Here is a 72,089-nt window from a genome sequence, read left to right on the forward strand (position 1 = left end):
TTTTATTGATAATAATGTGTCAGTGGATCTTCCTCTTCATGGCCGAAACTTTACATGGTATAAGGGAGATGGTAATTCTATGAGCCGTATTGATCGTTTCTTGTTGTCAGAAGAGTGGTGCAGCAGGTGGCCTAATTGTCTGCAAGTCGCTTGTATGCAAGGCTTGTCAGATCATTGTCCGCTGGTTTTGTCGGTTGATGATTATAATTGGGGGCCGAAGCCGGTGCGCATGTTGAAGTGTTGGTCTGAGTTCCCTAGGTACCATAAGTTTGTCCATTTGAAATTACAGTCATTTCAAGTGGATGGTTGGGGAGGCTTTGTATTAAAGGAAAAATTGAAACATATCAAAATTGCTCTCAAGGAATGGTATTTAACTCACTCCCATAATTTGTCAGGCAAAATCCTCTCTCTAAAAAATCAAAATTGATGTTTGGAGGCTAGGGGAGAGGTGAACGAACTGTCTGTGGAGGAAGTGGCGGACTTACATGTGATGTCAGATGATTTACATTCTTTATCCAAGGCCAATGCTAGTATTTTGTGGCAACAATCGCGAACATTATGGCTTCGGGAAGGAGATCCAAATTCTAAATATTTTCATGCTATCATGTCAGGCAGACGTCGAAGAAATGGCCTTTCATCTATTTTAGTTGAAGGAAATTTTGTGGAGGGAGTATCTGAAGTTAGATCAGCAGTTTTCAGTTATTTTCAAAATCATTATCAGGCGCATGAAATTAATAGGCCTAGGGTGGATGATATGAATTTTCGGAGACTATCTGTTTTGGAAGGTGTTATACCCTGTTTTTGGACCTAAAAATACTGGGCCCAATTTCATTTTCAAACTTTGTCAATTATCAAATTTCAACTGCACAGTTCAAATTGTCTCTGCCTCGCAGTATTTTCAATCACAATTTTGCCTATGTTTTTCTTGCATAAAACCTTTCGAAATGTCTTTACTTATCTTGTAAGTCATTTAAAAGTGCCTCTGAATCATTACATTACTTTTTCTACAGTTTATTTCAAAATTTGCAAAAGGTCATACAGAAGGGTATTTTGGTCATTTCCTGCAGTGGGACCCATCTTCATCCTTGTGACTATCTCTGAGTCTTTTCAAACTGATTTTTAACATTTCATCAGTAAACCTTGTTAAATTCATTTCAAATTTGCGTCTGAGTCAGTGTCAGATCAATTTGATTCTGTTTAGGTCAATTTTAGCCCTAGGGGCATTTTGGTCATTTCACACGAAATTTTGGCATGGGGAGGTTACTTTGAAGTACCTCATTTAAGCCATTGGTTCGTTTTAGTCCGTCTTGTCAATTTTATTTTTGTTTCGCTTTACGTTTGGTCAGATTACCAATTTTATTTCTTTTATTATTATTATTATTATTTTATTTTTTTGCATTTTGGTCCCCAGAGAAGTCCAAATTTGCTTTTTAATCCAGAAATTTTTTTTATTTCATTTCAGTCCTTGCTTTTATTTTTTTTCAGTCCAGTCCCTATTTCTTTCAAAAATTGCAAACAGGTCCTTCAAGTTAAAAATTACAGGGCAGCGCCTCTTTTTTTTCCAATGCCACATGTCAGCTTTCTAATGGTCCAACCACTCACACATGTCAGCTATAAATACTATTCACAGTGCCACATAGATGAGATCCACTCATTACAATACACATCACCAAAAACAAATTCCCATTTTCTCTCTCTTTTCTGTTAGATCAAAAACAGAAATTTCTCAAGAACAAAAACAGAACCCTAACCGAAATTCATCATCAAATTCTCAGAGATTCGTGTACGAATCTTCATCATCGAATCGATTCCACCGCAATACAAGGTGCGAATTCCTCACCGGAAGTGAAGAACTCAAGCACCGATCACGGTAGGGAAAAAGAGGGAAAACCGAATCTGCACAGAGGAAAGAGAAGAAGACAGAACCAAAGAAACAGCAAGCAAAAGAGCAAAACGCGCACGCAAGCAAACACACGCGCAAGCCAGCAAGCAAGCAAGCAAAACGCGCACGCAAGCAAGCACGCGCGCAAGCCAGCAGGCAAGCGAGCAAGCACGCGAAGCACAGGCAGCAAGAGCCGTAACAGAAAACAAGAAGAGGTAAGCATCCTCTTCGTTCGTATCTCTTCCTTTTTCCACCGTTCCTTTACAAAAATTTCACCAAGATTCAAACTCAGATCTACTCCGATTCAAGCTTTTTTCGAAAAATCTAAGTTCGGATTCGAGAAGTATATAAAAAAGGATATCTAAAAATGTAAAAATTTCTCGAATCGGAGCAGTTTGATTTTCCGGCACGGTGGCGCCGCCGCCATCCGCCGCGCCGGAACGGAGAAGTTAACCTGAGAAGACGACCGGAAATCTTAGAGAGAAGTGAGAGCTTCTCTCACTAGAGGAGAGAAGAGAGAGAAGGAAAAGAAAGAAATGAAAAAAACCGGATTTGAAGCATATATATAGAGCTTTGAACCGGTCTGGTTTATTTTCGGTTTTTTCCTTTCTTTCTCAGCCTCTAGATCAATCCAACGTCTCCTGTGCAATCTGAGTTTTGTGTGTTGGGCTTTGGTTTGGGCTTAAGTTTTTTTTTACGTTTTTGTTATTTTCCTGCTATCTGCACCATATGTCTTTGCTATCTGCACCTGTTGCTTGCTCACTTTTTACAAAAATTCCTAAAAAAAATCCTAGTTGTTTCTTGATATATTTTTGGTATTTCTATGGTGTTTTTGCATAAAAAAAAAATGGTAAAACGGCATGAATTAATTTCCATGTGTGTTTACATTTTTGGGTATTATTTTGGTTATGTTCTTGTTCTTGACACTTTGATGTGTGACATGAATAAATGATACCCAATCTTATGATGAATATGCCTCTGGTCATGTGCTTTCTTGCTGGTTTTTGGGTGTGATTTTGTAAATTTCTTGTTTTGCAAGCAACAAGTGTGTGTCTTAAGGAATAAAGTGTCAAATTCCTATATGAACTTGGTGTAATACTTTGCTTGCATGTATCTCTATTAATTTCACATCATGGGTTGAAACTAAATCTCTTTCAAAATTGCCATGATGTGATGATTATGGGTCACAAGCACATTTAGGTATCATATCAAAAAATTTATAGGTTTTTACCACTTTATTACTTCCTTTTTACTATTCTTATACAATTTCTTTTTGTTTGTTTCCTACTATTTTGTGCTTTGTGATCACTAACCATTTCATCTCATGTGCCATACATTTCATGAGCATTTCTCCATTTCACTACCTCCTCCACTTTCTTTAGCTTAGCATTCATTTTTTTTGCAAATTTTGATTCATTTAGTGATGTAATTTATTATCATTGGTTTGTAGCTTGGCAAAGAGGCCATAGAATGTATTTAGGCAATGTTGTAATATGGACTATGGACACTATGACGCACCGACACGCACACACTCACCTTAGATGTATGCATAGGATTGTATGGTTAAATAAGCGTTTAGGTTTTAAACACTTAGAGAAAATCCATCTTTTTTTTAAAAAAAAAGCAATTGAACTTCACTTCAAAAATTTCCATAATAAGTATGAAGTCAACACTTCATTTTTTTCCTTTCTTTTTTCTTAAGAAAAATTCAATTCATCTTAATCATTTAGACTTTCTTTCTAAATCACTAATCAAACCTCACCTTTTTTGCTAAATCTAATGCTCATGAAGCCTCCCAATCTCCTTCTTCAAAACCTTTTTTCAAAACTTGAAATCAAACAATTAAAACAAAAGAAAAACAAGTCTTTTTAGCAAGAACTACGCCGGTTTTGATCCCGTAAAACGGTACGTAGGCAATGAGTCAAAACTCATCCAAGCCGAAATAAAATCAAAGTCTTACAATCTCTCCCCCCCATTCTTAACTAAATAAACCTCCCATTTTCAAAAGTAAGTAAAAATAAGCGTGAATATAGACTTAGGAAAACGGCTCCTATAGAGGACTATAGTTACTCCGGGTGCCTAACACCTTCCCGTAGTAAAACCGACCCCCGAATTCGGAAACTCAAGGGTTTTTCTCCTTTTACCCTTCCCAAGAAAAATAGAGATATCAACGGTCGAAAGGTACAAGTCCAATTAATGGCTTGGCACCCAAAAACCATGATAACAGAAATGGCGACTTCACTGGGGACTCTTTTTAGCGGGTCGCGCCTAGTTTTCCTTAGTTTATATTTACGCTTTGTTTTATTGCTTACATATGTGAATACTTGTTTATTTTCATTTGACGTGTGGGGTGAGAATATCAAAAGTCCTATACCCGGGCTGAGTGAACTTATGTTTAGGTAGAGATATAATCGACAATTCGATCCGGGGGTTGCCTCGTGTATTGGATTATGCGATCAATCTCACATAGCTGAGGCATTTTGAAGGTGATATTGTCGGCGTGTGTTGTCATGCTTAGGCACTTCACTTTCAATTGTTCGACGAAGCTATGAACCGTAGTTACCAAACCCATCCTAGCCTTTTTAGGACGTAGTGCGGTGGCTAAATTGAGTGTTGTCTCAAACTTTAGTCGTCACGCGATACTACACTCAAACTAGACCTTCTCACAAATAATCATGGAACGGGTGTCGTCCTGTACTACCATGATATATGTGAGAGAGGTTGCAGTTTGGGAACTGTGTTAGAACCTTGGTTACTGCTATCCAAAGCCTTAGTTCACCGGACGCCGTGTCCATCCGTGGCCCCGTTACTTTGAAACCCAATCCACTTTTAACAACACAATCATGCATACATGCATTCATGCATAAACATTTTTCATGCATTCATCGAAGGACTTAAACAAATGGAAATTTTTTGTAAATAATCACAGGTATGAAGAAGACTAAGTGCTACAAGTTCAAGGAAGTGGATTTGGTTAGTTTGAGAGAGTTGGCGCTCAAGGTCAAGAGCCAAACAGGGTTCCGACTCCGGTATGGGGGATTGCTTACTTTGCTCCGAACCGATGTGGACGAGAAGCTAGTGCACACTCTGGTGCAATTTTATGATCCAAGCTTCCGTTGCTTCACTTTCCCGGACTTCCAGTTGGTTCCTACTCTCGAGGCTTACTCCAATCTAGTGGGTTTACCTATAGCCGAGAAGACGCCTTTCACCGGTCCCGGGACTTCTCTTACTCCTCTGGTTATTGCTAAGGATCTCTACCTCAAGACTTCCGACGTCTCCAACCATCTTATTACCAAGTCTCACATCCGGGGGTTCACTTCAAAGTATCTTCTTGATCAAGCTAATCTCAGTACTACTTGTCAGGATACACTCGAGGCTATTCTTGCTTTGCTTATCTACGGGCTCATTCTCTTTCCGAACCTCGACAACTTCGTGGACATGAATGCTATCGAGATCTTTCATTCCAAGAACCCGGTTCCTACTTTGCTAGCGGATACCTACCACGCCATTCATGACAGGACTCTCAAGGGCCGTGGGTATATTCTTTGCTGCATATCTCTTTTGTATAGGTGGTTTATTTCGCACCTTCCGAGTTCCTTCCATGATAACTCGGAAAATTGGTCCTACTCTCAGCGGATTATGGCCCTCACTCCTAATGAGGTCGTCTGGCTCACTCCTGCTGCTCAAGTGAAGGAAATCATTATGGGTTGTGGAGACTTTCTCAATGTACCTCTTCTTGGTACTCGGGGAGGAATTAACTACAATCCCGAGCTTGCTATGAGACAGTTTGGTTTCCCTATGAAGTCGAAGCCCATCAATCTTGCTACATCTCCAGAGTTCTTCTTCTACACGAATGCTCCTACTGGACAAAGGAAAGCCTTCATGGATGCTTGGTCCAAGGTTCGAAGGAAGAGTGTGAAGCATCTAGGTGTGAGATCCGGTGTTGCTCATGAGGCCTATACTCAGTGGGTGATAGATCGAGCTGAGGAGATTGGTATGCCTTATCCAGCTATGAGATACGTGTCTTCGTCTATCCATCTATGCCTCTACCTTTGCTCCCCGCGACTTAGGATATGTATCAGGAGCATCTAGCTATGGAGAGTCGTGAGAAGCAAGTGTGGAAAGCTCGGTACAATCAAGCCGAGAATCTAATCATGACTTTGGATGGTAGAGATGAGCAGAAGACTCATGAGAATCTAATGTTGAAGAAAGAGTTAGCTAAGGCCCGGAAGGAATTGGAAGAGAAAGATGAGCTGCTTATGAGGGATTCCAAGAGAGCCAGAGGACGACGAGACTTCTTTGCCAGATACTATGATTCAGATTCCGAGTCCGATGATCTTCCGACTACTTCCTATGCTTGAGGGCTTCATATGTTTATTTCAAAGTCTTTCTGTTGAGAATACTATGTAGTTTTGTTTATTTGCAAGATTTCTAATTTGTTTAAAAATCCTTCGATGAGAAAATAAGTCTTTTGCATTTGCATTTGCACATCATGCATCATATGCATCATGCATTGGTCACAAAGGCTTCCAAGTGCTCACTAGCTCCTGGTTTCTCTGCCGCAGTGTGAAAAGTGGCTCGTGCTCAGAGAATTTACGAACCTGATAGAATTGATCGAACCAGAGAATACAGAAGAAAGAAAAGGGCTATGGAAGAAGAGAACACACAGCTTCGTACCGAATTGGCATCTCTAAGGGAGGAATTGGCCAAAGCTCATGATGCTATGATTGCTCTGTTGGCTGCTCAGGAACAACCAGTTCCTGTAGTTTCTACAGCTGCAAATGTGACTCCTACCGTAACAACTGATCCCCGCTCTATCATGCCATCCGGGTACCCTTACGGACTTCCGCTGTACTATACTGCTAATACAGGGGCAGGGACCTCTGGTACTACCAACAGTGGCCCAATCCCAGGGGCAAACTTAACTCCTGTTAGTACTGCCTTGACTCAAGCTGCAACAACTGTTACCGAGCCCATTGTGAATGCGGTGCCTCTATTTGTCCATGCTAATGCGCACCACGGGAGTATTGCCACAACCGGAACTATGGAAGAGAGAATGGCAGAACTTGCCAAAGAGCTCCGACGGGAAATTAAGGCCAACAGGGGAAATGGAGACTCCATTAAAACCCAGGACCTCTGCTTAGTATCGAAAGTGGATGTTCCAAAAAAGTTCAAAGTCCCGGAGTTCGACAAGTATAACGGGCTGACTTGTCCTCAAAATCATATTGTCAAATATGTCCGGAAGATGGGCAACTACAAGGACAATGATCCCCTTATGATCCATCACTTCCAAGACAGTCTGATGGAAGATGCTGCAGAGTGGTATACTAGTCTGAGCAAAGATGATGTCCATACTTTTGATGAGCTAGCCACCGCTTTCAGGAGCCACTACGGGTTTAACACTCGTTTGAAGCCGAATAGGGAGTTCCTCAGGTCCCTATCTCAGAAAAAGGAGGAAAGTTTCCGGGAATATGCACAAAGATGGAGAGGGGCAGCTGCCCGAATCACTCCTGCTTTAGATGAAGAAGAAATGACCCAGACATTCTTAAAGACCTTGAAGAAGGATTATGTTGAGAGGATGATCATCGCCGCCCCGAACAACTTTTCGGAGATGGTCACTATGGGAACCCGTCTTGAGGAAGCAGTCAGGGATGGAATCATTGTGTTTGAGAAAGCTGAATCCTCTGCGAGTGCATCGAAGAGGTATGGTAATGGACACCACAAGAAGAAAGAAACGGAAGTGGGGATGGTGTCAGCTGGAGCCGGTCAATCTATGGCTACTGTTGCTCCTATCAATGCAGCTCAAATGCCTCCGTCATACCCATATATGCCGTATTCTCAACATCCGTTCTTCCCACCGTTTTATCATCAGTACCCTTTGCCACCGGGCCAGCCTCAAGTGCCCGTCAATGCAATTGCCCAACAGATGAAACAACAGTTGCCGGTTCAACAACAACAACAGCAGCAGCAGCAGTATACTAGACCAACTTTTCCTCCTATACCAATGTTGTATGCTGAGTTGCTTCCAACTTTACTCCAGAGGGGACACTGCACAACTAGACAGGGCAAGCCACCACCTGATCCGTTGCCTCCAAGGTTCAGGTCTGATCTCAAATGTGATTTTCATCAAGGTGCCTTAGGACATGATGTCGAGGGGTGTTATGCTTTGAAGTATATTGTGAAGAAACTCATTGATCAAGGGAAGCTGACTTTTGAGAATAATGTTCCACATGTCCTCGACAATCCGCTACCAAATCATGCCGCTGTGAATATGATCGAAGTGTGTGAGGAAGCTCCTAGACTTGATGTCCGCAATGTTGTCACTCCTCTGGTGCCTCTACATATCAAGCTGTGCAAAGCTTCTCTGTTCAGCCATGATCATGCCAAGTGTCTAGGATGCCTCTGTGATCCTTTGGGCTGCTATACTGTTCAAGACGACATCCAAAGCCTGATGGATGATAATCTTCTGACTGTCAGTGATGTTTGCGTGGTCGTGCCAGTTTTTCACGATCCGCCTGTCAAGAGTGTACCTCTAAAGGAGAATGCTGAGCCTTTGGTGATAAGGTTGCCAGGACCAATTCCTTATGTTTCGGACAAGGCAGTGCCATATAAATACAATGCTACTATAATAGAAAATGGAGTAGAGGTGCCTCTAGCCTCCTTTGCCACAGTAAGCAATATTGCCGAAGGGACTTCTGCAGCGCTAAGAAGCGGGAAGGTTCGTCCGCCATTATTTCAGAAGAAGGTAGCTACGCCAATCACTCCACCAGTTGAAGAAGCAACTCCAACCGTTGTTTCACCCATTGCTACAGATGTGAATCAGCCAGGCAAATCTATAGAGGATTCAAATTTAGATGAGATTCTGAGGATAATAAAGAGGAGCGACTACAAGATCGTTGATCAGTTGCTGCAGACTCCTTCAAAGATATCCGTCTTGTCATTACTCTTGAGCTCTGAGGCTCACAGGAATACCTTGTTGAAAGTGCTGGAGCAGGCATATGTTGACCACGAAGTTACGGTAGATCGTTTCGGTGGCATAGTGGGAAATATTACTGCTCGTAACAACCTCTGGTTCAGTGAAGAAGAGTTGCCAGAAGTGGGAAAGGGTCACAATCTGGCTTTGCACATCTCGGTGAATTGTAAATCAGACATGATATCAAATGTGTTGGTGGATACCGGTTCCTCTCTCAATGTAATGCCCAAGACAACTCTAGATCAGTTGAGCTACCGTGGGACCCCTTTGAGAAGAAGTACTTTCTTGGTCAAAGCTTTTGACGGATCTCGAAAGAACGTGCTGGGGGAGATAGACTTGCCGATAACCATTGGCCCTGAGAATTTCTTGGTTACCTTCCAAGTGATGGACATTAATGCATCCTACAGTTGCCTGCTGGGAAGACCGTGGATACACGATGCAGGTGCGGTTACTTCCACCTTACATCAGAAGTTGAAATTTATGAAGAATGGAAAACTCGTTACAATCCATGGTGAAGAAGCATACTTAGTCAGCCAGTTGTCTTCTTTTTCTTGTGTCGAAGCAGGGTCTGCTGAAGGGACTGCTTTCCAAGGTTTGACCATTGAAGGTGCAGAGCCTAAGGAAGCTGGGGCTGCTATGGCTTCATTGAAAGATGCTCAGAGAGCCATCCAAGAAGGTCAGACTGCCGGCTGGGGCAAGATGATACAGCTCTGTGAGAACAAGCGAAAGGAAGGTCTCGGGTTCTCCCCGTCATCAAGGGTTTCCTCGGGAGTCTTCCACAGTGCAGGGTTTGTTAATGCTATCTCTGAAGAAGCCACTGGATCTGGTCTCAGGCCTGTATTTGTTACACCAGGAGGCATTGTGACAAATTGGGATGCCATTGACATTCCTTCAATCATGCATGTTTCTGAGTAATGTGTCTTGTTGCTTTAGTGCTTTGTTTTCAAAATAACAATCCTCTCGCTCTGCCCAAAGCGAGAGTGATATTTTCTGTAAGGGCATGTTTGTTTCGGCATTGCCGTTGATTAATAAAATTTTGTCGTTTCTTCCACGACTACTTTTTTAGTGCTTCTTCCCTTGGAAACAATGGTAATGCCAGAAAAAACCAAAACGTCTGTATTTTCTTATTAATTTCAAAAATCTGCATGAAAAAAAACTCTTTCTAAAAATCATCCAATCATTATATGCAGGTTGAACCATAATAAACCCGTTGAACACAGTAATCCTACGGTTCCTCCAAGTTTTGATTTCCCTGTATATGAAGCCGAAGATGAGGAAGGTGATGACATACCGTATGAGATCACTCGGTTACTTGAGCAAGAAAAGAAAGCCATTCAGCCTCACCAAGAAGAGATTGAGCTTATCAACATAGGTACCGAGGAAAACAAGCGAGAAATCAAGATTGGTGCTACTCTAGAGGAAGGGGTTAAACAGAAGATCATCCAACTCCTCCGGGAATATCCGGATATTTTTGCATGGTCCTATGAAGATATGCCAGGTCTAGACCCTATGATCGTGGAGCATCGGATCCCTACCAAGCCTGAATGTCCTCCCGTCAGGCAGAAATTGAGGAGGACTCATCCTGACATGGCCCTCAAGATCAAGAATGAAGTTCAAAAGCAGATCGATGCGGGTTTCCTCATGACAGTTGAGTATCCCGAATGGGTTGCCAATATTGTGCCTGTGCCGAAGAAGGATGGTAAAGTTCGGATGTGTGTTGATTTCAGGGACTTGAACAAAGCCAGTCCAAAAGACAACTTTCCGTTACCCCATATTGACGTGCTTGTTGATAATACTGCTCAATCTAAGGTGTTCTCCTTCATGGACGGTTTTTCCGGTTATAATCAGATCAGAATGTCTCCTGAAGATAGAGAAAAGACATCTTTTATCACTCCATGGGGTACTTTCTGTTACAAAGTGATGCCGTTCGGCCTAATCAATGCCGGTGCTACCTACCAAAGGGGAATGACCACTCTGTTTCATGACATGATTCACAAAGAAGTTGAGGTATATGTGGATGACATGATTGTGAAGTCAGCAGATGAGGAGCAGCATGTTGAATATTTAACAAAGATGTTTGAAAGGTTGAGAAAATACAAGCTGCGATTGAATCCCAACAAATGTACATTCGGTGTCAGGTCCGGAAAGTTATTAGGCTTCATTGTCAGCCAAAAGGGCATTGAAGTCGATCCTGATAAAGTCCGGGCCATCCGAGAAATGCCAGCTCCACAGACAGAGAAGCAAGTCAGAGGTTTCTTGGGACGTTTGAATTACATCTCCCGATTCATATCTCACATGACTGCAACCTGCGGGCCGATCTTCAAGCTACTTAGAAAGAACCAGCCTGTTGTATGGAATGATGAATGCCAAGAAGCTTTTGATAGCATCAAGAATTACCTGCTGGAACCACCTATCCTTGTCCCACCCGTGGAAGGAAGGCCTTTGATTATGTATTTGGCAGTATTTGACGAATCCATGGGATGTGTACTTGGTCAACAAGATGAAACCGGAAAGAAAGAGCATGCTATCTACTATCTAAGCAAGAAGTTCACCGATTGTGAAACTCGATATACAATGCTTGAAAAGACTTGTTGTGCTCTAGCTTGGGCTGCCAAACGCCTGCGCCATTATTTGGTGAATCATACAACTTGGTTGATATCCAGAATGGATCCGATAAAGTATATCTTTGAGAAAGCGGCCGTTACTGGGAAGATCGCACGCTGGCAGATGCTTTTGTCTGAATATGATATTGTGTTCAAAACTCAAAAGGCAATCAAAGGCAGCATTCTTGCCGATCACCTTGCTTATCAACCTCTTGATGATTACCAACCAATTGAATTCGATTTCCCTGATGAAGAGATCATGTATTTGAAATCCAAAGACTGCGACGAACCGTTGATTAATGAAGGTCCAGATCCCAATAGCAAGTGGGGTTTAGTCTTTGATGGTGCTGTCAATGCTTATGGCAAAGGAATTGGGGCAGTCATTGTATCCCCGCAAGGGCATCACATTCCCTTTACCGCCCGAATTCTGTTCGAATGTACCAACAACATGGCTGAGTATGAAGCATGTATCTTCGGGATCGAGGAAGCAATTGACATGAGAATCAAACACCTCGACATCTATGGAGATTCTGCGCTCGTCATCAATCAGATAAAGGGTGAATGGGAGACCCACCAGGCTAAGTTGATTCCTTATCGTGATTATGCGAGACGTCTTCTGACATATTTTACAAAGGTTGAGCTGCATCATATTCCTCGTGATGAGAACCAAATGGCTGATGCTCTTGCTACTCTATCCTCCATGTTTCGAGTAAACCATTGGAATGATGTGCCAATAATCAAAGTGCAACGCCTTGAAAGACCTTCGCATGTGTTTGCTATTGGGGATGTGATCGATCAGGCTGGCGAAAATGTGGTTGACTATAAACCCTGGTACTACGACATCAAACAGTTCTTGCTAAGCCGTGAGTATCCGCCGGGTGCTTCCAAACAAGACAAGAAGACCTTGAGAAGATTGGCCAGTAGATTCCTGTTAGATGGAGATATTCTGTACAAGAGAAACTATGACATGGTATTGTTAAGATGTGTTGATGAACATGAAGCAGAGCAGTTAATGCATGATGTACATGACGGTACCTTCGGGACCCATGCTACAGGGCATACTATGTCAAGGAAGTTGTTACGAGCAGGTTACTACTGGATGGCCATGGAGCATGATTGCTACCAGCACGCCAGAAAGTGCCATAAATGTCAAATCTATGCTGATAAGATTCATGTGCCTCCGCACGCTCTCAATGTTATTTCATCCCCATGGCCGTTCTCAATGTGGGGCATCGACATGATTGGAAGAATTGAACCGAAGGCTTCAAATGGTCATCGTTTCATCTTAGTGGCAATTGACTACTTCACCAAGTGGGTTGAAGCAGCATCTTATACCAATGTGACCAAGCAAGTGGTAGCTAAGTTCATCAAGAACAACATCATCTGTCGATATGGTGTTCCCAGCAAGATTATTACCGACAATGGTACCAACCTGAACAACAATGTGGTGCAAGCTCTTTGTGAAGAATTCAAAATTGAGCATCATAACTCTTCTCCTTATAGACCTCAGATGAATGGTGCAGTTGAGGCCGCCAATAAGAATATCAAGAGAATCATCCAGAAGATGGTAACCACTTACAAGGACTGGCATGAGATGTTACCCTATGCTCTGCATGGCTACCGTACTACTGTGCGCAGTTCAACCGGGGCAACCCCTTTCTCTCTTGTATATGGTATGGAAGCAGTTCTTCCTTTGGAAGTGGAGATCCCATCTCTCCGTGTGATTATGGAAGCAAAGTTATCTGAGGCTGAATGGTGCCAAAGCCGGTATGATCAGTTAAATTTGATTGAGGAAAAACGTATGGATGCCATGGCTCGTGGACAGTCATATCAAGCAAGAATGAAGACTGCCTTTGACAAGAAAGTCCATCCTCGAGAATTCAAGGTAGGGGAACTTGTATTGAAAAGGAGGATAAGCCAGCAACCCGACCCAAGGGGCAAGTGGGCGCCTAACTATGAAGGTCCTTATGTTGTCAAGAAGGCCTTCTCCGGTGGTGCTTTAATCCTTACACACATGGATGGTGTAGAGCTTCCAAATCCAGTGAATGCCGATATAGTCAAGAAATACTTTGCCTAGAAATGTGAAAAGAACAGCGTGGTAGGTCGAAAACCCGAAAGGGCGGCCTAGGCAAAAATGCGCTTCCCGGTGGATCGAAAACCCGAAAGGGCGGTCCAGGCAAAAATAAGGGACAAAAAAAACAAATATGAAAAGCTCGCTGAGATTGTACACAACTCAGGCAAGAATGAGCGTCTCGATGAGCCGAAAACCCGGAAGGGCGGTTCATGCAAAAATGAGATTGAAACAAAAGGCAAGTAACTATATCTGGCCAACCACCGTCCCCCTTGGGACATCTGCAGCTGTTAATGACCGTCTTCATCAAAAGCTTCTGCACTTGTGGATTCAAAGTTTCTAAGAAATGTAGTGATTACTGTGTTCAATGTACCACCAACCAATAAAATTACCATTTTCCAAGCTTTGTGAATCCGTGGAGTCACGCCTTCGGCTGACCACCACTCTTATACATCAATTTGAGCTCGTGCTTTTGTTTGAAACTCTGCTTTCTTTTTACTTTCAAAGCTATATACAAAACATTTTCTTTCTATTTTGATAATGACAATGCTTGAAACAAACATTTTGAAAATTGAAAACTTTTTGTCTGTTTTGAAAAGCAAACCTGAGCAACAGGGTACATTCAAATGAAACATGCATGAGCGAGAGTATATTAATGTCTATTTCCATATATGTTACAAGCAGGCTCTCCTCCAAGATAATCTGTGGTCAATGGCAAAAAGGAAAAAAACAGAATGAAAATGCATGAAAATGAAAGGGCTCGCTAAGTTGAAAACCCGGAAGGGCGGCTTAGGCAAAAATGAGCACCCCGCTGGATTGACAACCCGAAAGGGCAGTTCAGGCAAAAATGGGGCATTGAAAAGAATTTATTTCCCCGGTGGATCGAAAACCCGAAAGGGCGATCCAGGCAAAAATGGGATGCAAAAAATGAAAATTGAGAATATAACATGCAAAAGGCATTGACCACAGATGCGATGTCCACAACATGCCCAGCACAACGGCATTATCCCCAGTAAAGTCTCTCGAGATTCTATCCCCAGCAAGTTGCATACCTACCTGCCCTCAGCCATGGTTCCGATACGTCTCCCAACGACGTCATCTCCAAAGAGGATTTCCAAGAATGTGTAATATAGCACGAGCCACTACGTGCCCAATACTCTGATGTCTTGTCTTCCCCGTGAAGTCGTGCCTACAAAATGCCAACAGTCATGCATTACAAGCATTCATACATGCATAATCATGCATATTACGTACCCATGCATTTAATGAAATTGTTATATCATCCATGCATATTGCATTTCCAATGTCAACATCAGTCTCAATTCGATACTCATGTCAGGTTCTCTGTCAAAGCCTTGTGAGCCAATAATATCAATCAATTTCTACCTTTCAAACCAAATCGACGCCAAGTCAATCTCAATCTATATTTCGTCAAACAAAACTCAATCCCCAGTGAATATGTTTCTGTTTGGTCAAGTGGCTAGTTCAAGTCCAAGAACAGCTTGTACCTATCAATTTGCTTGTGTTATCGGTCGAGTGCCCAGCTCAATCCAAGAGCAGCTCGTACCTGTCAATATGTTTCCGTTTGGTCAAGTGGCTAGCTCAATCCAAGAGCAGCTTGTACCTGTCTATCTGTTTCTGTCCGGTGGAGTAACCAGTTCGCATCCAAGAACAAGCTCACACCTGTTTATTTGCCTTTGCTTTCGGTCGAGTGACCAGTTCGAATCCATAAGAACAACTCGTACTTGTCAATTTCCCCAGTCGGGTCACCAGTTCGAATCCATAAGAACAACTCGCACTTTCCAATATTCCCAAGTGAGTTACCAGTTCGAATCCATAAGAACAACTCATGTTTGTCCAGTAACCTCTATCCCCTGTGAAGTGACCAGTTCGAATCCATAAGAACAACTCACAGTTGTCTGTTTGTTTCATTCCCGGTCAAGTGGCTAGTTTGAATCCAAGAACAGCTTGTACCTGTCCAACTTGTTTCTAGTTTCCCGTTACTCTGCTATTCACTATCTTTGTCAATGTCTACCAATCCCGCAGTGGATACGACATATTTTGTTAATTCCAATCCCCATGAGGTCTTGCATTCATAATCCAAATGATGCATGGCATGCATATTATTTGAAAATGGGTAGGCGTATTTTTACGTCCAAACACAGTGCAAATGCTAATATTTAAGTATCTTCGTCCTGTCAAGCCAAAGACTCCGTCTCTTGACTCTCCAGACAAAGAAACTTAAATAGGGGCAGCTGTTATACCCTGTTTTTGGACCTAAAAATACTGGGCCCAATTTCATTTTCAAACTTTGTCAATTATCAAATTTCAACTGCACAGTTCAAATTGTCTCTGCCTCGCAGTATTTTCAATCACAATTTTGCCTATGTTTTTCTTGCATAAAACCTTTCGAAATGTCTTTACTTATCTTGTAAGTCATTTAAAAGTGCCTCTGAATCATTACATTACTTTTTCTACAGTTTATTTCAAAATTTGCAAAAGGTCATACAGAAGGGTATTTTGGTCATTTCCTGCAGTGGGACCCATCTTCATCCTTGTGACTATCTCTGAGTCTTTTCAAACTGATTTTTAACATTTCATCAGTAAACCTTGTTAAATTCATTTCAAATTTGCGTCTGAGTCAGTGTCAGATCAATTTGATTCTGTTTAGGTCAATTTTAGCCCTAGGGGCATTTTGGTCATTTCACACGAAATTTTGGCATGGGGAGGTTACTTTGAAGTACCTCATTTAAGCCATTGGTTCGTTTTAGTCCGTCTTGTCAATTTTATTTTTGTTTCGCTTTACGTTTGGTCAGATTACCAATTTTATTTCTTTTTTTATTATTATTATTATTTTATTTTTTTGCATTTTGGTCCCCAGAGAAGTCCAAATTTGCTTTTTAATCCAGAAATTTTTTTTATTTCATTTCAGTCCTTGCTTTTATTTTTTTTCAGTCCAGTCCCTATTTCTTTCAAAAATTGCAAACAGGTCCTTCAAGTCAAAAATTACAGGGCAGCGCCTCTTTTTTTTCCAATGCCACATGTCAGCTTTCTAATGGTCCAACCACTCACACATGTCAGCTATAAATACTATTCACAGTGCCACATAGATGAGATCCACTCATTACAATACACATCACCAAAAACAAATTCCCATTTTCTCTCTCTTTTCTGTTAGATCAAAAACAGAAATTTCTCAAGAACAAAAACAGAACCCTAACCGAAATTCATCATCAAATTCTCAGAGATTCGTGTACGAATCTTCATCATCGAATCGATTCCACCGCAATACAAGGTGCGAATTCCTCACCGGAAGTGAAGAACTCAAGCACCGATCACGGTAGGGAAAAAGAGGGAAAACCGAATCTGCACAGAGGAAAGAGAAGAAGACAGAACCAAAGAAACAGCAAGCAAAAGAGCAAAACGCGCACGCAAGCAAACACACGCGCAAGCCAGCAAGCAAGCAAGCAAAACGCGCACGCAAGCAAGCACGCGCGCAAGCCAGCAGGCAAGCGAGCAAGCACGCGAAGCACAGGCAGCAAGAGCCGTAACAGAAAACAAGAAGAGGTAAGCATCCTCTTCGTTCGTATCTCTTCCTTTTTCCACCGTTCCTTTACAAAAATTTCACCAAGATTCAAACTCAGATCTACTCCGATTCAAGCTTTTTTCGAAAAATCTAAGTTCGGATTCGAGAAGTATATAAAAAAGGATATCTAAAAATGTAAAAATTTCTCGAATCGGAGCAGTTTGATTTTCCGGCACGGTGGCGCCGCCGCCATCCGCCGCGCCGGAACGGAGAAGTTAACCGGAGAAGACGACCGGAAATCTTAGAGAGAAGTGAGAGCTTCTCTCACTAGAGGAGAGAAGAGAGAGAAGGAAAAGAAAGAAATGAAAAAAACCGGATTTGAAGCATATATATAGAGCTTTGAACCGGTCTGGTTTATTTTCGGTTTTTTCCTTTCTTTCTCAGCCTCTAGATCAATCCAACGTCTCCTGTGCAATCTGAGTTTTGTGTGTTGGGCTTTGGTTTGGGCTTAAGTTTTTTTTTACGTTTTTGTTATTTTCCTGCTATCTGCACCATATGTCTTTGCTATCTGCACCTGTTGCTTGCTCACTTTTTACAAAAATTCCTAAAAAAAATCCTAGTTGTTTCTTGATATATTTTTGGTATTTCTATGGTGTTTTTGCATAAAAAAAAAATGGTAAAACGGCATGAATTAATTTCCATGTGTGTTTACATTTTTGGGTATTATTTTGGTTATGTTCTTGTTCTTGACACTTTGATGTGTGACATGAATAAATGATACCCAATCTTATGATGAATATGCCTCTGGTCATGTGCTTTCTTGCTGGTTTTTGGGTGTGATTTTGTAAATTTCTTGTTTTGCAAGCAACAAGTGTGTGTCTTAAGGAATAAAGTGTCAAATTCCTATATGAACTTGGTGTAATACTTTGCTTGCATGTATCTCTATTAATTTCACATCATGGCTTGAAACTAAATCTCTTTCAAAATTGCCATGATGTGATGATTATGGGTCACAAGCACATTTAGGTATCATATCAAAAAATTTATAGGTTTTTACCACTTTATTACTTCCTTTTTACTATTCTTATACAATTTCTTTTTGTTTGTTTCCTACTATTTTGTGCTTTGTGATCACTAACCATTTCATCTCATGTGCCATACATTTCATGAGCATTTCTCCATTTCACTACCTCCTCCACTTTCTTTAGCTTAGCATTCATTTTTTTTGCAAATTTTGATTCATTTAGTGATGTAATTTATTATCATTGGTTTGTAGCTTGGCAAAGAGGCCATAGAATGTATTTAGGCAATGTTGTAATATGGACTATGGACACTATGACGCACCGACACGCACACACTCACCTTAGATGTATGCATAGGATTGTATGGTTAAATAAGCGTTTAGGTTTTAAACACTTAGAGAAAATCCATCTTTTTTTTTTAAAAAAAAGCAATTGAACTTCACTTCAAAAATTTCCATAATAAGTATGAAGTCAACACTTCATTTTTTTCCTTTCTTTTTTCTTAAGAAAAATTCAATTCATCTTAATCATTTAGACTTTCTTTCTAAATCACTAATCAAACCTCACCTTTTTTGCTAAATCTAATGCTCATGAAGCCTCCCAATCTCCTTCTTCAAAACCTTTTTTCAAAACTTGAAATCAAACAATTAAAACAAAAGAAAAACAAGTCTTTTTAGCAAGAACTACGCCGGTTTTGATCCCGTAAAACGGTACGTAGGCAATGAGTCAAAACTCATCCAAGCCGAAATAAAATCAAAGTCTTACAATCTCTCCCCCCCATTCTTAACTAAATAAACCTCCCATTTTCAAAAGTAAGTAAAAATAAGCGTGAATATAGACTTAGGAAAACGGCTCCTATAGAGGACTATAGTTACTCCGGGTGCCTAACACCTTCCCGTAGTAAAACCGACCCCCGAATTCGGAAACTCAAGGGTTTTTCTCCTTTTACCCTTCCCAAGAAAAATAGAGATATCAACGGTCGAAAGGTACAAGTCCAATTAATGGCTTGGCACCCAAAAACCATGATAACAGAAATGGCGACTTCACTGGGGACTCTTTTTAGCGGGTCGCGCCTAGTTTTCCTTAGTTTATATTTACGCTTTGTTTTATTGCTTACATATGTGAATACTTGTTTATTTTCATTTGACGTGTGGGGTGAGAATATCAAAAGTCCTATACCCGGGCTGAGTGAACTTATGTTTAGGTAGAGATATAATCGACAATTCGATCCGGGGGTTGCCTCGTGTATTGGATTATGCGATCAATCTCACATAGCCTCGTGTATTGGATTACGCTAGATGTTTGAGTTTTTGGGACCCGGTAATAGAGCGCCTTAAATCTAGACTATCAGAATGGAAAAGTAGAAATTTGTCTTATGGTGGCCGCTTGATTCTCCTTAAGTATGTCCTATCTTCACTGCCTGTCTACGCCCTTTCTTTTTTCAGAGCTCCCGTAAGTATAATCTCTACCATTGAATCTATTTTAATTAAAAAAAAATTGGGGTGGGGATGAGGATCATAGAAAAATTGCTTGGGTAGACTGAAATTCTATTTGTATGAGTAAGAGGGTTGGTGGTTTGGGGGTAAGGAGATTGCAGGAGTTTAATATTGCTCTTCTTGCTAAATGATGTTGGAGGTGTTTAGTGGATAGGGAGGGCTTGTGGTTTAAGGTGTTGTCTTCTCGTTATGGGGAGCAGAGAGGTCGGTTGAAGGAAGGTGGTGTGACGGGGTCAGCACGGTGGAGGGAGATAGTTAAAATTCAAAATGGAATTGGTGTAGAGGGTGGTAGTTGGTTTGAAGAAAGTATATCAAAACGTTTAGGTAGGGGTGTTCAAAACCGAACCAACCCAATAGAAAAACCGCAAACCGAACCAACCCAAACCGAAACCGCAAAAAATCGCACTTGGTTCGGATGAGTTCGGATGGCTTTTAGACTGAACCGCGCGGTTCGGTTCGGTTTGCGGTTTGCATCTCAGCAACCGAACCAAACCAAACCAAACCGCAAAAATACTCAATGTTATTAAACTAAGTACTGTACTAGCCCAATACCAAAGTGAACCCAAGCCCAAGCCCAACACTATCCAGGTATTCATTTCATTTCAGTATTCAGAGACTCATTTCAATTCATTAGAGTCATGATAATGTGTTACTTTGGAACTTCAAGTTGTTCTTTTTTGGTTCTTAAATATTATTTTGGTACGTACTGTAATGTTATTTTAGATAAATAACTTTTATTTGTATTGTAATGCTATTTTGGAACTTCAAGTTCTTTTTTTGAATAATTAAAATTGCTTGGTACTAGTTGGCAATATTAAAGTTAATGTAATTTTTTTATTTATCTCGCGATTAACCGCATCAACTGAACCAATCCAAACCGCATTGGTTTGGTTTGGTTTGGTTTGGATGACTTTTTAAAAATCAACCGAACCAAACCAAACCGCATGCTTTTTTCTCTCGCGGTTTGGATGATTATTATGCTTGAAACCGAACCAAACCGCACCGCGAACACCCCTACGTTTAGGTAATGGTTTTAATACTTTCTTTTGGTCGGATTGTTGGGTGGGGACGGTATCGTTCATGGAGAGATTTAGAAGGTTGTATGACTTATCGATTCATAAGGATTTGTCGGTGGGGGAGATGCACGCTCTAGGGTGGGGCGAAGATGGGGAGGCTTGGAGGTGGAGGCGTCGTTTGTTAGCTTGGGAGGAGGAGTTAGTGGTGGAGATTAGAAATTTGCTTACTAACGTTACTTTGCAGGATGCTGAACAAGATGTCTGGCTTTGGCGGCCTAATATAGGTGATGGTTACACCGTTCGTGGTGTGTCAAATGCTCATGCGGCAGGAGATGCACAACCATGATGTCGTTTCGGATGCTCCTTGGCATAAGAGTGTTCCCTTGAAAGTTTCTATTTGCGCTTGGCGTCTTCTCCGCAATAGATGGCCAACAAAGGATAATTTGGTGCGGCGAGGTGTTATTACTAATGATACCCAATTATGCGTTACATGATGTGGAAAAAATGAAACAATTGATCACTTAATTATTCATTGTCCTATTTTTGACGACTTATGGCAACAAATTAAAACTTGGATTAATGTGTTTTCTGTGGACCCCCAACAGGTTTTAGACCATTATTATCAGTTTGTTTTTTCTTCAGATGGTTATACTCCAAGAAGGTCTTTTCTTGAATTGATTTGGCTTTGTGGTATTTGGGTTCTTTGGAATGAAAGAAATCAAAGATTGTTTGCTAACACAGCAAGAACAGAACATATCAAAAAGGCGTACCAACTCTGAGAAAATGTACCAACTTAATTACCAATAAGGAAGAATAGAACATATCAAAAATATAAATGCCGACATCAGGAATATGGCCACTATGTTTGCCGTTGCGCTCCAACCATGGTAGGGGAAAAAAGTGCAGTGACGAATAACACAATCGAGAGCAACTAGGTAAAAAGGCCAAGGTAAAGCTTCTTCATATAGTCTTTAGGAACTCTTCATTATTTCGTAGAGGAACCTTCAACGCTATGAAAACCAAAAAGCTTACAAATGATAGAAAGGAACCTATCTTACTTGCAACCACAAAATAGTCGGATGGATCTGGAGGCAACCGGGTAGTGTTTACTGACGATGCTCCCCAGAATATTGTGGCAACAGCAATGAATGTAGTTGACAGTAGATCTGTTGTCCACTTTGCAGCCTCTTCAACCAAGTCCTTATGAGATAGGTTGAAAAACCTATGAAGGCATATATCCAGCCTTATTTTTCTTGGTTCTGAAAGATGGTTGTGCAACGTCTTGGACCTTCCGCAAAACCAAAAAGTTTTTAACCGAGACAAACTACATTAATGAATATAAAATATAAGTTTTTACTTTTGCTGAGAATTAAAAAAATAATTTATACCTGAAACCATCAGAATTCTTGATGCTTGCAGAGTGTGGCATCTCTCCTGCTAAATGTAATATGTTGTTCCCAAACATGTCTTCATGTGACATAAACTCATTTCTAGAGTCTAACCCAATAAGGTACTCGAACACTGCATTTTGTCTATTTAAGACAGCATGTGAAAGCACACCTCTATTAGTTCTATCTTCCACGAACAAACAAAGAAAAGGGTTTAGATTTTGAAACATCCTCACAAACTCTACAATTGTAACATCCTCTATTAGTTCTATTTTTTAGTTTCAGCACAGAATGGAATTGTAGAGTTTGTGAGGATGTTTCAAAATCTAAAAAATTTTCTTTGTTTGTTCGTGGAAGATAGAACTAATAGATGTGTGCTTTCACATGTTGTCTTAAATAGACAAAAAGCAGTGTTCGAGTACCTTATTGGGTTAGACTCTAGAAATGAGTTTATGTCACATGACGACATGTTTGGGAACAATATATTACATTTAGCAGGAGAGATGCCACACAATGCAACTGGCCATCAGGGGTGGAATGCGTTTGTGAAAGTGCATCAAGAATTCTGATGGTTTCAGATATAAATTATTTTTTTAATTCTCAACAAAAGTAAAAACTTATATTTTATATTCATTAATGTAGTTTGACAAGGTTAAAAACTTTTTGGTTTTGCAGAGGGTCCAAGACGTTGCACAACCATCTTTCAGAACCAAGAAAAATAAGGATGGATATACGCCTTCAGAGGTTTTCAGCATATCTCATAAGGACTTGGTTGAAGAGGCTGCAAAGTGGGCAACAGATCTACTGCAACTACATTCATTGCTGTTGCCACAATATTCTGGGGAGTATCGTCAGTAAACACTACCCGGTTGCCTCCAGATCCATCCGACTATTTTGTGGTTGCAAGTAAGATAGGTTCCTTTCTATCATTTGTAAACTTTTTGGTTTTCATAGCGTTGAAGGTTCCTCTACGAAATAATGAAGAGTTCCTAAAGACTATCATGAAGAAGCTTTACCTTGGCCTTTTTACCTTGTTGCTCTCGAATGTGTTATTCGTCACCGCACTTTTTTCCTCTACCATGGCTAGAGCGCAACGGCAAACATGGTGGGCATATTCCTGAACATAGTGGGCATATTCCTGAACTGTAAGCTCCTCCAATAGAGGTGTTTGCCAAATATTTGAAGTGAACAATTTCATAATCTCAACTGCAGAAGCTCGGTCTTTTTGAAGTTCTCTATATCCTACACAACCATAAAACAGTATTTGAGAAGCAAAATGAAAAGTCAAATTTAACACACATACAAACAAAGCAAAATGAAACAGTATTTGGGGTTGGTATTAGAGTTAATTTTTCTGAGGCCCATAGCTCTTGGAGGCCCGACTTGATTGAGCACCTTGCACTCCCCCAAGGTCGGGCCTGCATCTCCTAAAGCATGGGCAACCGTTTTAGAGAGTGAAAAGTAAAAAAATAGGAGTAGAGAGTGGTCGAAATGATATTAACATTGAAAAATAATAATAATATTGTATTGATATTATCAATTTTTGTTGTAGAAAGGTCAATTATTCTTGCAATTAGGAAATAAAACTGAGCAAAGCCAAATAATTGGACACAATGGTTAATGTACTAACATAATTTAGGATTTGGGTGGACTTGACTTACCTTTCGATCAAACTCCAGATGAATAGATTATCAGAGTTTTCAACATTTGTACCGATAAAAAAAAAAAAAAAAAACTTTACCGAGTTTTCAACATTACATTACAGCATAATATTGTATGACACATCAGACTTGACGAATTCGCTTTATTAAAACAAAAGACATCCCCATCACCTGTTTTGTTTTTGAATAAGTCCCATTACACAAGTTTTACCAGGTCAATTTAATTATTATTATTATTATTTTGGGTGATTTAGAAAGAGAGAAATTATTGCATTTTAAAAATACAATCAAGGAGGTAGAAGACTTGTTTTAAAAAATAAAGGTGATGTCGTGGCATTGGAATTTTAGTAGATTGAAAATTGTCTCTTGCTTATATTACGTGTGGTAATGTATGTGCTGCTGTTCGCCTTTTGGAAAAGGCTCTTTGTGTTTCTGTTTTAGTTTTTGTGCTTCTGTGTTGGCTGCTAAGAGCTCAATCTATTTCTCATTTGTTGTATTGTTTTTGGCGCTCAGTTTCAGCTCGCCCTGAGCTGTTTTTGGTTGCGTAATTATCAATAAAACTTGGCTGATTCAAAACAAAAGGAAAGATATATATCAAGATCAAATGCTTGTGTCAAATAAGTTTGAGGTAATATTTTTTTATAGTAAATAAAATAGTTTAAATAAAGAGTAAAACTGAAGAGAGAAAAAAGTTACATTATAACTATCTATTCTCTTTACATAATATAATAATAATAATAATAACATCATCTAGATGGGAGGGAGCAACAGCCCTGCCAAGTGTGCAAGATTCATTGACTTCATACTATTATTTATATCTTTTTTGATAATGAATATATTAATTTTTTGACTAAACTATTATCTACTCATTTTTTGACAGTCGTTACATATATATATATATACTACTACTATATTTTGTTTCATGACATAATGACACATCATACATTTAACTTACTATTATCTTGACTTGAATTTGCTTTAGGTTTGAATTATATGACACTCGAAGAAACAACCAGGAAAGTAGACATTTTCAATAGATGTGTGGTATTTTGCAGTCTATAAATTAATATGACCGTTGTTTATCATTATTCCACTTCAAAATCAAAAAGTTTTCAAAGGGAGTTAAGTAGATCACAATGAAGCAGTTCGATTTTCTCTTTTGTGTAGTGAGCATTCTATGCATCAGTTTGGTATGCGCTGAAAATTTTCATCTGAAGAAATGCGTGGAGACGGAGAGGCAAGCTCTCTTAAGGTTTAAAGAAGCTGGAAATGGTAGCCTTTCATCATGGAAAGGTGAAGAGTGTTGCAAATGGAAAGGAATTTCATGTGATAATTTAACTGGTCATGTAACGAGTTTGAATCTCCATGCTTTAGATTATACTAAAGGATTGCAAGGTAAGTTAGATTCTTCAATATGTGAACTGCAATATCTTAGTTCTATAAATCTCAATAGAAATAACCTACATGGAAAAATCCCAAAGTGCATTGGTTCACTTGGTCAACTGATAGAGTTGAATCTTAATTTTAATTACTTAGAAGGAAAGATACCAAAAAGCATTGGGTCACTTGGTAACTTGATAGAGTTAGATCTTAGTGGTAATAAACTTGTTAGTGTCATTCCTCCTAGTTTGGGGAACCTTTCCAATTTGCGAACTCTTGACCTTGGATTTAATTATGATATGATTTCAAATGACCTTGAATGGCTTTCTCATCTCTCTAATTTGAGATACCTTGATATATCATTTGTTAATCTCACTCTAGCTGTTGATTGGTTGTCATCAATAAGCAAAACTCCATCTCTGTCTGAACTTCGTTTACTCGGTTGTGGGCTCCATCAAGCACTTCCTAAATCTATTCCCCACCTGAATTCTTCCATTTCTCTTAAATATCTCGATCTTAAAGAAAATGGTTTAAGATCAGCCATTGTGCCATGGGTAATTAATGTTAGCAAAGTCCTCACAAATCTAGATCTCTCGTATAATGAAATCGAGAGTAGCATACTAAAATCTTTTAGGAATATTTCTCAACTGCAAGAGTTACAACTAAACTCCAATAAACTGTCTGGCAGACTTAGTGATAGCATACAACAATTGTGTTCCCCAAAAAATGGTTTTAAGTATTTGGATCTGAGCAATAATCCGTTCATTGGAGGACCACTTCCTGATTTTTCTTGCTTTTCGTCATTGGAGGTATTATCTCTTGAAAGGAGCAATGTTTTCGGGACATTTCCAAAATCACTTGTTCATTTGCCTTCTCTTGCAAGAGTATATCTTTCCAAAAATCATTTGAATAGTCTGGATATTATTGATGATGCATCTCTACCAACCTTACAATTTCTAGATCTCAGTTTTAACCAAATGAAAGGATCACTACCACTATTTGAGAAGACTAAACTTGCCTCATTAAAATCACTACATCTCTCCCACAATCAGTTGAGTGGTGTGAATATCATTGATGATGCATCTCTACCAACAATACAATTTCTAGATCTCAGTTTTAACCAAATCAATGGATCATTACCACTATTTGAGATTACTAAACTTTCCTCATTAAAAAGAATTGATATCTCCCATAATCAGTTGAGCGGGCCGTTTCCACATACAATTGGCCAACTTTTTGGTCTAAAAGAGTTACATCTCTCTTCAAATAAGTTGAACGGTGTCATTAATGAAACACATCTATCAAACTTATCTCAATTGAAAATTTTCGATGTGAATCATAACTCGCTTTCATTCAACTTGAGTTCGGATTGGGTTCCACCTTTCAAACTTGAAACATTGTATGCATCATCGTGCACACTGGGTCCTAAATTTCCAACATGGCTCAAACATCAAGGAAAACTTGTGAATCTGGAAATCTCCAATAGTGGTATTTCAGATTCATTTCCTAAATGGTTTTGGAATCTATCTTCAAGTTTGCAATACTTGAATGTTTCACATAACAAACTTCATGGACACTTGCCAAAATACTTTCCAAGTTTGAAAGTAAAAGATTATTTTTTCAGTCAAAAGGTTGTGTGGGATTTCAGTTTCAATAATTTGAATGGTTCATTGCCACCTTTTCCAAAATTGCATTCTCTATTTCTCTCAAATAATATGCTTATAGGGTCCTTATCTTCTTTCTGTACTTCCTTGTCTCATAATTTAATTTATCTAGACTTGTCTAGTAATTTTCTAGCGGGGAAACTTTCAGATTGTTGGGGAAAGTTCCAGGATTTAGTAGTTCTAAATTTGGCAAAGAATAATTTATCAGGAAAAGTCCCCAAATCATTTGGAACTTTAGGAAAAATAGAATCGCTCCATTTAAATAACAACAACTTCTTTGGTGAAATTCCATCTTTGATCCTTTGTAACAACTTGAAATTAATTGATATTGGTGATAACAATCTACAAGGAATAATACCAACGTGGATAGGCCATCATCTTCATCAATTGATTGTTTTACGCTTACGGGAAAATAATTTCCATGGAAACATTCCCACAAGTATGTGCAATCTATCATTTCTTCAAGTGTTGGATCTCTCAAAAAACAACATAACAGGTGAAATACCACAATGCTTTAGTCACATAGCTGCATTATCAAATATAAAGTTTTCCAGAAAAGTCTTTCACTATGTCTCAGTCACAATATTTAGCTATCCAAATAGTCATGTTTTCGAAATCGGCTCCTTCAATCACAATGTTGTATTGGGATTGAAAGGATCAAATAGAGAATATGGTAAAAATCTCGGATTGGTGACAACAATTGATCTTTCTTGCAACAACCTAACAGGAGAAATACCCCACGATATACCAAAACTCGTGGCATTAGTTGGTTTAGACCTTTCAGGAAATCATCTCACAGGATTAATTCCCAAAAACATTGGTCATATGAAAATGTTAGAATCATTGGACTTGTCAAGAAATCATCTCTACGGTAAAATGCCAACAAGCTTTTCAAGTTTGACATTTCTTGGTTACATGAACCTGTCGTTCAACAATTTAGAAGGGAAAATTCCACTAGGTACTCAACTACAAACTTTTCATCCCTCTGCATATGTGGGGAACAGTGGACTTTGTGGACAGCCACTCATAAATCTTTGTCCTGGCGATGTGATTTCTCCAACAAAAAGCCATGATAAACATGCCACTGGTGAAGATGAAGATAAGCTCATAACCATTGGGTTTTATGTTAGCTTGGTGATTGGTTTTTTTGTTGGCTTTTGGGGAGTTTGTGGAACTCTTGTGATAAAAACGTCATGGAGGCATGCCTATTTCAAATTCTTCAACAACTTGAATGATTGGATCCATGTCATACTATCAGTTTTTGTAAATAGGTTGAAGAAGAGATTTCAAGTGGAAGATTAACTGGTAAGTTTCTTGTCATATACTCCCTCCGTACCAAATTATAAGGAAAAAAAATATGTTCACATTTATTAAGAAACTAAAATATTATAGTTTGCAGTATAATTTCTTCTGTTATCTTTGGACTAAGTTTCATAGAAAGATGTAAAAACAATTTTAATTGGTTATTAATTATAGAGAAAATGAAAGGGATAGCATAATAAATGGAAATTGCATTTAATCTCTCTTTGGAAAAGATGATTTTTTTTAAAAACATAATTAAATATGATAAAAATTAGTCATTTTTGTTTATAATTTGGGACAGAGAAAATGAGTTTTTTTGCTTATAATTTGGGACGGAGAACCTTTTATTTATTTATCAATAATAAAAATGCACACCAATGTATATTTTGTATTTTTTTTTTTTATAAAAGAATATATATTTAGTATATATAATGCATATATATTTGTTATTTAATTTCCTTTTACGTTTATTTATAATTTACACTCACACAAAATTAGTTGGCATAATTTATTTTTATTTTTAAATATGTGCAGGTAAGCTTCATTTGAGAGTGATATTTGCAATATTGTCTTCATCAATAATTGTTTCGTTTGGAACATGCGTGGTATTCTTTGGAGTACTCAACACAACCATTTTTTTCTCTCTTCAGTCATCTTCAGTTTTGTACCTTATATATTATAGAGTGCAGGAAGTCATATTTTCCAATGTCTTATATCTTAAGTTCTCCCTAAACTACTGTCTTGTTTATTGTTGTTTAAATCCTCATTTACAAGGAAAGGAAATATGAATCTGAATGTTTTGTTTTTGTTTTTATTTTGGTTTTTTCTAGATTACCTTTGAAGAATGGTGGGTAATTTACCCACCAACCAATGAAAATGAGCAATTTGTTGGTGGGGTCAAGATAGTTCATGGATACCACTTAAAAATGTGCTTATGTGGCTAATGTGTATTGGTTGGGGTAAATTACCCACCATTCTTCCATGGGTACCCTAGTTGTCACCTTTTATTTTATTTTATTTTATTATATTTATTAGTTAAATGGTGTCATTAATGAAACACATCTATCAAACTTATCTCGGTTGATAATTTTGGATGTGACTCAAAATTCTCTTTCATTCAACTTAGTTTGGATTGGGTTCCACCTTTCAAACTTGAAACATATATGCATCATCGTGCACATTAGGTCCTAAATTTCCAATATGGCTCAAACATTGTGGGGAACTTACAACTCTAGACATCTCAAATAGTGGTATTTCAGATTCAGTTCCTAAATGGTTTTGGAATCTCTCTTCGAGTTTGGAATACTTGAATGTTTCACATAACAAACTTAATGGACCCTTGCCAAAATCATTTCCAAGTAATAAAGTAAATAATAATTATGATTTTGTGTGGGATTTTAGTTTCAATAACTTGAACGGTTCATTGCCGTCATTTCCAAAACCGCGAGCTCTATTTCTCTCAAATAATATGTTTACATGGTCCATATCTTCTTTTTGTACATCCTCATCTCATAGTTTAGTTTATCTGGACTTGTCTAGTAATATGCTAGCGGGGCAGCTTTCAGATTGTTGGGGAAAGTTTCAATCTTTAGTAGTTTTGAATTTGGCAGAAAATAGAATATCTGGGAAAGTTCCCAACTCATTCGGCACTTTACAACAAATTGAATCAATCCATTTAAATAACAACAACTTCTCTGGTGAAATTCCATCTTTGATTCTTTGCCAGAACTTGAAATTAATTGATGTTGGTGATAACAATCTTCAAGGAACTTTACCGATGTGGATAGGTCATCATCTTCAAAAGTTGATTATTTTACGCCTGCGGGCAAATAAGCTTCAAGGAAACATTCCAACAAGCATGTGTAATCTATCATTTCTTCAAGTATTGGATCTCTCTATAAATAATATTACAGGGGAAATACCACAATGCTTCAGTAACATACTTGCTTTATCAAATTTGATGTTTCCAAGAAAAAGCTTTCACTATGTCACATCATCAGTTTCCTATACGGAGAGCATAGTGCATGAAATCGGCTTCTTCAGCGACAAGGCAAAATTTGCATTGAAAGGATCAAATAGAGAATATGGAAAAAATCTTGGATTGATAACAACAATTGATCTTTCTTGCAACCAATTAACCGGTGAGATACCCCAAAGTATAACAAAACTTGTTGCATTAGTTGGTTTAAACCTTTCAGGGAATAATCTCACAGGAATGATTCCCAACAACATTGGTCATATGAAAATGTTAGAATCACTTGACTTGTCAAGAAACCATCTTTCGGGTAGAATGCCAACAAGCTTTTCAAATTTGACATTTCTTGGTTACATGAACCTGTCGTTCAACAACTTAGAAGGCAAAATTCCACTAAGCACTCAACTACAAACTTTTGATTCCTCTTCATATGTGGGGAATAATCGACTTTGTGGACAACCGCTCATAAATCTTTGCCCTGGCGATGTCACTTCTCCAACTAGAAGTCCAGAGAAACAACTCCCAGATGAAGATGAAGATAAGCTCATAACCTTTGGGTTTTATGTTACCTTAGGGCTTGGTTTTTTTGTTGGATTTTGGGGAGTTTGTGGAACTCTAGTGATAAAAACATCATGGAGGCATGCCTATTTTAAATTCTTCAAGAACATGAATGATTGGATCCATGTCACACTGGCAGTTTTTATGAAGAGGTTGAAAAAAAATATTTCAAGTCCAAGACTAACAGGTAAATGCATTATTAATATACCTTCTATATAGTGTATCATTACAAATGCATGCTTGTTGTTTGAAAAAGTAAATTTCCTTATAATTTCCGCACACATAGTTGAAATGATTGTATTTTTTATCAATAATTAATTGTAGTGAAAAGCTTCAACTGAGAGAGTAATATGTCGCAATGTCTTCATCAATCCAAGAGTATTCTTTGGAGTTCTCTTCAGCCATCACCATTGTTCTTTATATATATATACATAGAGTGCAAGAAGTTATCTTTCTTGGTGTGTATTTCAGATTCTTCCTAAACTACTTTCTTATGTATTGTTGCTTAAATCCACATGTACATGGAAAGAAAATATGTATTTTTTTCCTTTAATTTAATCACAGAAATCCAAATCCATTTATGTTAAAAACTCATCCATCATAGACAAAGATGACCTTTCCACGAAGTTTGACTTATATGTTATCTGCATTATAGTTTGCAAGTGGCCCTCTTTGGCTTGTAGATAAAGCTTATGAAAATAGTTTATAGTTTCTTATATGAAAACGGTGACTTCATTTTATTTTTTGTTATAGAAATAATTTATACATATGCACTTATATGATACATGTTTGTGCTATAAGAGTTTAAATAAGCTGTTTATCCAAATACGGTAAACATAATCTTCAACAAAAAACCATTTTTATACAATATCCTTATCAAATAATAAGTTTACAGGATCCCTATCTTTTTTTTGTACATCCTCGTCTCATAGTTTAATTTATTTGGTCTTGCTATGGTGCCGCCATGGCTGATATTCGATAACACTGCATTAAAATCAATTGTTCAAATGATTGGTATAAATTAACTTATTAAAAATAAAACATAAAAGATAGTTCTGCACTGGGAGAAGTTATCACAATAAATAACCTTATGCCATTGGTAATGGACGTTAGCCCTCTTTGCTCGGGCCTCTCATGCAACACAATGAACTGTTGTTGATCCCAAGCATCTCCACCGCATGCTCCATCGATCTTCATTGCTTCCGGCTCTTGATTGATTTTAATTTTGGGAGGAAAAGAAAAGCGCGAGAAAATTTGAAGTGGTACACGAAGAAAATTGTATACGCACTCACAATGATACTATGTAAGGATCCATGTTTGCTCATAGTAGATATTTGATTGATCCTATAGTAGTATCCATGAGTAAAAACAAAAAGATTTAAACAAGAACCTGATTCATATATAACTAATTATTGATCATTTTAATCGTTTCTATATCTTTATTCGGCATCGTTCACCATTTTGAAGACAGTATCAGCCCGCTCAGCAATGTTTGGTACTTTATAATTCTAAGCGACGTAAACTCCGGCAACAGTTCCTGCTTTAAAAGAAAAGCAATTATTGATTACACCAATTGGAATTTCTCTTTAGGTGTTCTCTTGCATTTTGTACATGTTGTTTTTACTGAGTTTATCCTTTGTTAGTGTGCTGCCTTCTGTTTTGTGGTGCCTATTTGTACTCTTTTTCCTCCATAGCCGGTTAAGTGCATCTTATGCTAGCCGAGCCTAATTATATTTGCTGATTCAAAAAAAAAAAAAAATGTTGCTCTCGCGGCCGCTACCAAGAGAATCAGTGTAAGGATCAATCAAAATTAGAGATGAAATTATAACTTAATTTATAGATATTTGGTTACCACGCTACCACGCGAGACATATTTGGTTACCCTTCACTTTGGGTTTTATGTTCGCTAAGGGCTTCGTTTTTTCATTGGACTTTGGGGAGTTGGTGGAAGTCTAGTGATAAAAACATCATGTAGACATGCCTATTTCAAATTACTCAACAACATGAATGATTGGATCCATGTCACACTAGCAGTTTCTGTGAATAGGTTGAAGAAGAGATTCCAAGTCCAAGATTAACTGGTAAATTCCTTTTAAAAAATATGGCATGATAACTCGGCCTGATTATCTCACACAATATCGATCAGACTGAATGATTGGTTTGGCTCAAAGTTCATTAAGTTGGATAAAATATTTAGCGAAAACCATCCTCACCTGTACCTGTAAACCAGTGTATTTAGGATCTCATTATGTTCATTATGTGTGTTCAATAAAAGAAGAATATTTTATTATGTCACACAATATCATTAAATGGCACATCAATTTGTTAGACATATAAAGATGTCTAAGGGAATTCTGTTCTGCATTTTGTTGTCAAATTATGAATATGAAATATTTTTCATATTCATTAAATGAAGTATAGGGAGATAGGAACATGAATACGAACATAACGATGTCTAAGGGAATTCTAAATACGAGCATATGTAGAATTGTTGGCAGGTATAATCATGGAATTTCACCAAAATTATACAATCATGCAATGCAACTAATCGTTGTGCAGAGAAGAATTTTCAATTTATTCTAAATTCTGTTATGTCAAATGCGTTGATTATGCAATACAACTAAAATTATACAATCATCTCACGAAGCACTTATTTATCAAATTAGAGCATATTTACAAGTGTAGCTAATAATAATTAATAAAAATTATTATAGCATATTTACATTCAACCCATACATTCCTTTCCATATGGTGCTAACGAATAAGTGGAGGCAAACGTTGAGGATAAGTCGAAGAAATGACATGAAATTTTGCAAAAATAGTCCTTTGGGTCATTCGGAATTTTAAAACGGTTTCTACTAGTTTCACCTCTTACCGGTTCGTTCACCTATAGTCAAGATGCCATACTGCCTTTGGAAGTCAATGTACAGTTCCTAAACAAATTCAACTTGGTATTGATTGGTATCAACATGTTATGTTAATGGAGTTAGACTAGATGGATATCGGCTAATGACCAAAGCCTACAATGAATGAGTCAAGTTCAAGCGATTTGTTGGAGGAAATCAAGTTTGGAAAACTTATTTCACCGGTTGGGGTTAAAGACTCAACTATCGGCTAGTGAATATAGAGGGCGAAGAACTCAACAAAAGCATTAATGAAAAGTATTTAAAGAAATATTATCCTGCAACTGGAAAAATATTAAAGACCAGTCGGAAGAAAATTCAATTGATGTTCATGAAGAGGAAACAAAATCCTTAACACCTTCACTGTTTTGAAGAAAATTCGTTAAGAGGGATCTGGTAGCGATGCATATTCATCATCCAATGGTGGTGTGAAATAACCACTAATGGAAAGAAAACCTCGGTAGGATACAACTCTGTATGGACACGGCCGATGAATATCTCCAAGACACGAGCAAGCAATACGACTCCGCTTGACTTGTAAGGATTAAACCTCAATTTTTCGTAATCGGAAATTGACTTACTTTCTCTGTTGGATTATCAGGAGACCTGGAAGCAGGATCGTGGTTTAAACCTCGGTTTTGATTCATACCTTTGAATCAAGGACCGTGGTTTGGCTTTCTGTTTAGAAAATCCATATTATCTTTCTCAAGCCAAGGTAGAGTCTCTAAGAGTTAGTTATTGGTTTTATGGTGCAATAATGTTAACATCGTTTGCATGCAACAGTTTAGCTTACATCACATCTCCTCATCAATTAGAGCTAATCGATAATGCAACATGGAAAAAAAAAATACACCTAAAAATATTTACTCTATTAGTCGAAATAACTTGATAAGTGTTTCAAGGATATGCAACCGAGTTTTCTCGAGTCCATTGAAGAGTACAAAAGTCCTAAAGACATCAAACTTAATCAAAGTACAATGGAGATGAGGCATTTAAGTTGTACTCCATGTTTCTATCGTAACTAACCGAAATAAATTATGGCATTGAACTTACTTAACTATTGATTTAAAGAACATTTTTACTAATAAAAAAAAAATTAACAGTTTTGAACATTACAGACAAGGATGGCAAAAATGGGCGTACCCGCGGATATCTGTGGATAAAATTCACCACGAACGTGGGGCGGATAGCTTAACCGGTATTCACAAGTATAATAAACAGATATTTGATATTTGATATATTATAGAGTGCAGGAAGTTAGAGTATTTTTATTGCCGAAAAAATTATACTAAAATTAACATAACCACTAATTTACTAACAGTTAACAGAATTAATATAACAAAAATAGAATTAAAAGACACAGAAAATATGCATAGACATAACATTTTTCCACGGCACATAAGGATTTATACAGAAAATATCTGATAAAGTAGTTCAGTAAAAACATAAGATGATCATAACTCATAAGAGATAAATGTAGTAAAACAGAACATAAAGAATACTCTTGGATGCAACATGCATGTTCCAAATAGAACATTTATTGAGGAGACACTGCGACATATCACTCTCTCATATGAAGAAGATTTACCTACAAATAAAGGAAAAATAATATTTCATCTCACCTGATATTCAGTGTGTACAAATTACAAATGTCAATAAGGGATCAATAAGGAATTTACCTGTTAGTCTTGGACTTGGAAATTATTTTTGAACTTGTTTATAAAAACTGCTAGTGTAACATGAATCCAATCATTCATGTTCTTGAAAAATTGGAAATAGACATGTCTCCATGATGTTTTAATCACAAGAGTTCCACAAACTCCCCAAAATCCAATTATGAAACCAAGTACCAAGGTAACATAAAACCCAAAGGTTATGAGTTTATCTTCATCTTCGTTAGGAATATATTTGTCATGACTTGTAGTGGAAGAAACCACATCTCCTGGGCAAAGATTCATGAGTGGTGAGCCACAAAGTCCACTATTCCCCACGTATGTAGAAGGATCAAAAGATTGTAGTTGAGTGCTTAGTGGAATTTTGCCTTCTAAGTTATTGAAAGACAAGTTCATGTAACTAAGAAATGTCAAATTTGAAAAGCTTGTTGGCATTTTACCCGAAAGATGGTTTCTTGACAAGTCGAGTGATTCCAACATTTCCATATGACCAATGTTTTTGGGAATTAATCCTGTGAGATGATTTCCTGAAAGGTTCAAATCAACTAATACCACAAGTTTTGTTATACTTTGAGGTATTACTCCGGTTAAGTGGTTGCTTGAAAGATCAATAGTTGCCATCAATCCAAGATTTTTTCCATATTCTCTGTTTGATCCTTTTAATGCCAATATTTCTTTGTCATTGAAGGAGCCAACCTCATACACTTCATTGTTTCGAAATCCAATTGTGTATGAGATATAGTGGAAACTTTTTCTTGGAGAGTTCAAATTAGATAAAGCAATTATGTCACCTAAGCATTATGGTATTTCCCCTATAATATTGTTTTCAGAGAGATCCAATACTTGAAGAAATGATAGGTTACACATACTTGTAGGAATATTACCTTGGAACTTATTTGCTCGTAGACGTAAAACAATCAGCTGATGAAGATGAGAGCCTATCCACATTGGTAATATTCCTTGGAGATTGTTATCCCCGAGATCAATTAGGGCTAAGCTGCTGCAAAGGGTTAAAGGTGGAATTTCGCCCGAAAAGTTATTGTTATTTAAGTGAATCGACTCAATATGTCGTAAAGAGCCAATTGAGCTAGGTATTTTTCCTGATAATTTATTTTTTGCCAAATTCAAAACTTGTAACATTTCAAATTTCTTCCAACAATTTGAAAGTTGACCCTCTAGCAAGTTACTAGACAAATCCAAATAAGTTAAAACCATAGACAAGGATGTACAAAAAGAAGATAAAGACTCTGTAAACATATTACTTGAGAGAAATAGAGCGTACAACTCTGGAAAAGGAGGCAGTGAACCATTCAAATTGTTGAAACTAAAATCCCACACATTCTCAAATTTTACTTTCATACTTGTAAATGACTTTGGCAAAGGTCCATTAAGTTGGTTATGTGAAACATTCAAGTATTGTAAACTCGAAGAGAGATTCCAAAACCATTTAGGAAATGAATCCGAAATACCACAATTAGAGATGTCGAGAATCATAAGTTCCCCTTGATGTTTGAGCCATGATGGAAATTTAGGACCTAATGTGCATGAAGATGCATATAGTGTTTCTAGTTTGAAAGGTGCAACCCAATCTGAACTCAATTTGAATGAAAGTGAATTTTGATTTACATCCAAAATTGTCAACTCAGATAAGTTTGACAAATGCACTTCATTAATGACATCGTTCAACTTATTTGAAGTGAGAAGCAACTCACTTAGACTAGAAAGTTCACCCATTGTATGTGGAAATGGTCCGCTCAACTGGTTATGAGATAGATCAAGTAGTTCTAATGAAGCAAGTTTGGTTATCTCTAATAGAGGCATTGATCCACTCAGTTGGTTAAAACTGAGGTCTAGAGTCGTCATGGTCGATAGAAATTCACCATCAAAGATATCCACTCCATTCAAATGATTATGAGAAAGATCTAAATTTGTGAGAAAAGACAAGTGAACATATGATTTAGGTAATATGCCAACGACATTGGTATTTCGAAGAGATAATGTGTCCAATGATGAAAAATATGAAACATCTGGAAGTGACCCACGTTCGAATGGGTTATCACTTAGATCTAAACGCCCTAAACCATTTTTTGCAGAACACAATTGTTGTATGTTGTCATTGAGTTTGCCAGACAGTTTGTTGGAGTGCATTCGTAACTCTTTCAGTTGACACATACTCCTAAAGGATTTTGGTATGTTACCATGGAGTTCATTATCTGAGAGATCAAGATATTGAAGAAAAGCCATGCTTGCAAAATCATATGGAATAATTTGTTGCAAAGAGTTGAATGAAAGATCAAGATTTGTGAGGACTTTACCAACATTAATCACCCATGGAAGAATGGAAGAGTTTAAACTATTTCCCCCAAGATTGAGGGATTTTAGAAAAATTGAAGTATTTAAGTGGGGAATAGATTTAGGAGTGACTTGATGGAGCCCACAACCATATAAATGAAGTTCAGACAAAGAATGAATTTTGCTTATTGATGACAACCAATCAACAGCTAGAGTGAGATTGACATATGATAGATCAAGGTATCTCAAATTAGAGAGATGAGAAAGCCATTCAAGGTCATTTGAAAACATAAAATAATTATAGGAAATATCAAGAGTTTGCAAACTGGAAAGGTTCCTTAGACTAGAAGGAATGACACTAACAAATTTGTTACCACTAAGTTTCAACTCTTTCAGCTGACCAAGTGAGCCCATGCAGTGTGGGATCTTTCCTTCTAGGTAATGATAACTAAGTTCTAGAAAAATTAGATGTTGAAGTTCACATATTGAAGAATCTAACTTACCTCGCAATGCTTTAGTATAATTTATAGGCCCCAGATTCAAACCGATCACATGATGAGTGAAATTATCACATGAAATTCCTTCCCATTTGCAACATTCTTCACCTTTCCATGAGGTAAGGTCGTTCCTTCCAAGAATGAGAGCATTTTTGAACTTAAGGAGAGCTTGCAAGTCTGTTTCCACACACTTGTTCATATGAAAACTTTCAGCACATAACAAATTCATGCATAGAATTGTCACCACATAAAGGAGAAAATTGAACCCACAATAAGGCATTCTGATAAACTCAACGCCCTTGGATTATTTTTTGTGTGTATGTGTATGGAAATTGCAATCAAATAGATAGAGAAGTTAACTGAATTGTAATGTGGAATAATGATGAACAAGTGTCATAGTAATTTATATACAGCAAAATAATGATTCTGCCTTCTATTTTTGAAAATGTCTTCTTGCTTAGTTTTCATAAGAAAAAAAAGTCTACTTGCCTAGCTCTTTCTTAGGGTGTCATATTTCAAACTTCTTAATTGGCTTAAAGTCAAATGAACTAAACCATGAGACAAGACTTTGTATATGCATCTTAACCTAAAGTCAATCAAAATATGTCCCTCAACTTTATGATGAGAAAGATTTTTGTCTGGTAAACCAAATCGAAATTAAGAAAATAAAGTTAAATATAATTTTGGTCTCTCAACTTTATCTTATTTTTAGTTTTGGTTCTATTTTAAATTCATGTGTGTGGGAGATCTGAGGAACGCGGAGAGCAACAATGGACTAAATGGCTAAGATCTCTACAAGAAATTGACACTATATGTTTACTTAAAACCATAAGATATTATGTATATAAATCATCTCTCTTGTATATCTAATATTTTCTTCATTCCTAATGATGTAGGACTAACCACCAGCACTAAAACCCAATAAATATTTTTTTTTAAGTGTGAGTCACTGACATCAATAGCTTGATCCATACTAAGATTCCGTTACCACTTTTTCACATTTGAAACCAATAATCTTTTCTTCAAGTACGAGTCATACATCATATTTGAAAAATATAATGTTAATTAATTTAATTGAGTTGGCTATGCTATATATTAAAAATATTAAACCCATTTGTTTTTCTTCAATGAGTTTCAGGCCCATTGAAAATTTCTGAGACTTGACTAAGATTAATTTATTATGAGAAAGATGTTTGTTGGAAGTTGGTTAAACGAGTGGAAATTTTTAGATTTTTCTTTGGGGTGGACTTCAACATCCTTCCATATGCCGTGGATATATGGTTGAAAATAAAGTGTTAATTAATTCAGTTGAATGGACTATTCAAAAGAAGATTGAACTTTTTGCATTGTAACAAAAAAAAAAAAAAAACAAGGTCTCTCAACCTATAAACATTAAAACGCAACATACATTAGGACGAACATTAAGATAAACATTGAAATATGACACTAAAACCAGAAAAACATTGCAAAAACTAAGACAAACATTGAAATATGTCGTTAACACACTAAACATTAAGATAAACATTAGGATAATTAGATTCAAACATTTCTGTTTACGGACACTTTTTACATTTGCAGTTTAAACGAACATAAGTGAAAAATGCAGAATGTACGTCGTAATCATTCTTAATCTCTAGATGATAAACATAAGTCCATTCGTCCCCATCTGAACTCATATCTACAAGTGTGACTTGAACTGTTATATGAGACATTTGGTTTTCACCAAATTCACGAAAACAGATTGACTGCTATTAGCCTCTAAGGCTCTTTTGGTAAAATCAGCGAATAACTGATAACTGATGGTTGTTGACTAATAGCTGATAAACTATTTAAAATATTTGATAAAATTAGCTGTTCAATTAATTGTAATTGTACATTGACATAAAAGGATATTTTTCATTCATAATAATTTTTTAAGAGTTTTATAATACAATTTATACCAACATAATCAATATATTTTTTGCTAAAAAAATTAGGTTTAAGTTTATTTAATTGAGTTATTATACTTTATGAATGATTAAAGTATAAAACTTTATTTATTAAACAAAGTAAAAAATAACCGATAAAATAAAAAAAAGATAAATACAAGTGTATTTCATTTAGTTATTATAGATGTTGCACCGCAATATATTCAATGAGTGCTAAACAGAAACAGCATACTTGAAATATAACTTGTCAAAAAAAAATACTTGAAATATAAAAAATATGTCTTACAGTAGTGTTCTTTTGATTTTAAAGTATAATAAATTATAAAACATAAATATGAATTTTAGTTAAATTAATAATGGTAAAATGGAATAAAAGATGATAAGCTATAAGCTCAAACGCTACTTGAAATAGCGTCTGGAAAATAAGTTATAAGCTAGTAAAATAAGCTAAAAGCTTGTGGTGAAAAGACCGTTATAAGCAATAAGCTAGAATCTTGACTTTGCCAAACAGAGCCTAAATATTATTTTAAAAATAGAGTAAAAAAGAAAGATACAGCATACGTCAGCAACTTTTATGCACAAATTAACCCTAATTTGTGTGCATAATTACAAAACATGTGGTAAAAGAGATACAAAGAGTTTCCAATTATCAAAAGAGACAGAAAGATACATCATAATTCAGACTTTTCTAGTGAATACATGAGCAAGGGGATTGGATCCTCTCCGGTGACTGAAGGGTCTAGTAAAATTCTACCCGTTGAAAAATAAATGCATTTGATAAATTAAATGTTAAAATCAAGAGAGAGAAGATGTTTAATGACTTAGATTTGGTTCTGGAAATAACTGCAGATATTCTCACAGAAGACAATCTATTCACATGAGCAAGTTTATGTTATTTATGATGGAGCAAGGTTATTATCTCAATGCCAATGAACCAAAATACTACACTATAGTACTATATTCATAATGGATCAAAAAATATAATATTAAACCGTGTATATCACCAATTTAAGAGAGAGATAAGAATACACACCTAAATTATTGAAGGATTTACCTCCTTTATGTTGGTTAGCGATTGGTAATGCACATTCTTTTCTTGATAAATCAAGTTAAACACTAAACATTTTAAGTGAAACACAAATCAAAATTTTATTAAAACGCAAATAGTAGAGGTGCACGAATGCTTCATATAAGTTGAAGGTTAAACTTGCTAATGCTTATAAACCAATAAAAAAGAGTTAACAGATGGAACATGAAAATTTGATGTAAATCATTCTAGTTGATTTAATAACAATATCTCAAATACAAATTTAAAGTACCAAATCATTTCTTTAATGCAAATAACATAGGGTAATAATTTATTCTCTTTGCACTCAACACCAAGTGGTAACCAAAAGAAACCTATAAATCAAACACAACAAAAAAAAGTCCTTACAATGTTAATAACGTAAAGCAAAATTGAGTTAAAGTTGGAGAGTAATATAGAAGGTTGATTTAGAATACCTCAAAAGAAAAAATTGGTAGATCCGACCTTGTTGAACCAAAAACATTGCATCAAGTAGTAGAAAAACATGTAAATCTATAGATTTGTTTTCAAATATGAAAAATTGAAAGTGAAAACCTCAATGAAATTCAATCCTCAAACAATTGAATGTTTCTCGTAAAGAAAAATAACTCAAGTGAAAGAACTATGAACAAAAATACCCAATCGAGTGGCTTGGTTGCTAAAACAAATTGTTACTTCCCGGTGCTTCGTCTTCTTTGGTGGAGCTTCCACTTTGTCATCTCAATCATTCTCTTCTCATCTGAATTTGTTCACTATCAAATATCTCTTCTCATCTGAATTTGATCACTATCAAATAGTTAGAATGTAAAGTACCAAATGAGCATAGAATCAAATGAATGAAGCTTATTACATAAGCGTCAATTAAACAAAACTCACCATGTTGTTCACATTTCAATCTTCTACTATCTACCTTAGAATACACTAAGGCACATGTTAAAAACACAAATTTACGATTATTATAAATAACATTGACTTAAACTCAATACCTTAAACCTCAAAATATACAAATTTAGATCGATGGGTATCTAAAATCAAACTCAAATCATTTTTTTTCTAAACCGTCAAAAGATCATCATCTATAAACTAACTTATCAACCATCCATTATTTTTTACTCCCTCCGTCCCTTAATGTAGGCATCCATTGTCTTTTTCACATTTCTTAAGAAAAGTTGTTAATGTAATTAATGTGTCTGTTTTGTGTATTAATATTACGAAATTGTCCTTTATTTTTATGTGTATTAAATTTAACTTTTCATATTTCAAGACAAGATAGTGGTATTAATTAGGGGCATATTTAGGAAAAAATTAATAAATGCATCTAGTAATTTGAAAAGGGGTTTATAAAATCAAATAGGTGCTTAGATATAGAGACAGAAGGAGTATCAAACAAAGTTTTTATCCGATGAAATCTAAATTGGAGAGTACTCTCTCTTTCGCCATAATGAATACTTCATTTGTGAAAAAAATTTACTCTAAAATTCATGACTATTTTCACTTTTCTATGAAATATTTACAAACTTTTTTGACTTCATATATTTTATAGGGTCATTAATAATAAAAATATCAAATTTAAAGGTTAAAATATTTGTTTTATTATTTTATCGAGTCATCCTTCGGACTTTACATATATTACATGATCAATTAGAATAATTTAATGGATTAAATAAAAAACAACCTTTTGTACCAAAAAAACTACTTTTAAGATTTATTAAATATCTAATGTATTTGATTGATAATATATAACAAATACATTAATAAACTTTAAAAATAATTTTTTGGTTATAGATATGAATTGATGGAGTTTTAATTTAACGAATAAATCGAAGGTTTATTAATGATTTTTTTAATAATTAAAGACAAAGTTTTTGTACCAAAAATAAAAAAGAAAAAAGACAAGAGTTTAATTATGACTAATTTAGTTTAGACGTAGGGTCCACCATGACCAAAGCCAAAGCTGGTTTCCATTTCCATTTTTCCATATACAAAGCAAAATTAAAATTAAAAAAATAAAAAAACCTAAAAATCACATTCCAATTAGATCCTCCTCCTCTTCTTCTTCCACTCTTCAACTCCCAAACCCTCATCAAACCTTCTTTTTCAATTTAATTTCATAATCTTATAACAATAATCTCATTCATTTCATAATAATCTTATATAAGCATAAATTACAATTAAATCGAATGAGGATTATTATTATATTATAAAGTATTTTTGATTGTAATTGAAATGAAGGCAGGGAGTGCTGCGAAGTTGATTGTCGATGCTCTTCTTCAGCGCTTCCTTCCTCTCGCACGACGTCGTATTGAAACAGCTCAAGCTCAGGTTAGTTAATTTAATTAAATTTAATTACTCTGTTATTGAATAATTTCTTCAATTAATTGATTAATTAATTAATTGATTATTATTATTATTGGGGCGGGTGTACGATAGGATGGGCAATACCTGCGACCATCTGATCCGGCCTATGAACAAGTTTTGGATTCACTTGCTATGGTTGCGCGGCATACTCCTGTTCCACTTCTTGAAGCTCTGTTGAGATGGAGAGAGAGGTAAGTCAGTTAATCACTTACCTTCCTCATTTATTTAATGGTGTTTGCGTACTGACATCTCTGATTGAAGACGTGTCTTTGTGTCAGAGTGTCTGACACAACACTGAGACGTGTGGTTATATTCAATTATTTTAACTTTGTTAATCAAATTAGGGCTTGTGTCTAGTGTGAATGTTTGCGTTGTAAAATCTATTTAGCATTGACACTTCTGATTGAAGGTGTGTCTGGCACGTTTATGTGTCAGACACTAACACATAATATACATTTACATTTGTTAGAATATAGGTTGAATCTAACTCAACCTTACAAAACCGGCTTGTAAAGTTATTACTATTTATATAATTAATTATTATAGTAGAAAAGATGGTGGAAAATAGGCTTAAGTGGTTTGGCCGTTTGGGCATGTAGAGAGAAGATATGTATATTTTGTAGTATGGAGAGTAGATCGGATGGAGGATAGTCAAATTACAAGAGGTAGAAAAACTAACTATTAGAAAAGATTTAGATATTAATGTGTTGGATCAAAATATGGTATATGGTAGAATATTATGACGTAATTTGATCCATGTAGCGGATCCCACTTAGTGGGATAAGGCTTGATTGTTGTTGTTGAAGCCTTATCACAACCAATGTGGAACTCTAACACCCCCCTCATATTCATGACTAGACATGTAGAGCATAACTCGAGTGGTTCGAAAGCGGTGACCTGATAGCGTGTGGTCCAACTGATTTGAATAGGCGTTGATAACATATTAGGATTTTGTATTGGGCGTAATTAATCCTTAATAACTTGTTTGTAATGTAAGGACTACCTCCATTTATAAACTTATGTTCAGGGCTTATTACATCGAACGTCAAACTCTTAACAACGTGAAATCACTTCAATTTTATCAAATTAGTACCCGTGATGTTGTATTTAATGTATGTTTTTGTGTTATGATTGTTGGTGTCACTAACTTAATTGGTATATTAAAGGGTTTGATTGAGAAAACTACTTATTGAAGTGGTTATTGTATTTGCAATTTGAATAGTTTTTTTGATGACATATATGAGTACTTAATTGTTTCGGGGCAGAGCTTATTGACAGAGCGTTGGATAGGGATAGATAAGCTTTTGATCTCAAAGCATTGGAACATACTTAGAAGAGATTGCGGTTATTTGAGGGAGAGAGTTGTGTAGAGGATGATTCCTTTTTGCTAATTGTTAGGAATTTGGTTAGGAGAGTACTCTCTCTGGCAGGTGTCTTTGACTCTGGTTATCGTTTTTGTTCATGTAGAGCCTAGGAGAAAGATATATCATAATACGGCATCATTTTTGACTAGTGGGTTCTATCACTTACGAAAATAACTTTTGCCATAGTATGATATTTTTAAGCTTTTTTCAGCTTGTTTCGATAAGTTCATAGTATAGCTTATTATATGTGCAATTGGAAGAGCTTCTTTACACCATATTTAGGCTTATTTTATGACATATATAAGGGTTTTGGAGAGAGCTTATGAAAATAACTTATGCCATATTATGATATTTTTATGTTGTTTTGAGCTCGTTTAGATAAGTTCCTGGTGTAGTTTATTGTATGTGCAGTTGGAAGAGCTTATTTACATTCATATTTTGGCTTAGTTTATTTAAATCATATTTAAGCTTAGTTTATGACATATATAAGAACTTAGGTGTTTGAGAGACTGCATAAAAATAACTTGTATTCACGAGTTGTTTTCACCTTGTTTCATTCAATTCCAGTGATAACTTATGAAAGCGACTTTTCTTACGGAAACAAGACTACATTTCCTCAATAATAAAAGATGCAATATATGTTGGAATTTGGTAAAAAAATTGAGGATTAGTCATAGATGGATCCACCTTTTATTTACTTATGAAAACAACTTACAGCTAAATGAAAACAGTTTGACCACACTCACTTTTTGATTATAGAAATAGCTTAATTGGTATGTAGGGTGCGTTTCATAAAACAGCTCAATTGGTATATAGGGTGCGTTTCATAAAACAGCTCAATTAAGTTCTTCCTAATGGCTTATGAAAATAGCTTACTACTATTTGAAAACAATTTAACCACACCCACACTTCAATGATAGAAATAACATATTTAAGCACTTGATTAAGATGTACCCAAATAAACTCAAGTGCTTATCATGTAAGTGTTTATATATAAGCTATTTCTATAATCAAAGAAGGAATAAGTTGTTTTCTTAAGCTCTCCCAATCACTTACATTGGTGTTTATGTCAAATAAGCTGTAAATAAGTTCTTTCAAAAACATCCATAGTTTATGTTTTGAATTTGGGTTGCTTCTGCCTGCTCATTGTAGTGAAATAGTAACTAAATTTTTCTTTTATTTTTTACTATTGTAGTGAATCTCCAAAGGGTGCAAATGATGCATCTACATTCCAAAGAAAGGTTCCATATTTTTCTTCCCTTTTATCTACATTAACATTTGCGCATAAAAATGCTTGTAAATAAATCACGATAGCCTATCAATTTTCTGATTTTGGTTTGATTACAAAACTGTGGTTGGCTCATTCCAAGATTTATGATATCATATTTGTGTGTGGAATTCAGCTTGCCGTGGAATGCATTTTTTGCTCAGCTTGCATCCGATTTGTGGAGTGTTGTCCACAAGAGGGGCTTACTGGTTTGTACTTTTTTTTTAACTGCGTTTAAAAAAAAAAAAACATTATGTGTCCCCATATAATCGTTACTTGTTCTATGCTGCAGAGAAGCTGTGGTCTGGACTGGAAAATTTTGTTTTTGACTGGCTAATAAATGCTGACAGGTAAATTAAGCTGTTGTAGATGCTATTGGCAACTCTGTATCATGCTTCTTTTTCCTGAAAAAGCTATATTCTTTCCTAGAGAAATGGATCCCTTTGGTTCTTAAGTGTCTGAATCTGAATAATATAGTATAGGGTTCTCTGTTCAACTTCAAACACTGGTTCACCTTTTTACAGTTCAGATTTTGGAAGTTAAGGTTAGGTTGTGTAATCCTCAAGCAACTCTTCTCCTCAGTTTGATATTTAGAGTACTTAACATTGGATGTGGATTTGTTAGGACACAGACAGTTAGAGAAAAGGCGAGGAAGTTAAGTTAGAGGGAATATTTTGTATAAATAGAAGAAACAAATTGAGGGATGCAATCTATACATTTTATTGTTTGTGTGAGTTAGAGTAAATCCTTGGGAGAATTATATTCCCTTCTTTTGCTTAGTTTTTCAATAAATATACTATTTTACTTCTAGTGCTTCTGTTGAGATCCCACATTGACTAGAGATATGGCAGGAGTATTCCTTGTAAAGTTGGTTCATGCCCACTTCTTGAACTATTTTTTTGAGTTTAGGTAAGATTAGATCCCAAATTTTATGGTGGTATGGGAGGCTCAGAGCCTACCCTTTCCATTCCAGTTTCATTTGTCTATGCTCCAATCCAGATGTTCAATGTTGGTCATGAGGAAGTGTGTGGAGAACTTGAGATCCCATGTATATTGACTAGTGATGTAGCGAAAGTAGCCCCTTTAAGGCTTGGCCAATCTTCACTTCTTAAGCTAGCTTTTGGGGCTGACTTAGACCTAAAACCCAAATTCTAAGAGCTTCTATAATTGTAATTTAAATTTAAATTGAAAAAGTTATTGGTTACATATCAAACTAAATGATATTGCTTCATAAATTATATATAAAGATTCATGATAAATTTTCATTGGTTTTTTCCCCCTTATTCTTTCTTATATGAAATTTTGGTGTGAACATAGTGAACTCTTGTTGCAGGGTTGTTAGTCAGGTTGAATATCCCTCACTTGTTGATCTGAGGGGGCTTCTTCTGGACTTAGTTGCTCAACTTCTAGGGGCTTTATCCCGTATCAGGTATGATTGGAAACTGCTTGACCATTACGATGTTAAGGCAGATTTAAAGATTGCATCATGTTAATCATATTCATTTGTTTTATATGCTTATACAGAGTTTTACCACAATTTTTAATGCTAGATGAATTATAAATCGATCTGATCTGATCTGATTTTATACATTTATTTTGATTATTTAGTTTTCTTTTTTAAGTTAAAAACATTTATTTTATACATTTTTAAGGGTAGGTATCGTATCTTTACTGATGTAATCTACTGTTTCTAGAGGGGAATTTGATATTTTATAATTTATCATTAATGAAATTGTAGTGCAGACATTTGGTGAATCATACTTTGTACTGTTCACGGTATATTTATTGGTTTGCTCTGATTCGTAGTTGATTCCTTAATATCAATTATGAATGCAAAAATGATGATAGAATCTGTGCAAAAAAGAAATAGGGTTATTAGCAAGGTCACACCTGGCTACCTAAGCTATTGTGAAACACATATATATAGTAGGAAAAAAAAAAAAAAAAGTTTGATGACCTAACAACATGAGGCTGTGTTTTTTGAGGAATATAAAGGGTACAGAAGTGGGGAAATCTGTTATAAGGGAGAGGGAAGAAAACAACAAAATGTGGACTGGTGGCATATGATGATTTGGGTGGGAGATTGGAAAATGGGGGGTGTACATGGGAGTCAGAATATAAGTAAGGGGAGGAGAAAAGTACCAGGGGGAATGGTAAATTTTGCAGAGGTTGAGGTTGCCTTTGTCTTAGGTCGGTACATAAAATCTATTTGTTTACTAATTTAGAAGAAATCAATTGTATAGTTCAGTTCTCCAGTTCTGTTGTGAAGTTATTCATGTTTTATCCCAGTCTTCCAGCTAGGTTGAGAAAACGTGAAGGGAAGTATAGGAAAGTGAAAGAATGATAAACCAAAGGCTGAAACCTAAGAGCCTCTGTTGAGTGAAATTGATGAAATGGCTCACTTAAACTTTCAGTAAGGTGCATAGTTCAATTATTTGTAGGCTGGGTCTTCACTCTTAAGAAGCTCATAGTAACTGATTTGCAACTAACATAACAAAATATGGTCTCTGGTATTACAGTTATTAACCGGATAATCACATAAACATACCCCCATACTGATACATATACGAATGCTGCTATTACACCAATACTTCCTGAATACCGAAGCTTTGTAATTTTACATGATTACGTTTTGCACGTGTTTGTATGTGTATTAAATTTTACTGAAGGGGTGCCTTTGCTTCTGTCCATTTTGACTATTGTTCTGTTAAGTCATGGCCACAAGGGTATGAAGTTGAGGCATTCTTGTCTTGCTTTCTTTATCATCTAAGAAATATTTTTTCATTTCTTGTCATTCCAATCTTATATTTGCAGGTTTAGTTCTGTTACTGAGCGGTTTTTCATGGAACTCAATACACGTCGAATTGACACCAGTGCTGCTAGAAGTGAAACACTTAGCATCATCAACGGGATGCGCTACCTGAAGCTTGGGGTATGTATAAAAATTACATTACATTAAATGTTGTAGTAACTGGATAGCATTATCTGATGTTGGTATAATTATAAGCTCCTTCTCAGGTTAAAACTGAGGGAGGTCTGAATGCATCTGCTTCCTTTGTGGCAAAAGCAAACCCTTTAAACCGTGCTCCTCATAAACGGAAAAGTGAACTTCACCATGCTCTATGCAATATGTTGTCAAATATCCTAGCACCTCTTGCAGATGGTGGCAAAGGCCAGTGGCCACCTTCTGGTGTAGAGCCTGCACTTACTTTGTGGTATGAAGCTGTTGGCCGTATAAGAGTTCAACTCATGCATTGGATGGATAAACAAAGCAAACACCTTGCAGTAAGTGGGTCTTAATCAATTTAATTATATTCCTATGCCTTCTAATGTCAAGTATGATGAAGTATGATAAAGTTTTATTCATGTTGTTGTCCAGGTTGGGTACCCGTTGGTAACTCTTCTTCTGTGTCTTGGTGATCCTCAAATATTCCACCATAACTTAAGTCCTCACATGGAGCAGCTCTATAAACTTCTTAGGGTAAGTTTAAATCCATTTCACATGGAGATTATTTGTCATAAGTTCTTAGTATGTATAAGTGTGTAACTACTAACTAGAGTTCATAATCACTTTATTTTTTTCTCTCCGTTTTGTTTTTTAATTGGATGAATATTCCATCCCTGGTTGGATCATGCAGGATAAGAATCACCGTTTCATGGCTTTGGATTGTCTTCACCGAGTTTTAAGGTTTTACTTGAGTGTCCACGCAGCAAATCAGGCCCAAAATCGAATATGGGATTACCTAGACAGTGTAACACTACAACTTCTAGCAGTTCTGAGGAAAGGATTGCTTACTCAGGATGTCCAACATGATAAACTTGTTGAATTCTGTGTAACTATAGCTGAACATAACCTTGATTTTACCATGAACCATATGATACTAGAATTGCTAAAGCAAGATAGCCCCAGTGAAGCGAAGGTTATTGGTCTTCGTGCTTTGCTTGCTATTGTGATGTTGCCCACAAGTCAGTATTTTGGTTTGGATATATTTAAAGGTACAGATAGTCATATTCCTAGAATAATTGTACACGGTTATATTTAAGAGAAATAATTGTTTTTAGTGGTCTATCTTTGCGCTAAAGCTTGACATTTTGTTGAATGAGCAGGTCATGATATTGGTCACTATATTCCAAAAGTGAAAGCTGCAATTGAGTCAATACTAAGGTCATGTCATCGAACCTATAGCCAAGCACTTTTGACATCTTCACGAACCACAATAGGTAAATGCTTCTCCCATTATATACTAGCTTGATAGAAGGTATAGTCCAAGCAGAAGCATGACGATAGAAAAGGCTGAACTAAATCTCAAATTATGCGGTGGAAAACCCGTTTCTTTTATGTTGTCTATATTTTATTATATAAAATAAGCTTGCATGTGAGTTTCTTTTGAAAAGTATATAAGAATGGTGGAGGCATTAATTAGAGATGATATTGGATACAGGAAATGAGAACAGTGAGAGAAATGGAGACGGAAAGTAATGGCTATACTTATCCCAAACAATATGATTCATTAAATAAATTCAATCAAAATGTATTATTTTACTTTTAATTATGTTTATAACTTCAAGGCCTTTGTTTATTTAATTAGTACTCTAATGGTATATTCATGACAAATAAACAGATTGAATAGGTCAAACTTTTGGGAGACTTGGTTTATATAATAAAGTTGTCGATATTAATGCATTTATGAAAAGCTGAGCTAGTCAGTTTCTGTTAAAACCTTGGTACCACATTTTTCATAAAAGCAATCAAGTCACCCTATTCGTTGCAATAACATTCATTCTGTCACAACATAAACTGCGATTATGGAGTAAGCACTTAATGAATCAAAACCATTGACTTGTAACTACATAATTGCATAAGCTTTATTACAATAATAATAGTAATTGAACCTCATTTGTTAACAGCTTTTTTACTGTTTCTGGCTTTATACAAATCTTGATTTTAAGGGCATTATTCTTGTTAAATTATAATATTAGCATATTAACACACCATGTTTCTTTAATGATAAGGCTACCTCTCTAAGTACTACCTTTTTTCACGTAATAGTTTATCTTGTATGCATTGTCTTAGATTTGAACTGGGCATTTTTTCAAACCAAAAAACGTGAAGAAAAAAATTGAGTAAACGAAGTTTCTTCTATGAGAAGTTTACTACATTTCCACTTTCAAATTTGGGTTGCTTTTTAAAGTGGAAAAAGTTACAACTCAATTCTAAATATACATGTATAAAATAGATTAAAATCTTAAAAAAAATTTCAATTGGTGATCTTGAGCGTAATTACACTTTTCACAAATTTGAAGTAAAGTTATAGGGAAATTGTAATTATCCAAGTCTTCCTTTCAGAACATTTATTTATTATTATGCTTGCTGCAAAATATCATCGGATTAAAATTGGAAGTAGAACTTATTTGAATAAGATGGGAATTACTTCTTGGTATATTTTTTGTTGTTGAATTTACTTAGAACAATCTGTATCTGCTTTATCTATGAAATTTTTTCTGCCATGTGACACGTTAATATTGTTTAGATGCTGTCACAAAGGAAAAGTCTCAAGGGTATTTGTTCCGTTCTGTGCTAAAGTGCATCCCATATCTAATAGAAGAAGTTGGAAGAAATGATAAAATTACTGAAATAATACCACAGCATGGCATAAGTATTGACCCTGGTGTTCGTGAGGAAGCTGTTCAAGTACTAAACCGGATTGTGAAATACTTACCTCACCGCCGTTTTGCAGTAATGAAGGGAATGGCCAACTTCATATTAAGACTTCCTGACGAATTTCCTCTTCTCATTCAAACATCACTAGGGCGCTTGTTGGAGCTCATGCGCTTTTGGAGATCTTGTCTGATAGATGATAGGATGCAACTTGATGCAAAATCTCTAGGTCATGAAACTGAGAGATTCAGAAAGTCTTCCTTCCAACAACCAGGCGAAGCTATTGAATTCCGTGCATCAGAGATTGATGCAGTTGGCCTCATATTCCTTAGTTCTGTTGATAGTCAAATTAGGCATACAGCACTGGAATTATTGCGTTGTGTTCGAGCATTGAGGAATGATATTAGGGACCTCAGGATACACGAGCAGCCAAATCATTTTTGGAAATACGAAGCTGAACCAATATTTATTATTGATGTTCTAGAAGAACATGGGGTATACATTTTTACCTTATATTTTTATTTTAAGCTCCAGTTTTGTAAGAATGTTCGTTTTTCCTTATTCGGGACTACTCTTCATGTTAACTAATTTGTTTATTTTGAAGTTAAATCATTTTGTATTAAGCTAAGCCTTGAATAAGATTTAAGCATCTTGTATTACAGGATGAGATTGTGCAGAACTGTTACTGGGACTCAGGGCGACCATTTGATTTGAAACGAGAACCTGATGCTATTCCTCCTGATGTCACACTTCAATCTATAATTTTTGAGAGCCCTGACAAGAACAGGTGGGCTAGGTGCCTCAGTGAGTTACTCAAATATGCTGCCGAGCTTTGTCCAAGTTCTGTTCAGGAAGCAAAGTAAGTATTTGTTTAGCGACTATCAAGTATTCGAGTGTGCTAGGCAGACTATTAAGCTAATGTTTTTATTTTTTTACTGGTAACATTCAAATAATCTTTTTTATTTTATAGAAGACTTGCTATGAGTGATTTTTTTATTATTATGTAGAAATAGTTATTGTTATTCACTTATACTGCTTTCCTCCCCCCTCAGTCTGTTAATATTCCCAACCAAAATTTTGTAATATCACTAAAACTTTGTGCAGGGTAGAGGTTATGCAACGTCTTGCTCATATCACTCCAGTTGAATTGGGTGGAAAAGCTCACCAGTCACAGGATGTTGATAATAAACTGGATCAGTGGCTTATGTATGCCATGTTTGTCTGTTCATGTCCACCAGTTGCTCGAGAGTCTAGTGGAATGGCAGCAACCAAAGATCTTTACCATCTTATTTTTCCGTCACTAAAATCAGGATCTGATGCACATGTTGTAAGTACTCCTCATCAAACTTAATCTATAAATCTATCATCAGATACTGACTAGATATTGAAGATTCAAGTGTTGTATGCATCATTGATAAGTCTTTAAGTTTTTATTTCCACATTTTCAAACTCAAATAAGTATATGACAAGCTGAGAATTCTTTTGTTCTATTACTATATTCTAACCTTGCTTTCATTTGATCAAAGCTATTTTTAGTTCCTTTTGATTGGATGGTGAGAAAAACCTATTAAATCTATGATTTTAAAAATAAATTCCAAATAAGTGAGTTAGTGTAGATGCTAAGTTTCATTACTCAGTGTTCCTTTATTTTACTTAATAATTTTTTATACCCGCAAGTTTAATCACTTTTTTACTCTATCAAATATTAATGGGAGAGGTATTTGAAGACAGAAGGTTGTTAACTATTGCAGTTTTATTGATGTGAAGGCATTAAAATTTTCTTCTGTCATTCATTTGCCTGCTAATTTTGATGTCTATTTACTAAAGAGTTTTTTGGTATAGAATGCAGCCACCATGGCTCTTGGCCGCTCACACTTGGAAGCATGTGAAAGCATGTTCAGCGAGCTTTCTTCTTTTATTGACGAGGTTTCTTCCGAGACAGAAGGAAAACCAAAGTGGAAGGTATTGTTATGGATCTGTAAAAGAAATCAATAGAAGACTTTTAGAATTCTGTTTATTAATATAGGGATTAATATGATAGCAAAAGAAACCAGTGATTATTTTTCTAATTCTTAAACCTTTCCAGCATATGTGAAGTGAACAATGTTATAGACAGTATTCCATATTTCAAATTAAAAGACATGATCTAATTAAACCTTTTATTAATTGTTGCTTCTCCAATTTTTGTGGAGTTTTGCACTTACAAGTTATATTATATGGATGCAGAGTCAAAAGGCTCGCAGGGAAGAACTCCGTGTCCATATTGCAAATATTTATCGCACTGTTGCAGAAAATGTATGGCCTGGCATGCTTGCACGCAAGCCAGTTTTCCGCCTTCATTATCTTAAATTCATTGAAGAAACGAACAGATTAATAACAACATCTCTGGAAAGCTTTTCAGACATGCAACCATTCCGCTATGCACTTGCTTGTGTTATAAGATCCTTAGCCCCTGAATTTGTTGATTCAAAATCTGAGAAATTTGACGTTAGAACAAGAAAGCGCCTATTTGAACTTCTTCTCTCCTGGTGTGACGACACAGGCAGTACATGGGGTCAAGATGGTTTCAGTGATTATAGAAGAGAAGTTGATCGTTATAAGTCTTCTCAACATGCACGGTCAAAAGACTCTGTTGATAAAATATCATTTGACAAAGAATTAAATGAACAGGTTGAGGCAATCCAGTGGGCATCCATGAATGCAATATCATCACTTTTATATGGACCATGTTTTGATGACAATGCGAGGAAAATGAGTGGCCGTGTGATATCTTGGATTAATGCTTTGTTTTTGGAGCCTACAGCAAGAGCTCCATTTGGTTTCTCACCAGCTGATCCAAGAACTCCATCATATACCAAATATCAAGGGGAGGGTGGCCGAGGAACTGGTCGAGATAGGGGTAGGGGTGGCCATCATCGTGTTTCTCTAGCAAAATTGGCTTTGAAGAATCTTTTGCTTACAAATTTGGACCTATTTCCCGCCTGCATTGATCAGGTAATATTTCACTTTCTATTATGCATGTTTCCTATTGAAGAAATGGAAATGTTGTATCTGTTTAAAATCCAGTGAGTGGGTATATATATATATATATATATATATATATATATATACTACTTGTCAAGCTTAAGAAAGGTATTAACGTAATTAAATTGTCTCACAATGTCTGTGGACATATGATATATAAAGCCATTCATGAACTTTCTCCTAATAGCATGTATTTTTGAAATTTTTCACATTGCATTTACTAATGTCAATGTGATTTCCAATCCACTGTTGGTTGTAGCTTTTTTTTTTTTTTTTTTGGTCCTTGAAAATTTTGCATGTATTTTAATTTGCTTTGCTATTCTTCCCCCTTTTAACTTAATACCTTTGCACAATATAGTTTTGAAATTGAATTGGAAAAATCTTTGGTTGTTGTGTTTTATGGATATTAATTTACTATATATTGTATTTCAATCACAATCATTTTTAATTTTAAAATTTTGGTAGTTTCTTTTTTTTTGGTCCATGGTTCAAAGTTCTGCTCAAAATCACAATGCAGTACAAAATGTAAATCAGTGTATTTTTACTGAGTGCTTAGTTTAGCATGACAAAATATTTATTACTTAAACTGAAGTTAGAAATTGCAAAGTGGCATTAGAAGCAGTCCCTTTACTAGAATATATAATAAATAAACTCATAAATCAAGCTCTCCATATCTCTGTGTTGATTACGAAGTACGAACTGATGATATGCGTCACTTGGTGATACTATTCATTCTGTCCATTTGATTTCCTATATTTTCAGATCTCACTTCCCTTGTATTATTTCTTATGGGATGATACCTGTTCTCATTGAGGTTAATGCTTATCCAGTGCTTACTCTAATTCTTCATTATTTTCTGCAGTGCTACTACTCTAATTCTTCTGTAGCCGATGGGTATTTCAGTGTACTGGCAGAGGTCTACATGCGACAAGAGATTCCAAACTGTGAAATACAGAGACTATTGAGTTTGATCCTTTATAAAGTTGTGGACCCATCAAGACAAATTCGCGATGATGCCCTTCAGATGCTTGAGACACTTTCTGTTCGTGAGTGGGCTGAGGATGGCATTGATGGCTCAGGTGGTTATCGAGCTGCTGTTGTCGGTAACCTTCCTGATTCCTATCAACAATTCCAGTACAAGCTTTCCTGTAAACTTGCCAAAGATCATCCTGAACTAAGCCAGCTTCTTTGTGAGGAGATTATGCAGAGGCAATTGGATGCTGTTGATATCATTGCTCAGCATCAGGTCTTAACATGCATGGCTCCATGGATTGAGAACCTTAATTTTTGGAAACTCAAGGAAGGCTGGAGTGAAAGGTTATTGAAAAGTCTTTACTACGTAACATGGCGACATGGAGACCAATTTCCTGATGAAATTGAGAAACTTTGGAGCACAATTGCTAGCAAAAATAGGAATATCAGTCCCGTTTTAGATTTCTTGATCACAAAAGGAATTGAAGATTGTGATTCAAATGCATCAACTGAAATAAGTGGTGCATTTGCTACATACTTCAGTGTTGCAAAACGGGTGAGTCTATATTTAGCACGAATATGCCCTCAACGAACAATAGATCACCTGGTTTTCCAGTTGTCTCAACGACTTCTAGAGGATAGCATTGAGCCACTTGGGCCAGGTGCAAGTAAGGGTGATGTCAGTGCAAATTTTGTCTTAGAATTCTCACAAGGTCCTGCTGTGGCCCAAATGGCATCAGTTATGGATAACCAACCACACATGTCTCCATTGCTTGTAAGAGGTTCTCTCGAGGGTCCGCTAAGAAATGTTAGTGGGAGCTTGAGCTGGAGAACAGCAGGTATGACTGGCCGAAGTGTCTCGGGTCCACTAAGTCCAATGCCTCCAGAGTTAAATATTGTTCCAGTAAGTACTGGGCGATCAGGGCAGCTCCTTCCATCTTTGGTTAACATGTCAGGACCATTGATTGGTGTTAGAAGCTCAACAGGGAGTATTCGGAGCCGCCATGTTTCACGGGATAGTGGAGATTATCTTGTTGATACTCCAAACTCAGGTGAAGACGGTCTGCATGCAGGGGGTGCTGTGCATGGCGTGAGTGCAAAGGAACTTCAGTCTGCCTTACAGGGTCATCAGCAGCATTCACTTACACATGCAGATATAGCGCTGATTCTTCTTGCTGAGATTGCATATGAAAACGATGAAGATTTCCGGCAATACTTGCCTCTACTCTTTCATGTCATCTTTGTTTCAATGGATAGTTCAGAAGACATTGTCCTAGAGCATTGCCAGCATTTGCTTGTTAATCTGCTATATTCCCTCGCTGGCCGCCACTTGGAGCAATACGAGGTGGAAAATAATGACAGAGAGAACAAGCAGCAGGTTGTTAGTCTGATTAAATACGTACAATCAAAACGAGGAAGCATGATGTGGGAAAATGAGGATCCGACAGTTGTCAGAACTGAACTGCCAAGTGCAGCACTTCTTTCTGCCCTAGTTCAGAGCATGGTGGATGCTATCTTCTTCCAAGGAGACCTTCGTGAGACTTGGGGAGAAGAAGCACTCAGGTGGGCTATGGAGTGCACATCAAGACATCTTGCCTGTCGTTCACATCAGATCTACCGAGCACTTCGACCAAGTGTAACAAGCGATGCTTGTGTATCACTTCTTCGGTGTCTTCATAGATGTCTAGGAAATCCAGTACCCCAAGTTTTAGGATTTGTTATGGAAATTTTAATGACATTGCAAGTTATGGTGGAGAATATGGAGCCAGAGAAGGTGATACTCTATCCTCAGCTATTTTGGGGGTGTGTTGCTATGATGCACACAGATTTTGTCCATGTCTACCGCCAGGTTCTGGAGCTCTTCTCTCAAGTGATTGACCGATTATCTTTCCGTGATCGCACAACAGAAAATGTGCTCCTTTCAAGCATGCCTAGGGATGAACTTGACGCCAATTATATAGGAGAATTTCAACGCACAGAATCTAAGAGTGGCTATGAACCCTTACAAGAGGGGAGTTTGCCAGCATTTGAAGGGGTGCAGCCTCTTGTTAGTAAAGGACTTTTGTCAAGTGTCAGTCACAGTGTCTCTATTGATGTCCTTTCCCGTATCACAGTGCATTCTTGTGATTCTATATTTGGTGATGCTGAAACAAGACTCCTGATGCACATTATAGGGTTACTCCCTTGGCTCTGTCTTCAACTCAGCAAAGACCCAGTGATAGGTCCTGCTTCTCCGCTCCAACATCAATATCAAAAGGCTTGCTCTGTTGCTTCCAATATCGCAAATTGGTGCCGAGCAAAATCATTGGATGAATTAGCAACTGTATTTATGATTTACTCCCGAGGTGAGATCAAGAGCATTGACAATTTCCTTGCTTGTGTTTCACCACTACTATGCAATGAATGGTTTCCAAAACATTCGACTTTGGCATTTGGGCACTTGTTAAAGCTGCTAGAAAAGGGACCGGTTGAGTATCAGCGCGTCATTCTGCTCATGCTTAAAGCTCTCCTCCAGCACACTCCAATGGATGCTGCTCAAAGTCCACATATCTATGCAATTGTATCCCAATTGGTGGAAAGCACTTTGTGTTGGGAGGCACTAAGTGTGTTAGAAGCCCTTCTACAAAGTTGCAGCTCAATGACGGGTTCTCATCCACACGATATTGGGTCATTTGAGAATGGAATTGGTGCAATTGAAGAAAAGTTGCTTGCTCCACAAACCTCATTCAAAGCTCGCAGCGGTCCCTTGCAGTATGGTATGGGTTCAGGACTGGTCTCAGTTTCCACACCAGGACACAGCGTCTCAAATGAGTCGCAGAGAGAGGTAAGTTTGCAGAATACTCGTCTGTTTCTTGGCCGAGTGTTGGACAGAAGTGCACTAGGCAAGAGAAAAGACCAGAAAAAGTTGGTCCCTTTTGTTGCAAATATTGGTAACCCATAATTGTATAATCTATTTTGCTATGTGTTGTATATATTCTTTGCTCTAGGATAGAGATTGTATTGTACATAGGCCACTTAGATACTTGGATGACAGTTTTGTAGCTGTGTAATTGTAGACAGTACACTTTTGATGTCAAATATCATGCTTAATTTAATTTAGATGATATCAATATGTTGTGCACTCTATCTTGCAAGTTACACAAAGTATGCTTCATGTATATGTCTCTCTTTTCTACAATGTTTTGAGCGAGGACTTTACTTCTTTTTTCTTTTGTTGGATGAAGCACTGAACTTTTTTTTTTTACCTGTAAAAAAAATCCTAGGAATTATATGTTTTCTTAGTTGGTGCACTTTGTAAAATATAGTGGACCTTGTAATATTTGATAAATTACATCAAAAGGACAATAATAGCCTTCATTCAATAATAATTAATTAGGCATGTCCATGATCCAATCAATCGTGTAACCCAATTTTAGATTCAATAAAGTATTGATTTTCATTATCGTTTATTTATTGTTTAGTTAAATAGTTAATTTGATAAAGTCCTTGATTTAAATCGTAGAGTTGTTATCATGATAGAGATTATGATAATGACAAACAATTTTTTTATTATTTTAATCTAAATTGTTCTTGATCATTGGATGATTGTGAGTAGGACATTAATAATCTGAATACATCAATATATATGTGATATGATCGATATTAGATAAAGATTAATTGGCCATATCACATATATATTGATGACACATGTTGATATGATCATTGATGTATTCAATAACCGTAGATGTATACACATGTTTTAATAACGAAAGAAAATATTATATAACCCTTTGAGTGGTTAATATTACTTTATGCTATCTGATCGAGAGTGTTGAAAGAGACCTATCTTAATTAAAAGATCATTACCGATTTAGTATTGAATTTAGAGTCGCACACAAATGACAAGAGTGTTCTAATTATTTGATAACTAATTGGAGAATATAATTAATCAAATATAACTTTCTTAAGTGGAATGTTATTATTGTAGTTTTGCTAACACTAAAAATACAAATAATATCTTTGTCAACTGAATTCAATCGATAGGAACATTGCATAATATATGTAAGAATCAAGGTTCGAACCCCAACTCTACATTTATTCACCTTAATAAATGAATTCATAGCCACTAGATTACTTTGAAAAAGAATAAAAAAATACAATATATAAATTGAGCAAGAGATCTACAGACTAGTACGTTTTACAATATGTATATGATAATGCATATAAAACGTGAGTCAATGTCCAAGTTTTGATACTTGGTGAATTTAATGTTCCCGTGGACGGTGCTATTATGATCATTAGGAGAAAACTATGTTACTCCTAACAAGTTCAAATTGCTACTATTTGATGGAAGTGTATAAGCTTATAAACTTTAAGATCCAATGGTAAAAAGATAGGCTTTAAACTTTTGAGGTTCCACGTTCGAGCTCTGGTAGTATATTTAGAGAAAGATAAATATAAATATATTTGTAAGTGTTGTTTGAGTCTTAATGTCTTTTTTATTTTAGATCGAGACATAATTTCTTCACCCTAAATTTCTCTTATAGAAAAATAAAAAGTTTGTTAGCCTTTAAATAGGCATCATGCAATCTCTCCCAGATAACCTATCACAAAAATTCAACTTTTCTCGTATTTATTGTTAGCCTTTAAATTTATCTCAATATGAATGCATGTAGAGTTTTTATATTATTGACAAAATTTTCATGATTCAAGAACCAATAGTTCAATGCATTTTTACAACATTAATTGATTTAATAATTTAAGCACAAAAAAGTCAAGGTATGTTACAAATAATAAAGTTGTTGGATGTTCATTATTGATCTTCCAAGTTCTATAACTCCCATTAGTGGAATGAATTGTTAGTGCTCATTGATTCTATATGAACATTCACTTGTTTATTTGTATCATATAAATATGACTCATGTTTTGATGTAAAGATAGACTTGTGAGAAGAATAATACACAAAGCTCTCATCTTCTTCATCTTTAATCTTGTCTTTTAGTTTATTTCATAACAAGATACAATTTTTCTTCCATTTTTTTTTGGTACAAGTATTTTTTTAAAACTTTAAATTAATATTTTAAAATTTGAATAATAATTTTATTTTTGAATAACATAGTTTGAATCCATTTATTATTAATCGTGTTTTAATTTAATAACCAATTTCCTTTTTGCTTTTTTGTATTTTACATTATATTATATAGAGATAAATTAGTATTTGTTTTTTTCTATTATCCTGTTGACTTCTTAACAAAAATAATAGTTGTTGTTTTATTTTCACATCGTCCTTAAGCAAATAAACAAATAAAAAAATCACTAAATATATTTAATTTTTGACCATAAGCAATTATTTAATATAAAGTGAATATTAGTGATGCATATATATATATATGAGTGTATGTGTGCGTTTCTAATTACTCATTTTTCACATTGTCCCAACATCTTTAGGGTTTCATTTTAGAATATCATCATGATGAAGCTAGGAGGAAGCATTTTCCTAACCTTTGGAATTTTATTTGCTCTTTTCAGCCTCAACTATGGATCTGGTAACTCTATCACATCTTATTCTTAATTTTAGTATTTGAACTGCTTTTGTTCACAACATTCATACATAAGTTTCTTAAAGTGTAAATTATGTTCTAAGAAGTTTAATTTGCATGAATAATATATGTTTACGCTAGAAATGCGTAAACATATATTATTTCGAATAGTATAGGCAAATTACAACCATTTTTTCGAATAATATCACGGTTATAATTGATTGACAATGTAAAATATGTTTACGCTACAAATGCCTGTCAATTGAATCCATGTTCTCAATTAAGTACCCATTTGAAATCACGGTGAAAACCACATCCACCATTGTTTTGGCTAACGTTCCAAATTGGAGCTTCTACTTTTTCACATTTTTTAAGCATTGGGACACATGAATAGTGCATTGGGACGCAGTTTCCAGCTTCCAACTGCGTTTCAAAACACACACTAAATTGACTTGTGAAATAATTTGATATTCATATTTTTTATGTCTATAATGTTGTAGGTGTGATGCAAAAGGATGATCTCATCAATTTTTGTCACCAAAATATGACATTGAGTGGACAATGCCATGAATCTCCATCCTCAAAGCTGCATATGGATCAAAGTACCTTTCCATTGGTTACTTGCTTCGATGTCTTCAATGCAAAATATGGAGCAAGTGCCATGACTCAGAAATGTACTTGTCAAAATCTTCCTCAGAATAAGCACATTTGCTCATGTTGTATTAATTGTGTATATACAGATGGTAAGAGTCGTTGCTAAATTCCCAAAAAATAATTACTAAGTTATCAATAAGTTAATCGAGGTTTTAGCTCAATGGTAAGAGATTGAGTTTGTAACCTTAGAGGATGAATTTCAAATAAAAGTTGTAAAATCGGCAGTAATGTGTTGCCGTTATTAATAATAATTTTCTTTTTCATGAAAAATCTAAGGGCTTGAATTAAAAGGTTAAAGATAAGTATAAGCATTTACTACATGTCACATCTATGTATTGAATTTGGGTAAATAAATAAAAGCTAAATGGAGTAAAGATGAATTATATAAATTAGTGCAGTGAAATGTCTTAAGCTTATGGTGGCTCATCACGAGAAATACATGGTTGATTAATTTTCTAAATACATTGTTGGTAATTATTTTTAGATTAATATTTACTCATTTGTTTGGGTTTGAAACCAATAACCTCGAAATGTTTAAACTTTTAACTCAAATAAGTTGAACTATATATATCAAATAGACATTCAATTTTACGATCTTACATCAACGTGCTCTATTATTTAGGCTCATACTACTATGTTCTTGATTTCAAGGAAGACGTGAAATAAAGGAAAAATAGAAGCAAAAAATGAGTTACTCTTCCCTCCCCCTCAAAGAAGTTCGAATTACACTCCCCTTCCCTCTTATGTTAAAATATACACTCTCCACCTTTAAAAAATAAATTCATACTTCGAGATGCTTGAATTAAAACTCTCTCCTTTAATAATTAAATATGCACTGCACTTTAATCTATTTTGTCATAAATAAATATTTTTATGTTATATAATAATTTTAAACCACCACTTACGAAAAATAAATTAATTTCTTAATGATTTAAATGTCAATGATAATTTAATTGAATTATTTTGTTATTAATTTTATAATTTAGAGCATAAAATTTACTTTTGATTCGACTTTATTAATTTTTCACATATTTTAATTTTATTTTGTGTTGTTTTATATTTTATAATAGGTTTAAAACTATATGTTAATGGAATTGTGAATAAAAAATAGCGAAAATATGCATTCAAACTTTCGTTATATAAACTGGACTAGCAATATTATTTTTCTTCGACGTGTGTTAGATTTATTTTTTTTGCTAGATTATTAGAAATAAAAAAAAAAATTAAAGGAGTAAAGTGTAGATTTTAACATCAGAGGGGAGGAGAATGTAATTCAAGCTTCTCTGAAAGAAGGGGAATGTAATTCAAGCATATTTTAATGAAGGGGAGGAGATGATAATTTACTCTAAAAATAATCATGTAAACTACTTAAATAAAAATAATCACATTAAGTGATAAACATGAAATACATATATGTTTATTCAAATTATTATAAAAATAACGTTTTTCAAAAGCTACCGAAAAAGTCATAGATTAAATAGATTTGACCATCTTCAATTAAAAAAAATAGATTAAATAAAAAGAAAAGAAAATCTAAAGTCAAAGAAATAAGTTTTTTTTTTTGTAGTCAATGTCAAAGAAATAAGTTGTAGTTTATTACACATCAATTAGAATTATCCTTTTTTTTTTAATTAATTGTACACGTCTAACTAATTAAAACAACCATCCTTTTTTTCTTTAAATTCAATGTGGGCAATTCTCCAAGCTAGAATTTAAACTTTTGTTTATCATGTTGTAGAAGTCAAATCTCTTTCTGTTAGATCCAATTGCAGATGTCTCCGTGAATTTAATTCAATTAATACTAACAATGAATAATATATATAAGGTCCGATGTTCAAATTCTAACCAACAAAAAAAATTCCAACCATAAGAGTGAACAAAGAAATGATTGCTAGTTTTACAAGCTTGATTTCCACAAGTAAAACATTTTTATACGACCATCCAATAGAAAACCACTATATTGCCACATCATTCCGCTATATTGAAATTGGTATGAACATGAAAAAAATGAACATGCAGATGGGACAAAGACACATAAAAAAACTAAGGAACCATAAAATGTGTAACTTCAAGACAAAAAAACTATACCTATATATTTTTGTTACACCTAACCTAACAAAACCCTCTGCAAAACCCAAATAAACAAGAAGTTCTACAAAAAAGATTCACTTGGACAGTACATTTTTCTCTCTATTGAGATGCTCTACAAAATGCCTGGGTGATTGAGTGCGAAAGAACTTGACTGCGCCTGGTCGTGCTCTTTCCTCTACATATATACTGGATCTATGAAGAAATCACTTATCATATAAACATGTTCAGAATACTAATGTACATAATTGAAAAACAGCTCAATTTAGATGTTCATTGTTTTGCAAAATATTTCATTTTAATGCTAATGCTCAAAATAATTTCCAAATGTGTGTTGATTGGGTGTGAAGGAAGTTGACCTTGACCAACATTTATTCTCTATGCAACCTTCTTCTATTTGTATCATATAAAGTGGTCATCTATATACATTGTTCAATAAACAAGCCATATGTATCATATTTGAGACCTACAAAATCCCCTCTATTAATGAAGCTATTAACTACAACTGTTAAAAAAAACCTAACAACCAAACTTAACTGCTACACCGAACCACACTACAAAGAAATGAACTGTGTTAGTTTTTTAACTGAAATGGTGTTTCTAATACAGTTTACAAGGTAAATATTTTGTCTTTTCGGCATTCTTCAAGGTAAAGAGTTTGCAAACAGTTCAGTTCAATTTGCACAAGGTAAAAAGTTTGGATTTTCAGTATTTTTCAAGGGTCAACAATTCTCTAAAAGTTTGGTTCTGTACGAACACAGTTCAGTTCAGTTCAGTTTGGCATACATAAGCATTTAAGTTCTTTAAATTTTGAAGTGGTTTGGTTTGGAAATTTAAGAACCCGGTGCACCAAACTGAAAATTGGTTCATGACAAAACACAAAACACAAGCATTTCAGTTCAAGCCAACTGCTTAGTGCCTACATGTTCGGTTTGGTTTTTATTGAGAAAGAATATGAATGAAAAGTGTTATTCTCATTAACTTGTGAATGAAGATACAAGGTGTTTATATACAAGAGCTAGCGTACATGATAAGCTATGGTAGTAATGAAACACTATAGTGTAACTAAAACACTCTAAACTCAAGTTATTTCATCCTTATGTGTATCATCCAATAGCCCCCCACAAGCTGGAGGTTGGTAAATATCTAACAAGCCCAGCTTGGATAAAAGAAGATTAAAGGGTTGAGGATGAAGAGCTTTTGTGAAGAAATCAGCAACCTGTTCTTGAGAAGAAGCTTGAGAAAGCATTATTAACATCAAGCTGATGAAGATGCCAATGATTGATAGAAGCTAAGGCAATGATTAATCTGACAGTGGTGAGCTTAGCTAATGGAGAAAATGTATCAAAATAATCAAGCCCTTCAACTTGAGTGTATCCTTTGGCAACTAAACATGCTTTGTATCCCTCAATACTTCCATCAACATGATGTTTGATTTTGAATACCCATATGCATCCTATGGGCTTCACATTAGGGGGTAAAGCTACAAATTTCCTAGTCCAAGTTTGTTCAAGAGCTTGTAACTCAACTTGCATCGCTTTCTTCTGGCAGTCAAGTTTGTTAGCCTAAGCATAGGTTTTGGGCTCATTGTGTGTATGTAAGGACAAAACATAAGAAGAGTGATTCGCAGACAATTTATTATGGCTAAGATAATGGGAAATGGGATAAGTAATAGAGTTAATACTATTACAAACATAATCCTGTAGGTAAGAAGGAGAAGTTGTATTTCTAGTGGAATGTCTAGGTAAATGGGAAACAGATGAAGGAGGTTAAGATGAGGATGTATGTTGAATAGGTGCAGAAGGTATGAAAGAAGTATCATTGGGAGGATTTGAAATTTCTACAGTGGAATGAGGAAAATAATCGCAGCTAGGGTTAGTGGAAGATGCAGTAAATTTGTAAGGGAGGATGTTTTCATGAAAAGTAACATGTCTGGAAACAAAAATTTCTCTAGTGGACAAATCAAACAGGTGATAGTCTTTGTAACCAGACTTATAAGCTAAAAACAAGGATTTTCTAGCATGAAGTTGAAGTTTTGACCTATGAGATCGCAAGGTAGAAGCAAAACACAGATAACCAAAAACCTTGAAAAGTTGTATATCAGGAAGTTTGTGAAACAAAACATGATAAGGAGACTGATTATGGAGAACAGAGGTAGGGACTCTATTGATTAAAAACACAACATGAAGAATAGCATAAGACCGAAAAGAATGAGGAAGTTTAGATTGATACAACAAAGCCCTGCCAACATTTAAAATATGTTAATGTTTCCTCTCAACTCTACCATTTTGTTGAGGAGTTTCAACACATGATTTTTTATGAATAATACCATAAGAAGTATACAAATAATTAAGCAAATACTCAGGACCATTATCTGATCTAACATATTTTGGTGTTACATGAAATTGAGTTCTGATCATGAGAATGAAATTTTTCACATGAACGGAAACTTCTGATTTAGACTTTAGAAGAATAATCCATAAAAATCTGCTATGGTCATCAAGTATAGTGAGAAAATATCTATGGCCATGGACATATGAAGTTGAAATAGGACCCCATATGTCAAAATGAAGCAATTCAAAATTGGTAGAGGCATGAGATAAACTTGAAGAAAAAGGTAAATGCTTTTGTTTAGAAAAGTGACAAATATCACACACATCTTTATTATTGTGAACAATAGATGGATACAAATGAGACATTTTGGTCATTCTTTGATTAGAGAGATTACCAAGTCTTAAGTGCCATAAGGCAGTAACTGGAATACAATTGCTTGAATCACAACTGATAGAAGAAGAAAAATTACAAGATTTATTGGGGGAATGCATAAAACTAATTGAACAAACATCATAAGCAGGAGTATATTTGTAAAGACCAGCCACTTGATTAGCCAAACCAATCATCTTCAATGAAGTTTGGTCCTGCATAAGGCATTTGCCATGAGAAAAGTTCAAAACACAAGATAATGACTCACAAAGTTTAGTAACAGACATGAGATTCATCTAACACAATGGTGAATATAACACATTGGTAAGATAAAACTGAGGATTGAAAACAACATTACCAGCAAAATGAACAATGATAGAAGTATTATTTGGAAGATTAACACGAACAGGTTTGATTCTATGGGAAGAAGTAAAATATGACAAGTTGGAACATATATGTTAATTTGCTCCTGAATCTAGAAGCCAGTAATTATGTTTAGAAGGTATACCTGCGTTATCAGGAGGAGTAGCAGAGATGCTAGTAGAAACAAAAGGAGTGACTTGGATATGGTTGGTGGTGGAATTTGAAGTAGAAGGGAGAGATGATGAGGAAACCAAACTTGCCTGTTGTAGCAAAGGAAACAAGTTGAGTATATTGCTCTGGAGACAAACAGGTACCAGAACCTGTAGAGCCCCCCAAACCATGATCCAATGCACCATTTTCATCAAGGATCTCATGAGTAGCTGCATTTCCTCTTGATTGTTGCTTAGGAAAACTAGGGTAGCCATGTTTTTGATAACAAAAATCAATTGTGTGATTAGTCTTGTGACAAAAGGTGCAATACGTAGTAGGTTTTTGAGAATGAACAAAAGAACCTTTACCACGTCCTTGTGATTTCTTAACCTCATAAGCATTCAATTGTATGTTACTATCATCTGAAGCAGTGACTGAAATTGGTAAAGAATTATTGTTTTCTTCTTGCACCACAAGAGAGTAAACCTTCTTGAGCGGAGGAAGAGGATCAAGAAGAAGAACTTGAGTCTTAACAACCCCAAAATTATCATTCAAACCAGTCAAAAACTGCATGATTTGATCCTCAGTTCTGTAAATCTTAGCAACCCTAGTAGCATCACAACGGCAAGCATGAACACAAATACAAGATGGAATTGGTCTATGTGATGAAAGTTCTTCCCATAACGCTTTCAATTCAGTAAAATACTCAAGAACATATTTTGCACCTTGTTTCAAATTGTTAATAGAAGAACGCAAATTTGCAATACAAATGCGATCAACCTTAGAGATACGTTCATGGAGATCTTGCCATACCTCATAAGCAATGACATAGAAGACAACAGTTTGAGCAATAGAATTTGAAACGGAATTGATGAGCCAAGATTGAACCAAATGGTTGCAACATTCCCATGCAGACCGGTTAAGATCATCAAGATTGGGTTGTTCAATGGAGCCATTGATGAATCCAAGCTTGTTCTTCGTGCCTAGAGAACGCTTCATGGAACGATTCCAAGCTAGATAACTGGAACCATCAAGCTTAGGAGAAACAATTAAAGATGAAGGACCTTCACTTGGATTCACGTGAAATGGAGATTCTTGATCAGGACCTTGATTACGAGGAGCCATGGTGAAGAAGAATCAATGGAAAAATGTAGAGAAAAACAGAGTGTGAAAAGCTTCTGAAAAACAGAAGAAGAAAAGTGAAATGCAAAGCAACAAATACATAGAGAACGAAGCTTGAAGACGAAGCAATCAGGCACAAAAATGAAGAATCAAGCACATAATCATGAAGATTCAGTGAAGAAGATGAAGGAGAGAGGGAAAATTGCAGCGGAAGTTGTTAGAAAAAACGGTTATGGATCGTAACAAACTCCCTCATTGAAGGAGAAGAAACTGATACCATATCAAGAGAGAGAGAGAGAGAATATGAATGAAAAGTGTTATTCTCATTAACTTGTGAATGAAGATACAAGGTATTTATATACAAGAGCTAGCGTGCATGATAATCTATGGTAGTAATGAAACACTATAGTGTAACTAAAACACTCTAAACTCAAATTATTTCATCCTTATGTGTATCATCCAATAGTTTTCCTTGCTGAACCGAACTGTGAAAAGTCTACGGATATGTTTATTTGAAATTTGAATATAATTACAAGGTAATACTTTCATCAAATATCAACAAAAGAAGTTTGTGCTACAACCAAGGCTATCAAACTCTGAAAAGATTCAGGTGGAAGATCATAGCAACCCATTCCATGATTAGCAAGAGATCAACAGACTAGTACGTTTTAGAATATGCATATAAAACGTGAGTCAATATCCAAGTTTTGATACTTGGTGAATTTAAAGTTCCCATGGACGGTGCATGCTATTATGATCATTAGAAGAAAACTATGTTACTACTAACAAGTTCAAATTGCTTCTATTTGATAGAAGTGTATAAGCTTATAAACTTTAAGATCCAATGGTAAAAAGATAGGCTTGAACTTTTGAGGTTCCGCGTACCAGCTCTGCTAATATTTTTAGAGAAAGGTAAATATAAATATATATTTGTAAGTGTTCTTTAAGTCTTAATGTCTTTTTTAATTTAGATCAAGACATCATTTCCTCACCCTAAATTTCTTTTATAAAAAAAAAAAAAAAAAAAAAAGGCATCATGCAATCTCTCTTTGATAAGCTATAACAAGAATTCAACTTTCCTCATATTTGTTGGTTTCACTAATCAAAGGTTGATAGTAAGAATTTATCTCGATGTGAATGCACGTAACGTTTCTGTATTATTGACAAAATTTTCATGATTCAAGAACCGATAATTCGCTGCATTTTTACAAACATTACTTGATTTAATATAATTTAAGCACAAAAAGATTTAGGTACAATTTTTCCTCCATTTTTAATTTTTGTTTGGGTACAAGTAATTATTTTAGCTATATTGTTAATATAAAAGGATTTTACACATACATTTAATTATGCGTAACCACATCATTAAATGTTGATGACAAGTTGTGTGTTTTTATAACATTTAATATTAGACAGTATATTTTTTTTCTTTTGTTGCTAATTATAACTTGTAAATTATTGTCCAATCCTTCTCTTATTAATTCATTTGATACGATTGAAATATTTCATTCGATCCATGTTATCGAGTGCTATTATTAATTTACTTGGAAACAAATAAAAAGTCAATAAATATATTTAAATTTTGACCTTAAGCAATTAATTAATATAGAGTGAATATTAGTGATGTATATGAGGGTATGTGAGTGTTTCTAATTACTCATTTTTCACATTGTCCCAACATCTTTAGGGTTTCATTTTAGAATATCATCATGATGAAGCTTGGAGGAAGAATTTTCCTAAGCATTGGAATTTTATTTGCTCTTTTCAGCCTCAACTATGGATCTGGTGGTAACTCTATCACATCTTATTATTAATTTTATTATTCTAATTCCTTTTGTTCTCAACATTCATACATAAGTTTCTTAAAGAGTGTAAATTATCTTCTAAGAAATTTAATTTGCATGAATAAATTTTTCTATAGTATCAACAAATTACAATCATTTTTTTCCAATAATATAACGGTTATGACTGATTAACAATGTAAAATATGTTTTTTTTTGCTTAAATATGGAAATGGTCCCTGCAAATATCTTGCGTTTTGGTTTTAGTCCCTATAAAAATATTTTTTTTGGTTTTAGTCCCTGCAAAAATAGAATATTTGGTTTTGGTCCTTGGTATTTTGTTTTAATCCTTGTAAAATCATTTCATATTGAAATTGGTCCCTAGAATATTCATTTTAGTCCTCGTTTTGAGGGACTAAAATCAAATATTCTACATATTACAAGGACCAAATCCATTATGAATCAATTTTACAAGGACTAAAACAAAATACAAAGGACCAAAACCAAATTTTTTATATTTGTAGGGACTAAAACATAAAAAAATATTTTTACAGGAACTAAAACCAAAATGTCAGATATTTGCAGGGACTATTTTCATATTTAAACCTTTTTTTTTTACAAACAATGTAAAATATGTTTACGCTGCAAATACGTGCCAATTAAATCCATGTTGTCAATTAAATTGACTTGTGAAATAATTTGATATTCATATTTTTATGTCTATAATGTTGTAGGTGTGATGCAAAAAGATGACTTCATCCATTTATGTCAGCAAAGTATGACATTGAGTGGACAATGCCATGAATCTTCACCCTCAGAATATGACATTGAGTGGACAATGCTACATATGGATCAAAGTACCTTTGCATTGGTTACTTGCTTTGATGTATTCAATACAAAATATGGAGCAAGTGCCATGGCTCAGAGATGTACTTGTCAAAATCTTTCTCAGGATAAGCACATTTGCTCATGTTGTATTAATTGTGAACATACAGATGGTAAGAGTCGTTGCTAAATTACCAAAAGTTTTCTTCATTTAGCTCATTAATTTGTACTAAATAATAGAGTAAAGATGAACTTATAAAAATTAGTGCGGTGAAATGTCTCAAACTTATGTAGCCCATCACAACTAATACATTGTTGATTATTCTTTAAAAAAAATTAAAGATTTTAATTTTCAATACAATATATGCACAAACTTTCATAAAATTTTACCACTTTTGGTGCTTAAAGAGTGCACCGGGCACTTGTTAACCTTTCCCTTATTATTTTTATAAATTTGTCAATTTTTTTTAATTACTATAATAAAATAATGATTTTGAGAGATAATTAATTAATTATAGATTTGGTGTTTGGTAAAAAGTTATATACCACTCGTTATTGTGCACGTGTCCACTGATTAATAGATTAAATAGATTTGACAATCTTGCATTAAAAAAAAATTAAATAAAAAGAAAAGAAAATCTAAAGTCAAAGATAAGTTTTCTTTTCGAAGTCAAAGTCAAAGAAATAGGTTGTAATAATATATCACATCAATTAGAATTATCCTATTTTTTGAATTAATTGTACACGTCTAATTTAATTAAACAACTATCCGTTTTTTCTTTAAATTCAATGTGGTCAACTCTCTAAGCTATAATTTAAACTTTTGTTCATCATGTTTTAGAAGTCAGGTCTAAGTCTCTTCTATTAGATTCAATTATATATGTCTCTGTGAGCTTAACTCAATTGGTAAAGATAATGTATAATATATGCTAGGTCAGATGGTACGATTATCGTAATTATGTAATTTACTAAACCATTTAATGGAGGTGAACAAAGAAATGATTGGTAGTTTTACAAGCTAGCTTTCTAGAAGTAAAACATTTTTATACCAACATCCAATAGAAAACCACTATTTTTCCACATCATTTCACTTGTATAAGGATAGATTGAAATTGGCATGATCATATGAAAATGATGGTCTTAGTTCCGTAAGTGTAACTCAGTTGGTGGCGCTACCAGAGATCATTTGTGCAGGGGCTGGGGTTCAAATCCTGGATTCCCCACTTCTTCACACATAATGTGTGTGAATCTAGCCACTAGGTTACTTGACAAAAAAAAAATTGATGGTCTCAATGAACGGCGGTGTAAAATTATTTACATCATCAGTTTATGCTCTCTCATTGAGGAAATATATAGTTAACATA

The 72,089-nt window shown here is 35.4% G+C and overlaps 5 protein-coding genes across 6 annotated transcripts; 3 read left to right on the forward strand and 2 right to left on the reverse strand.

Annotated features, from left to right (window-relative positions):
* The first annotated feature begins 24,065 nt into the window (after nt 1-24,065).
* Nucleotides 24,066-28,798, forward strand: LOC25495466 (receptor-like protein EIX2). Of its 2 annotated transcripts, XM_024786653.2 has the most exons (3): nt 24,066-24,266; nt 24,621-27,987; nt 28,519-28,798. In XM_024786653.2, exon 2 carries the CDS (start codon nt 24,775-24,777, stop codon nt 27,982-27,984), a length of 3,210 nt encoding a protein of 1,069 aa, XP_024642421.1. In that variant the 5' UTR covers nt 24,066-24,266; nt 24,621-24,774; the 3' UTR covers nt 27,985-27,987; nt 28,519-28,798. The 2 variants fall into 2 exon arrangements, with proteins under 2 accessions (XP_024642421.1, XP_013451142.1); XM_013595688.2 differs by lacking the exon at nt 24,066-24,266 and having other exon boundaries at nt 24,606-27,987.
* Nucleotides 28,799-29,527: 729 nt separating this feature from the next.
* On the forward strand, nt 29,528-30,736 carry LOC25495467 (receptor-like protein EIX2). Its single transcript, XM_024785861.2, has one exon. The coding sequence runs from the start codon at nt 29,528-29,530 to the stop codon at nt 30,734-30,736; it is 1,209 nt and encodes a 402-aa protein (XP_024641629.2).
* A 4,051-nt stretch (nt 30,737-34,787) lies between these two features.
* Nucleotides 34,788-38,281, reverse strand: LOC112416079 (receptor-like protein EIX1). Its single transcript, XM_024785859.2, has 2 exons — nt 35,100-38,281; nt 34,788-35,008 (listed from the first exon to the last, which is right to left on the reverse strand). Exon 1 carries the CDS (start codon nt 38,160-38,162, stop codon nt 35,892-35,894), a length of 2,271 nt encoding a protein of 756 aa, XP_024641627.1. The 5' UTR covers nt 38,163-38,281; the 3' UTR covers nt 34,788-35,008; nt 35,100-35,891.
* Nucleotides 35,103-35,714, reverse strand: LOC25495468 (receptor-like protein EIX2). Its single transcript, XM_024786337.1, has one exon. The coding sequence runs from the start codon at nt 35,712-35,714 to the stop codon at nt 35,103-35,105; it is 612 nt and encodes a 203-aa protein (XP_024642105.1).
* A 4,606-nt stretch (nt 38,282-42,887) lies between the features above and the next one.
* Nucleotides 42,888-58,641, forward strand: LOC25495469 (protein furry homolog). Its single transcript, XM_013595691.3, has 17 exons — nt 42,888-43,198; nt 43,307-43,425; nt 45,794-45,839; nt 46,002-46,074; nt 46,158-46,215; nt 47,199-47,294; nt 48,680-48,797; nt 48,884-49,150; nt 49,245-49,346; nt 49,504-49,861; nt 49,973-50,086; nt 51,397-52,019; nt 52,187-52,383; nt 52,629-52,851; nt 53,367-53,486; nt 53,751-54,518; nt 55,411-58,641. The coding sequence occupies exons 1-17, from the start codon at nt 43,103-43,105 to the stop codon at nt 58,459-58,461; spliced, it is 6,429 nt and encodes a 2,142-aa protein (XP_013451145.1). The 5' UTR covers nt 42,888-43,102; the 3' UTR covers nt 58,462-58,641.
* Nucleotides 58,642-72,089: the final 13,448 nt, after the last annotated feature.

The sequence above is a fragment of the Medicago truncatula genome, chromosome 6 (assembly GCF_003473485.1).
Source record: "Medicago truncatula cultivar Jemalong A17 chromosome 6, MtrunA17r5.0-ANR, whole genome shotgun sequence".
NCBI lineage: Eukaryota > Viridiplantae > Streptophyta > Magnoliopsida > Fabales > Fabaceae > Medicago > Medicago truncatula.

Excerpts from the sequence above, each read along its gene's own strand:
- LOC25495467 (XM_024785861.2), top strand. The coding sequence starts at position 29,528 with ATGCTAGCGGGGCAGCTTTCAGATTGTTGGGGAAAGTTTCAATCTTTA.
- LOC25495469 (XM_013595691.3), top strand. The coding sequence starts at position 43,103 with ATGAAGGCAGGGAGTGCTGCGAAGTTGATTGTCGATGCTCTTCTTCAG. Across the intron at positions 43,426-45,793 it reads CTGTTGAGATGGAGAGAGAG|TGAATCTCCAAAGGGTGCAA; the intron begins GTAAGTCAGTTA and ends TTACTATTGTAG. Across the intron at positions 54,519-55,410 it reads TTCCCGCCTGCATTGATCAG|TGCTACTACTCTAATTCTTC; the intron begins GTAATATTTCAC and ends TATTTTCTGCAG.
- LOC25495466 (XM_024786653.2), top strand. The coding sequence starts at position 24,775 with ATGAAGCAGTTCGATTTTCTCTTTTGTGTAGTGAGCATTCTATGCATC.
- LOC25495468 (XM_024786337.1), bottom strand. The coding sequence starts at position 35,714 with ATGGCAACTATTGATCTTTCAAGCAACCACTTAACCGGAGTAATACCT.
- LOC112416079 (XM_024785859.2), bottom strand. The coding sequence starts at position 38,162 with ATGCCTTATTGTGGGTTCAATTTTCTCCTTTATGTGGTGACAATTCTA.